Raw genomic sequence first — 72,089 nt, 5'->3', positions numbered from 1 at the left:
CACTCCTCGTTTTCCTTTAAGGGAGGCGCTGGCTCCGTATGGTTATTCCGGAATATCTTGCTCATAAAGGTGACAATGTGTTCTTTCATCTCCGGTTTGTTGCTAAGTGTGCACTGGAGAGAGTTGAATCTGGACAAGGCTTGTTCACGATTGTTCGGGAGTCTTACCCTGGTAGCTCAGAAGGGTAGGGGAAAAACCCAGTGATTAGTCTCGTCCTTAAGGAACTCATTGTCCATTATCCTGACAAATTCCTTGTCTTCCATTGACGGGGCTACATTGTTGTCATCCTTAGTTGTATGAAACACCGATCTTCCCAAGTCGTCTGCGTAGGGAGAAGGAATGACATCAGGCAGCTGTACGGGATCTGGAGGCTTCTCTTTCACCTCATTGTGATGAGGGCATGGTTTGCAGAGAGTAGCTCGTCCATCTCTGCATACAGTCTGGCCAGTAGGAGCAATGCCTAGTAGAAGACTGTGAAAAATGAGGACGAATGAACTCATGGAGATAAACATCCAACACTGCGGAGACACCATCACATGTTTCTCAACGCAGTGATTCTAGAGCAATGCCCCCATTCCTTATGGGAAATATGTAGAAACATGCAAAACACAAGCAGCGGAGACACCATCACATGTTTCTCAATGCAAGCAATGACTAGCCAGAGACCTCATTTTTCACAGTCTTCTACTAGGCATTGCTCCTACTGGCCAGTTTCCTACTCCACACTGATGAGGGGCAATACCCTGAAACAGCTGTCTGTGGATGGATACCATGTTTTGGCATAGGTGGTTTTCTTCATTGGAGACTGCCCTTCCCGTGGTTGTTCCTTCCCAGGGAAAGACCTGGCTAGTCATTGCTTGCGTTGAGAAACATGTGATGGTGTCTCCGTGGCTTCTGTTTTGCATGTTTCCACATATTTCCCATAAGGGATGGGGGCATTGCTCTAGAATCACTGCATTGAGAAACATGTGATGGTGTCTCCGCAGTGTTGGATGTTGATCTCCATGAGTTCATTCATCCTCTTTTTCACAGGTAGCACAATCCAGACAGACGAGGGTCTCTTTTTGCAAGTTCCAGCTCCATAAGCAGATCGCTTAAGTCCAGAAGCTTGTGGGCTTCCTTAAGGTTGATCCTTGGAACGCTCTGCAGTCTCTTGAATAGGGACTTTTCTATGGCTTCAGCGCTGCCATAGGTTCTTTCGAGTCTCAGCCAGGCAGTAGCGAGACCTGCTTCAGCTTGCCCCACGTAGATGGTCCGAAGACTCTTGATACGGTTTGTGGAGTCAGGACCCAACCATTTTACCATAAGGTCGAGCTCCCGTTCTGCAGATAGGTTGAGGTCAGCAATGGTGGCCTTGAAGTTTGCTTTCCAGGCTCTGTAGTTCTCTGCACAGTCGTAAGACTTTGAGAGGCTGGTGCTGATTAGATCTTTGCTCACCATAAACCTGGCTAACTCGGGCATATCCGATCCTTCACTCCTTGTTACCATGTTAGCTTGTATTGCCTCTCGGGCGTATAAGCTGTGTGGCGTAGAAGGGTGAATTGTTCCCGGGTAGAATGATGTTGCTGCAGGGTTGAGCTGTGGTTTAACCGCTGGAGATTTCGATGACTGCGGCTTGAACTGTGGAGATGGACTGGAGTGCATCTTGTTGTTGTCTTGTGATGATTGCTGCTCCTTAGAGGACACATTATGGTGTTGGTCTTGGGTCTCTGCAGATGCTGTAGGTAACACTGGCACCGTAAGTTGGGCTGATTTGGACGTTTCCACATTGTTGGGTTGAATGTCGCTGGAGAAGGTGTGTGCTGCAGATATCTGTTTCTGCACGTAATCACTGGTACAGACGGCTGGGTCCTCTTCTTCCAGTGGTGGTAGGCAAATTGGGTCGAGGTTTTGCTTCAATGCTTGCTCGAGTATTTTTACTTTGGCTAGCGTGATTTCTTCCTCCATTTGTGTTTGAAGAATCTTTGCTTGAGCCTCTGCTTCTGCTTTCTTGGCTTCTTCCTCTGCTTTCTTGGCTTCTGCCTGTGCTTCAGCTTTCTTGACTTCTGCCTGTGCTTCAGCTTTTCTGGATTCTGTCTCTGCTTCTGTTTTCCTAGTTTCAGCTTTCTTGGCTTCTGCCTGTGCTTCAGCTTTCTTGGCTTCTGCCTGTGCTTCAGCTTTTCTGGATTCTGCCTCTGCTTCTGCTTTCCTAGTTTCTGCCTCCACTTCTACTTTCTTGGCTTCTGCCTCTGCTTTCTTGGCTTCTGCCTCTGATTCTGCTTTCTTTTCTGTGTAGGAGCGTCTTAGTTTGGATCGCTCTGCGTTTAAACGGGCCTCTAGGATTCTGTCGCTGAGGGTTGAAGTCCTTGAGCAGGATGATTTGTATGACCGAGAAGAGTGTCTGGATGAGCCTGACCTGTGGGATCTTGATTCCTGCAGATGAGCAATAGAGAGCTCCGCTTTATCTTTGGTGTCTTGCACGGTGGCGTCCCTTTCTCTGTCTGTGGAATCTACTTTGCTGATGAGGCTTCATCAATATTAGAGTCTTTGCGGATAGTCTCTTGTATCTTCCGTGGGCCATGTCTAGCCATTTTATAGTGTCCTGTAGACTCGCTGCATCATTTTTGTGGCGTTGGATGCCTGACATGAGGGAGGACGATAGGTCGTCCAGGTTGTCATTGAACTCATCCTTCGTATTGTGATAGTTTTCGACAGCCTTTATGGTTGGTTTGACAGAGCGTTTTGGTCGTGAGTCTTGGTCTGTTTCTGAAGCTGGCTCTGTTTCCCCCTCTTCATAATGGACAGTATGGGGTTGTATTTGCTCTGTTTCAGCAGTGGGAGACTGTGCAGGGTCTTTTTCGGCCATTTTGATTTAAGGTGCACTGTCTCTTTAACCCCTTTCATACAATGGATGTAATATTCCGTCCATGGATGGAATATTACGTCATAGCGATCAGCGGCGCCCACGTGGTGAGCGCAGCTGATCGCGGCCAGGTGTCAGCTGATAATCACAGCTGACACCCGGCACAATGTGTCAGGGGCAGTCACGGACCGCCCCCGATACGTTAACCCCTGGCACACCGTGATCAAACATGATCGCGGTGTACCGGGGGTTAAAGGGAAGCATCGAGAGGGAGGGGGCTCCCTCCGTGCTTCCCTGAGCCCCCCACAGCAGCGCAATGTGCAGCGCTGCTGCGGGGGTTTCCTTCCCTGCAGATCCCCGGATCCAATATGGTGGTGGGGACCTTCGGGGGCCTGCAGGGAGCTGGCTTCCTCATGCCAGCAAAGCGCAGGCAAGCAGGAAGCCTGTGTAGTGCCTGTGACAGATTGCTGATCTGTCACAGCAATCTATGATGTGACAGATCAGCGATCTGTCACAGGAAAGTGATGTCCCACCTGGGACAATGTAATAAAGTTAAAAAAAGTGTAAAAATAATTTTAAAAAAAATCGCTAAATAAATTAAAAAAAAAAAAAAAATTCCCTAATAAATTCATTTTTTGGAAATGAAAAAAAAACAATAAAAGTACACATATTTGGTATCTCCGCGTCCGTAACGACCCGCCCTATAAAACTGTTCCATTAGTTAACCCCTTTAGTGAACCCTTTAAAAAATAAAAATAAAAAACGAAGCAAAAAATAATGATTTATTATCATACTGCCGTACAAAAAGTGCAATAATGCGCGATCAAAACGACGCATATAAATATCCATGGTACCATTGAAAATGTCATCTTGTCCTGCAAAAAACGAACTGCAGCACAGCGTCATCAGCGAAAAAATTAAAAAGTTATAGCTCGCAGAATAAAGCGATGCAAAAATAATTATTTTTTATATAAAATTGTTTTCATTGCATAAAAGCGCCAAAACATAAAAAAAGACATAAATGAGGTATCGCTGTAACCGTACTGACCCGAAGAATAAAACCGCTTTATCAATTTTACCGCACGCGGAACGGTGTAAGCGCACCCCCCCAAAAGAAATTCATGAAACGCTGGTTTTTGTTCATTCTGCGTCCCAAAAATCAGAATAAAAAGCGATCAAAAAATGTCACGTGCCCGAAAATGGTACCAATAAAAACGTCAACTCGTCCCGCAAAAAATAAGACCTTACATGACTCAGTGGGTCAAAATATGGAAAAATGATAGCTCTCAATATGTGGTGATGCAAAAACTATTTTTACAATAAAAAGCGTCTTTTAGCGTGTGACAGCTGACAAACATAAAAACCCACCACAAATAGTAAATCAAACCCCCCGTTATCACCCCCTTAGGCTGGTTTCACATTTGCGTTTTTTTTCGCGGTAATTTAGCGCTAAATAGCGCATGCGTTTTTTTTTCCTATACTTTGCATGGGATGCGCTTATGTGCGCATACACATGCGTTTGTACGCGTTTTACCGCGCATGCGTTTTTTTGCGGTATGCGCTCGGGCGCACAAAATGCAACTTGTTGCATTTTTTGTGCGTCCGATTTGCCTCAAAAAAACGCATGCGCGCGCAATGCGTTTTTTTACAGCAAGACACCCATTATAAGTCTATGGTGAGCATATGTGCGCATTGGCATGCTTATGTATGCGTTTTTTTGCACATGCGGTTTTTTTTTTACCATTAGTTTAGACAATGGAATTTAGGGGTTTGGGTAAAGTTAGGGTTAGTTAAGGGGGTTTAGGGTTAGGGTTAGGGTCAGGGTTAGGGTTAGGGTTAGGGTTAGGGTCAGGGTTAGGGTTAAGTATGGTTTGGTTAAGGGTTAGGGTCAGGGTTAGGGTTAGGGTTAGGGTCAGGGTTAGGGTCAGGGTTAGGGTTTAGTATGGTTTGGTTAAGGGTTAGGGTCAGGGTTAGGGTTAAGTATGGTTTGGTTAAGGGTTAGGGTTAGGGTTAGGGTCAGGGTTAGGGTTAGGGTTAGGGTCAGGGTTAGGGTTAAGGTTAAGTATGGTTTGGTTAAGGGTTAGGGTCAGGGTTAGGGTTAAGTATGGTTTGGTTAAGGGTTAGGTTCAGGGTTAGGGTCAGGGTTAGGGTTAAGTATGGTTTGGTTAAGGGTTAGGGTCAGGGTTAGGGTTAGGGTTAGGGTCAGGGTTAGGGTTAGGGTTAAGGTTAAGTATGGTTTGGTTAAGGGTTAGGGTCAGGGTTAGGGTTAAGTATGGTTTGGTTAAGGGTTAGGGTTAGGGTTAGGGTCAGGGTTAGGGTTAGGGTTAGGGTCAGGGTTAGGGTTAGGGTTAGGGTCAGGGTTAGGGTTAGGGTTAGGGTTAGGGTCAGGGTTAGGGTCAGGGTTAGGGTTAAGTATGGTTTGGTTAAGGGTTAGGTTCAGGGTTAGGGTCAGGGTTAGGGTTAAGTATGGTTTGGTTAAGGGTTAGTGTTAGGGTTAGGGTCAGGGTTAGGGTTAAGTATGGTTTGGTTAAGGGTTAGGGTTAGGGTCAGGGTTAGGGTTAGGGTTAGGGTCAGGGTTAGGGTTAGGGTCAGGGTTAGGGTCAGGGTTAGGGTTAAGTATGGTTTGGTTAAGGGTTAGGTTCAGGGTTAGGGTCAGGGTTAGGGTTAAGTATGGTTTGGTTAAGGGTTAGGGTTAGGGTTAGGGTCAGGGTTAGGGTTAGGGTCAGGGTTAGGGTTAGGGTTAAGGTTAAGTATGGTTTGGTTAAGGGTTAGGGTCAGGGTTAGGGTTAAGTATGGTTTGGTTAAGGGTTAGGGTTAGGGTTAGGGTCAGGGTTAGGGTTAAGTATGGTTTGGTTAAGGGTTAGGGTCAGGGTTAGGGTTAGGGTTAGGGTTAGGGTCAGGGTTAGGGTTAGTAAAGTCATGGTTTGGGTTAGTGTGAGTGGCCACCTAATGTTGGAAAAAAACGCAAACGCGGTAAAAACGCACTAAAAACGCATACAAACGCTTAAAAACGCTGCGTTTTTTTCATGCATGCTCATAAAAATGCTTGAAAAAAACGCAGTAGTTGTATGCTTTTGTATGCGTTTTTCAATGCGTTTTTTTGCGGGAAAAACGCGCTGCAAAAAAAAGCAAGTGTGAAACAGGCCTTAGTAAGGGAAAAAAAATAAAATGAAAAGAAAATGTATTTATTTCCATTTTCCCATTAGGGCTAGGGTTATGGCTGAGATTAGGGTTAGGGGTGTGTTGGGGTTAGGGTTGGAGTTATAATTGGGGGTTTCCACTGTTTGGGCACATCAGGGGCTCTCCAAACCCAACATGCGTCTGATCTCAATTCCAGCCAATTCTGCGCTGAAAAAGTCAAATGGTGCTCCTTCCCTTCCAAGCTCTGCCATGTGCCCAAACAGTGGTTTACCCCTACATATGGGGTACCAGCATACTCAAGAAAAATTGGACAACAACTTTTGGGGTCCAATTTCTCCTGTTACCCTTGGGAAAATAAAAAAATTAGGGGCAAAAATATAATTTTTGTGGAAAAAAATATAATGTTTTTTATTTGTATGGCTCTACATTATAAAGTTCTGTGAAGCACTTGGGGGTTCAAAGTGCTCACCACACATCTAGATAAGTTCCTTGGGGGGTCTAGTTTCCAAAATGGGGTCACTTGTGGGGGATTTCCACAGTTTAGGTACATCAGGGACTCTCCAAATGCGACATGACACCCGCAGACCATTCTATCAAAGTCTGCATTCCAAAGCGTCGCTACTTCCCTTCCGAGTCCCGACGTGTGCCCATACAGTAGTTTTATCCCACATATGGGGTATCAGCGTACTCAGGAGAAATTGGACAGCAACTTTTGGGGTCCAATTTCTCCTGTTACCATTAGGAAAATAAAAAATGGGGGGCAAAAATATCATTTTTGTTGAAAACAATATGATTTTTTTATTTTCACGCCCGGGCGTTATAAACTTCTGTGAAGCACTTGGGGGTTTAAAGTGCTCACCACACATCTAGATAAGTTCCGTGGGGGTCTAGTTTCCAAAATGGGGTCACTTGTGGGAAGTTTGAATAATTTAGGCACATCAGAGGCTCTCCAAATGCACATGACGCCCGCAGACCATTCCGTCAAAGTCTGCATGCCAAAACGTCACTACTTCCCTTCCGAGCCCCGACGTGTGCCTATACAGTAGTTTTCTCCCACATATGGGGTGTCAGCGTACTCAGGACAAATTGGACAACAACTTTTGGGGTCCATTTTCTCGTGGTACCCTTGGGAAAATAAAAAAATTGGGGACTAAATGATCATGTTTGTGGAAAAAATACGATTTTTTTATTTTCATGCCCGGGCATTATAAACTTCTGTGAAGCCCTTGGGGGTTCAAAGTGCTCACCACACATCTAGGTAAGTTCCGTGGGGGGGGTCTAGTTTCCAAAATTGGTGTCATTTGTGGGGGGTTTCCATTGTTTAGGTACATCAGGGGCTCTCCAAAGGCAACATGACACCCGCAGACCATTCCATCAAAGTCTGCATTCCAAAACGTCACTACTTCCCTTCCGAGCCCCGACGTGTGCCCATACAGTAGTTTTATCCCACATATGGGGTATCAGCGTACTCAGAACAAATTGGGAACAACTTTTGGGGTCCAATTTCTCCTGGTACCCTTGGGAAAATAAAAAAATTGGGGACTAAAAGATCATGTTTGTGGAAAAAATACGATTTTTTTATTTTCACGCCCGGGCATTATAAACTTCTGTGAAGCACTGGGGGGTTCAAAGTGCTCACCACACATCTAGATAAGTTCCTTGGGGGTTCTAGTTTCCAAAATGGTGTCATTTGTGGGGGGTTTCCACTGTTTTGGTACCTCAGGGGCTTTCCAAACGCGACATGGTGTCCGATCTCAATTCCAGCCAAAAAAGTCAAATGGCGCTGCTTCCCTTCCGAGCTCTGCCATGCGCCCAAATAGTCATTTACACCCACATATGGGGTATCAGCGCACTCAGGACAAATTGCACAATAACTGTTAGGGTCCTGTTACGTTTGGGAAAATAAAAAATTGTGGGTGAAAAGATAATTTTTGTGGAAAAAATATGATTTTTTAATTTAATCGCTGTACGTGATAAACTTCTGTGAAGCCCTTGTGTGTTCAAAGTTCTCACTGTTATGATTGAGTCACCGTAGGAGGCAAAAGCAGAAATACAAGCTAAGTCCAGAAAACCAGAGAAGTTGGCAGCTATCAGATTGCAGACCCCTGAACCTATCAACACAACTAGCAGTAGCCGTGGGGGGTTCCTACGATGCCCTAGACCCCTCGATCACAGCCGGAGAAATACATAGGCCTAAAGAAAGAAAGGGGAAATCTAAACTGCCCCAGAGCAGACCCCAAAGCAATAAGCAGCCCCCAACATATAATGACGGTGAAGCAAGATGAAAATACTAACACAGACAGAAAGATAGACTGAGCAAAGACGGGGCCCCAAAACTACCTAGATAGGAAAGGAAAGGAAGGCTGCTGTCTGCAATCTGCCAAAACCCTATCAAAGACAAAAGCCAACCAGCTGATATGAAAAAGGCCCTGAAGCAGCTAGGCTTCAAAAACTGAATCAGCACTCAGGTATTTTCAGAAGACAGAGCTAAATGAATTCAGCACACCTCAGCAGGGAATGGCAAAATCCAGAAAAACAAAGCAAAAACAAAATCAAAGCACAAAAGCAAAAGGCTGAGAAGCAAACTTAGCTTTGGAGGAGCAGGAATTCAGACTGGTCTCCAAGGATCCCACAGAGAAATCACCCGCAGGGCAGAAGGGCATCGGCAGGATTATATCCAGTCCGTAACTCCACTCAGCCAGTCACAATCATCAGCCTCAGGTGTTTGACAATCAGGCTCACTACTTTTCTTTACCAGAAGAGGGAGTTCCTCGGGCCTCAGTAATGAAGGGGAAAATGAACTCACAACAGTACCTCCCCCTTGAGGAGGGGTCACCGAACCCTCAACTATGCCACCAGGGCGATCAGGGTGAGCCTGATGAAAGGCACGCACCAATCGTTTGGCATGAATATCCGAGGCGGAGACCCAGGAATTATCCTCCTGACCATAACCCTTCCACTTAACCAAGTACTGGAGTCTCCGTCTAGCCAGACGGGAATCCAGTAATTTCTCTACCTCATACTCCATGTTACCTTCAACCAATACAGGGTCTGGAGGTGCCACCCCCAGAACAACAGGTTCAACAAACCTCTTCAACAAAGATTTATGGAACACATTATGGATATTAAATGTGACAGGAAGAGCCAAACGAAAAGAGACCGGATTAATAATCTCCACAATCTTGTAAGGTCCAATAAATCTAGGCTTAAACTTAGGAGAAGCCACCTTCATAGCAATATTTTTTGATGATAACCACACCATATCACCAACCTTAAACTGGGGACCAATGGTCCTATGTCGGTTGGAAAACCGCTGGGCCTTCTCCTGGGAGAGAGATAATTTATCCACCACTTGGTCCCAGATCTGGTGCATTCTCTCCACCACAGTGTCAACACCTGGGCAGGCAGAGGGCTCCACCTGCCCTGAAGAAAATCGAGGATGAAACCCAAAGTTACAAAAAAAAGGTGACATCAAAGTGGCAAAACTAGCTCTATTATTTAAAGCAAATTCGGCCAAGGGCAAAAATGAAACCCAATCATCCTGATCAGCAGAAATAAAACATCTCAAATATGACTCCAAGGTCTGGTTTTTCTCTCTGTCTGCCCATTGGTCTGTGGGTGAAAAGCAGAGGAGAAGAACAACTGAATTCCCAGCCTGGAACAGAAAGTTCTCCAAAATCTAGACACAAACTGCACTCCTCTGTCAGATACAATGTTCTCAGGAATCCCGTGCAAACGAACCACCTGTTGTAAAAACAGGGGCACCAACTCAGAGGAAGACGGCAACTTAGGGAGTGGTACAAGATGAACCTTCTTAGAGAACCTATCACAAATCACCCAAATAACAGTCATCCTCTGAGAGACAGGCATATCAGAGATGAAATCCATTGAAATATGGGTCCATGGCCTCTTGGGGACAGGCAAAGGCATCAACAACCCACTAGAGCGAGAACACGATTTAGACCGGGAGCACGTCCCACAGGACTGCACAAAATTCCTGACATCACGAGACAAGGAGGGCCACCAAAAAAAACGACTCACCAGATCTCTAGTACCAAAAATACCTGGATGACCAGCCAAAGCAGAGCAATGAACTTCAGACATCACTCTCTTCTTCCACTGGTCAGGAACATACAACTTTCCACTGGGACAACGCTCAGGTTTGTCCTCCTGGAACTCTTCCAGAGCACGTGTCAAATCGGGCGAGATGGCAGAGAGAACTACCCCTTCGCCTAAGATGGTAGCAGGCTTGGTCACCACAGGAGAATCAGCAAAGAAGCTCCTAGAGAGGGCGTCTGCCTTGACATTCTTTGTTCCAGGAAGAAAAGAAACCACAAAATCAAAACGTGTAAAAAACAAGGCCCATCTAGACTGTCTAGGGTTCAAGCGCTTAGCCGACTCTAGGTAAATCAAATTCTTGTGGTCAGTGAGGACCACGATTTGATGCTTAGCTCCCTCCAACCAATGTCTCCACTCCTCAAATGCCCATTTCATGGCCAACAGTTCCCTATTCCCCACATCATAGTTACGTTCAGATGGAGAGAACTTTCGGGAAAAGAAAGCACAAGGATTCATTTTAGATGTTACAGGATCCTTTTGGGACAAAACAGCTCCTGCACCAATCTCAGAAGCATCCACCTCTACCTGGAATGGAAGTGAGACATCAGGTTGCCGCAAAACCGGGGCAGAGGTGAATCTTCGCTTCAACTCCTGAAAGGAAGAAACAGCCTCCGGAGACCAATTTAACACATCAGCACCCTTTTTAGTCAAATCAGTCAATGGCTTGGCAATACTAGAAAATTTTGCTATAAATTTCCGATAGAAATTAGCAAAACCCAAAAACTTCTGGAGGGCCTTCAAAGAATTGGGCTGAACCCAATCGTGAATGGCCTGTACCTTGGCCGGGTCCATTTCAATAGTTGACGGGGACAAAATAAATCCCAAAAAAGAAATCCTCTGTACTCCAAAAAGGCAATTAGATCCTTTGACATACAGGGAATTCTCCCTCAAGATCCGGAACACAGTCCGAATATGTTCCACATGAGAATCCCAATCCTTGGAGAAGATCAAAATATCATCCAGATAGATAATCAAAAATTTATCGACAAAATCTCGGAAAATATCGTTCATGAAGCACTGGAAGACAGAAGGGGCATTAGTGAGCCCAAAAGGCATCACCAGGTACTCAAAATGTCCCTCCGGAGTATTAAACGCCGTCTTCCATTCATCCCCATGCTTAATGCGAATAAGATTATACGCCCCCCTGAGGTCAAGCTTGGTAAACCAGCAAGCACCTTTAACTCTGGAGAATAGATCAGAAATCAGGGGTAACGGATACTGATATTTAACAGTAATTTTGTTGAGGGCACGATAATCAATACAAGGTCTTAATGATCCATCCTTTTTGGCTACAAAAAAAAAACCGGCACCCAAGGATGACGAGGATGGTCTAATATGACCCCTCTCAAACGCCTCATTAATATAGGATCGCATAGCCTCGTTCTCGGGTACAGATAAATTGAAGAGCCGACCCTTGGGAAATTTACACCCCGGGCTCAGTTCAATTGCACAGTCATAACTCCTATGAGGAGGCAGAGACGCAGACTCATTCTCACTAAATACATCATAAAAGTCCGCCAAATAATCAGGAACATCATGCGACTGAGGAGAGGTGGAAAACACCGGAGCCTCACTAAAGGCACACCGACAACCCCAACTCACCACAGACACAGATTTCCAATCCAAAACTGGATTATGAATCTGTAACCAGGGAAACCCCAGAACAACAGTATCATGCAGATTATGCAACACCAGAAATCTGCAATTTTCTTGATGGTCTGGGGCGACCCGCATTACCACCTGGGTCCAAAACTGGGGTTTATTTTTAGCCAAAGGAGTAGCATCAATTCCCCTCAAAGGGATAGGCGTCGGCAGAGGTGTCATCGGAAATCCACAACGTTTAGCAAAATCCATGTCCATTAGGTTTAGGGCTGCTCCCGAATCCACAAACACCTTGGCGGAAAATGTGGACAGGGAGCAGATCAGAGTAATAGCCAGAAGAAACTTAGGTTGAACACCCACAACAGAAAACGTGTGTGCAAAGCGTTTCTCTCGTTTGGGACAGACAGAAATAATATGCGAGGCATCTCCACAGAAAAAACACAACTTATTACGCCTTCTGAACTCCTGACGCTGCTCTCTGGAGAAAACTCTATCACATTGCATAGGTTCAGACATTTGTTCAACAGGTGGCAACACCTCTCGTGCAGCTTTGCGTTCGCTCAAACGCCGATCAACCAGAATGGCTAATGACATAGAATCGTCAAGACCAGAGGGAACAGGAAATCCCACCATAGTATCTTTTACGGCTTCTGACAACCCCTTCCGAAAGAGAGCAGCCAAGGCATTATCATTCCAGGTAGTAAGTACTGCCCACTTTCGGAATTTTTGACAGTACAATTCTGCAGAATCACGACCCTGGCTCAATGCCAGCAGGGTCTTTTCAGCCTGATCAATGGCATTAGGTTTGTCATACAACCCCAAAGCTTGAAAGAATGCGTTCACATTAGTCAGAATAGGATCATCTGGTTGCAAAGAAAACGCCCAATCCTGGGGATCGCCACGCAGCAAAGAGATGACAATTTTAACCTGCTGCGCGGAGCTCCCTGACGAGTTAGGCTTCAAGGCAAAAAATAATTTACAATTATTTTTGAAATTCAAAAATTTAGACCGATCCCCAAAAAATATATCAGGTGTAGGAATCTTTGGTTCAGCAGCATGTGAACGAGCAAGGTAGGCGGAAATTCCCCGCACTTCCGCAGCGAGCTGCTCCACATGATCAGACAATTGCTTTATCTCCATTGAGAGAAAAAAAAATTCCCCCTACGGCCTCAGAGATATAGAGGAAAAAATATACACACTTTTTTTTTTACAATTCTTTCCTGCTATTGAGTACCCTAGAATCTGCGGTAAGGCGGGTGATTCTGTTATGATTGAGTCACCGTAGGAGGCAAAAGCAGTAATACAAGCTAAGTCCAGAAAACCAGAGAAGTTGGCAACTATCAGATTGCAGACCCCTGAACCTATCAACACAACTAGCAGTAGCCGTGGGGGGTTCCTACGATGCCCTAGACCCCTCGATCACAGCCGGAGAAATACATAGGCCTAAAGAAAGAAAGGGGAAATCTAAACTGCCCCAGAGCAGACCCCAAAGCAATAAGCAGCCCCCAACATATAATGACGGTGAAGCAAGATGAAAATACTAACACAGACAGAAAGATAGACTGAGCAAAGACGGGGCCCCAAAACTACCTAGATAGGAAAGGAAAGGAAGGCTGCTGTCTGCAATCTGCCAAAACCCTATCAAAGACAAAAGCCAACCAGCTGATATGAAAAAGGCCCTGAAGCAGCTAGGCTTCAAAAACTGAATCAGCACTCAGGTATTTTCAGAAGACAGAGCTAAATGAATTCAGCACACCCCAGCAGGGAATGGCAAAATCCAGAAAAACAAAGGAAAAACAAAATCAAAGCACAAAAGCAAAAGGCTGAGAAGCAAACTTAGCTTTGGAGGAGCAGGAATTCAGACTGGTCTCCAAGGATCCCACAGAGAAATCACCCGGAGGGCAGAAGGGCGTCGGCAGCATTATATCCAGTCCGTAACTCCACTCAGCCAGTCACAATCATCAGCCTCAGGTGTTTGACAATCAGGCTCACTACCTTTCTTTACCAGAAGAGGGAGTTCCTCGGGCCTCAGTAATGAAGGGGAAAATGAACTCACAACATCTCACCACATATCTAGATAAGTTCCTTGTGGGGTCTAGTTTCCAAAATGGTGTCATTTGTGGGGGGTTTCCACTGTTTAGGTACATCAGGGGGTCTCCAAACGTGACATGGCGTCCGATCTGAATTCCAGCCAATTTTGCAGTGAAAAAGTCAAACGGCGCTCCTTCCCTTCTGAACTCTGCCATGCACCGAAACAGTGGTCCCCCCCCCACATATCAGGTATCAGCATAGTCAGGACAAATTGCACAATAACTTTTGCAGTCCAATTTCTCCTGTTACCCTTGGTAAAATAAAAAAAATTGAACCTGAAGTATTTTTTTTGTGAAAAAAAGTTTTTTTTAAATATTCAAAAAATTCCTGTGAAGCACTTGAAGGGTTAATAAACTTCTTGAATGTGGTTTTGAGTACCGTCAGGGGTGCAGTTTTTAGAATGGTGTCACTTTTGGGTATTTTCTATCATATAGACCCCTCAAAGTGATTTCAAATGTGAAGTGGTCCGTAAAAATAAAAAGGTGTTGCAAAAATGAGAAATCGCTGGTCAACTTTTAACCCTTATAACTTCCTAACAAAAAAAAATTTTGGTTCCAAAATTGTGCTGATGTAAAGTAAACATGTGGGAAATGTTACTTATTACGTTTTTTGTGTGCCGTATCTCTGTGATTTAAGGGCATAAAAATTCAAAGTTGGAAAATTGTGAAATTTTCAAAATTTTCGCCAAATTTCTGTTGTTTTCACAAATAAACACAAGTTATTTGAATGAAATTTTACCACTAACATGAAGTACAATATGTCACGAGAAAACAATGTCAGAATCACCGGGATCCATGGAAGCGTTTCAGAGTTATTACCTCATAAACGGACAGTGGTCAGAATTGTAAAATTTGGCCCGGGAGTTAACGTGCAAACCACCCTTGGTAGTGAAGGGGTTAAGAAACTGAACTTTTGAATTGGTTGCTGGAAATCGAAGTGCAGCTTAGTTAAGACATCCTGATAAGATTCCAAATGTGTGTTTTTAGAGAATTGTGGGGTTTTGCAGTCCGACAATTTGCAGCGATGTTGCATAATATACGGAGAGTCTCTATGCACAATGCGGTCCGGGGTGATGCTGCAGAGCTTGTTAGCAGAGCAGGGCTGCAGTATATAAGCGGGCAGATGGGTTAGGATATAAGGATGATTTTTTGACTGTTCTGTCCCTACATGAGGCGAATGGAGGTTTAGTTGATTGGGGCTGGGAGAGATTTCTACCTCCATTCGCCTCATGTAGGGACAGAACATCACCCTCAAATTGGCCTCAAAGAGATCTGGAAGAGGCTGGATGAGTGTTACGGTTCAGCAGAGATAATAGAGAGAGCCTTGTTCAAAAGAATCGATGACTTTCCTAAAATATCTAACAAAGGTCTCCCAAAACTTAGAGAGCTAGATGACCTGCTACAAGAGGTCCTAGTTGCCAAATGTGAAGGTGACCTACCAGGACTTGCATACCTTGACACAGCCAAAGGTGTTAACCCTATAGTCCAAAAGTTGCCCTACAATCTACAGGAGGGGTGGCTCACACGTGGTTCCACGTACAAATACAAACACAGTGTTCCATTCCCTCCCTTCTTTGTTTTTGTAGATTTTATACATGAACAAGCAACAATCAGAAACGATCCCAGCTTTGATTTTGCAATGTCATATGCCAGACCGTTACCGGCTGCAAATCCACGCAGAACATCTGTGGCAGTGCACAAGACTTATGTTTCTTCTCCAAGTTCCAATTACAGGTCTGCTGGCTGCTCTCAATCAGAGACAAAGGTACAGGACCCTGACAAACAGCGCCCGCTCCATCAGAAGCCTCATCCTCTCCTGAAATGCAGATCCTTCAGAGGAAAATTTATGCCGGATCGCAGAAGCTTCCTGAAAGAGAATGGTATCTATCTGCTACAAGTGCTGCTCATCCACCACTCATCTCGCCAAGGATTGTAAGGTCACTGCCCTGCACCCTGTCCCAGCTCCATAGAGTGCACAAAACACGCCAGCTGAAAATGAGCATGGCGGGTAGGAAAGGAGCACTGATGCAGCTATGCCAGAGATCAGGTCACAATGTACTGAAGTCTGTAATGGGACAATAGACAGTAGGTCCTGTTCTAAAATATGCCTGGTCAGAGTGTACCCAAAGGGTCATAGAAACAAAGCTGTAAGACTGTATGCTATCTTGGAGAATCAAAGTAATCGATCCTTGGCTAGATCAACATTCTTTGACCTATTCAACATCAAAGGACCAAGCACTCTCTACGCATTAAATGTGCAGGTACTGTGACGACAGCAGGTAGGAAAGCTACTGACTACCAAATTGAATCCTTAGCCGGACAATTCTGCCTGCCACTACTTACAATCATCGAGTGTAACCAGATTCCAGACAATAGATCTGAAATGCCTACACCAGATGTGGCAATCCATCATGCTCACTTGAAACGCATAGCACACCTTATACCGGAACTCGACCCTCAGGCACAGATATCCTACAGGTTCATAAAGTGAGAAGTCATATCAATGGACTCCACAATGCTCCCTATGCCCAAAGGCTAGACCTAGGATGGGTCATAGTAGGAAACGTATGCTTGGGACGCATGCACGCCCCATCTTCTGTGACAAGTATGCTAACAAATACATTGGAGAAAGGATGACCATCTCTGTTTCAACCTTACAACAACGAGTTCCATGTCAAGGAACTACTACACAGCATCCAACTACCCAATCATTTAATAGAGTTTGCTCATGACAGCAGTGTGGAGGAAGCTATGAGGATCAGTTAGGGTGCACAGTCTTCCAGAGAACTAAGCAAGACAACCAAGTAGCAATGTTGGTAGAGGATAAGTTGTTCTTAGAGGTAATGGACAAGGGACTCGTAAAAAATGAGACCAACAGCTGGGTCGCACCTCTCCCCTTCAGAACCCACTGACCACTTCTACCAAACAACAGAAATCAGTCATTAAAACGTTTCTCCTCCCTTAAACATAATCTGCAAAAGAAACCAGAGATGAAAGATCACTTTTTCTCTTTCATGTCAAAGATTTTTGAGAACTGCCATGCAGAACTAGCTCCCACTCTCAAAGACTCTGAAGAATGCTGGTTCCTACCCATGTTTGGAGTATACCACCCTAAGAAACTGGGCCAGAGTAGAGTGGTGTTTGACTCCAGTTCTAAGTTTGATGGTGTCTCCCTGAATGATGTACTAATGACAGGACCAGACCTCAATAACAAACTGCTGGGAGTACTTATGCGCTTCCATAAAGATTCCATTGCCTTCATCGCTGATATCCAGCAAATGTTCCATTGTTTCATTGTGAGAGAGAGCGAGACAAGAACTTTCTAAGATTCTTCTGGTACAGAGACAATGAGCCTACTAAAGAGGTCACAGAGTACCGCATGAGAGTGCACATCTTTGGCAATAGCCCTTCTCCTGCAGTCGCCATCTATGGACTCAAAAGGTCAGCTCAAAAAGGAGAATCAGAATATTGATCAGATGTCAGACGATTCATAGAAAAAGATTTTTACGTTGATGACTGTCTGAAAGCCATGCCTTCAAACATGACTGCCATCAGTCTCATCAGGAGAGCCCAAGAGATGCTTGCTTGCTCCAACCTCAGGCTTCACAAAATAGCTTCAAACAGTCAAGAACTCATGAAAGCTTTCCCTTCACAGGACTTGTGTAACGGTCTCAGAGACCTGGACCTGGGGTCAGACTCCACACCAATGCAACGCAGCCTCAGGCTTCTCTGGAATCTACAGTCAGACACCTTTACCTTTCAGGTCAGCCAGGAAGAAAAGCCTTTCACACGCAGAGGTGTCCTGTCTACCATCAACAGCATGTACGATCCCTTGGGTTTTGCGGCTCCTGTTACTATACAAGGCAAATCCATACTAAGAGACTTAACTAAGGAGACATCTGACTGGGATGCACCTCTGCCACCTGATAAGAGAATCCAGTGGGAAGTATGGAAGAACTCTTTAGCAGCCCTCTCCAACCTGAATGTTCCAAGACCATACACCCCAGTGCCGTCTACAGAAATACAAAGCCAAAGACTGTATGTACTTGCAGATGCTTCTGTCAAAGCAATTGCTGCTGTTGCCTATCTCAAAACTGTAGACTCCAAATGTCAGAGTCACATTGGTTTCGTTATGGGGAAGAGTTCCGTAACTGTAAACTTCGGGGCCCCGGGGCAAAAATTCATAGTGGGGCCCCTCAATATTTCAATTACTAGAGGTTGTGCGGAACGTGGTGAAGCCTGCTACGCATTGTATACAACACACAGACTTCACGTTCCGTAAGACCTTTATTAATAGATTTTGTTTATGATGCAAGTTTTAGATTCAGCCGCTCTCTCCAGGAGGAGAGAGACTGGAGCTGACATTTCTGCCTCCCCCAGCAGTTGCCAGACATCAAATACTACAACCCCCGACCACAGGTACAGCAGTCACTATTGCTCCCTCCCGGTTGTGAGGAGAGACTGAGTGGGGGTTGTACACAGCTCTGATTATTGAAAACAAGAGGCAGATGACTCACTGAGAAGATGGATACTGCATGACCCGGAGCCGGGAGGAATGTGTGATTTTGGAGACTTCCTCCAGACCTCCTCCCCTCCCCCTCGCAGCAGTATAGACCTGCAGACTGGAGAGGGGCCGGGCTTCTCACAGTTTGTCACAGAGATATTTGTGTCTGCTGAGACTGTCTCCTCTCCATGCTGAGAGTTTGTTACAGTGTGCACTGTGCCTGCCTTGCCATGTCTCTGTGATCTCCAGACAAACATATTGTTACAAATCTTGTGCTATGAGACTCGCCAGGCCAGTGCAGGTTTCCATTCATTGACAGCTGGCAGAGCTTCTGGAAATTATTGAAATGAGAGTCTCCTGTCCTCCGGGTGACATTGTCTGACAGGAAAGTTTACCCCCTGTACTCCCCCAACCCCCCCCCATCTTGACACAGGCACAAACCCCTCTCCATGTCACCTACCCCCTCACGGTGCTGGCACATCCCAATCCCCATATTCCACCCCCCTCCACACGATGTGGCACATCATCTCTCTCCATGTTTATAGTATGTGGAGGACTATGGGGGTGCAGTATACTATATGGAGCACTATGATGGTGCATTATAATGGGTGACTATGGATGATGCACTATAATATACGGAGCCAATTATACTATGTGGAAGACATTATAATACTGGGAGGGCTCTGTGGGGGGCATGATAATACTTGAAGGACTGTGAGGAAGCCTTTATACTTTATGGAGGGCGATTTAATGGGACACTGTCACCAGTGTCACTTACTGGGCTACTCAGTGTAGTTTTCATAAAATCACTGTTCAGTCAGTTTGAGATTAACATTGTAGGACTAATCAAATAGTCCAGCACATTCATTTATTGCTAAATATGAAGCAGCGAAAACAGTAATTATATTAAAATTACAGCAAGCAGCTCAGTAAGTGACACATCGCTGGAATCCGGGTCTGTAATCTCTACATTATGCTGCTATCAGATGGGATGGCAAAATCCTGGTGACAGTGTCCCTTTAAGGCTGTGTGGGGGCCATAATACAGTGTGAAGAGATGTAGGGGCCATTATACTGTATGAAGGGCTGTGTGGGGTTCACAATGGGAATCATACCATAGAAGAAGGGTAGTCTTATACGGCGAGTATATTCCAAACTTTATATTTTAACTGGAAAAGTTGGGAGTCGTCTTATAAGCCCAGTTGTCTTATACGCCGGAAAATACGGTAATACCAAATACTATCTACCTACACACGCACTACAACTACTATATGCGACACAGACTGCACGGACGATCCGACACTGGCCGCTGACCGATGAGCAATGGCCAATGAGCAGTTCAGCAGTTGGGGTAAACAAGACCTCAGGGTCAGTGCACGTCGCGGCCGCTGCCTGAACTATTGGCTGAGTCACCGCCTGGCGCGACACCACACGATCCGCTAACAGTCTACTGTCTGCCATAGCGCTCCCGTTACTAATCGAAATAGCGTTTCCCCGTTTAAAGTATAAACGAACAAAAAACATTTACGCTTGCACTTTCATGGATCTTTTCGTTATTTTTATTAACTTTAAACTCGAATAATGTAGGAGCTGGGTATTTTATGAGAAATTAAAGTATTAAAATACAATTTTTTACCATCAGTTTGGGGCCCCTTGGGTGGCTGGGGCCCCGGGGCACTGCCCCGGCTGCACCGGTTGTAGTTACGGCTCTGATGGGGAAGGCCAAACTTGCTCCACAATCAGAGCACACTATACCAAGGTTGGAACTTTGTGCTGCAGTCATAGCCGTCGAGTTGGCAGAGTTCTTTGCATCCGAGATGGATATCAACCTGACACAAGCCAAGTTCTACTCAGACAGCAAACTAGTCCTGGGATACATGCACCATCCAAAACAGTGGCATTACATTCCCACAGACCAAAATCCTGCAGATCCTGCAACTAGAGCAGTTGATGCAAGTCGACTAGGAAGCACATCATGGCTCTCAGGACCGAAACTATTGTTCACTGAGGAACGTTTTCCAGACACCTTTGAACTAGTGAGAGATGACTCAGATGCTGGATGTCATGATCCATGCTGGAACAGGACTGATAAAAGCACAGGTAACCTTTTTTTTTTCTTAAGCTGTGCTTAAGTTTGGTTTTTGCACCCGGTGGTGGTGAGCGTCATTGCACTCTAGTTTCTTTAGTTAAGTGCACATGATTATAATGCTGGTGTGATTGCTGGCTCTGCTATAAAAGAGTCACAGGTGTTGCAATCAGTGTTGTGATAGTGTTCATTTCAACCATCCTTGGTGGAGGAAGGAGCTGGAGAGCATTCCTTGCAGCACTGTCTTAGCCCTTGTGTGGAAGGAGTCATAGGGGATTTCCTTGTAGCTCTGACAGAGCTTGGTGGCAGTGATTCAGGAGGAGAGCTGCATTCTGGTGGTGGACTCTGTTGCCAGGAGCAAGTGCAACAGAGTAAAGCTAAGTGGTGTTTCCCCGTTTGTGTTTTTCCTTAGTGTGTATTAGTACAGCGGTTGTGCTAGTGCCTGCGCCACCCAGCTCCCTAGCAAGGGATAGGTGTAGGGTGTGCTAGGGCGACAGGTTCCTGATCGGCGCCTGGTGCGGAACCGGCACAGGGAACATTAGGAGCGTTAGGGACACTGACTCAGGGGCGTGCAGGAGGTCTCCACGTCCCCTTACCCTATCGCAGGGCCCACCATTGTAACTGTCTTCCCTTCCCCTTGTCTTGTTGTTTTAGTTACCGGCTTGCGAGCCGTGTCACACAGGACAGTATCACGTGCCGCGTCTTGTTGTTTTAGTTACCGGCCTGCGGGTCGCGTCACACAGGACGGGTCTACGTGACATTATCACCAACCCACAATTTTTTTTTCTGCTGAGCCATGGACCCAGTTCAGACCTTTGTCCAAATGCTGCAGACCCTTACTGATGAGATTAGGGGGCTGCGCGGTGAGTTGGTGCAGCAACTGCAGCAGTTGGTGGGCTTTGGGGGCTTGGTTCAGAGACAGGCTCAGCCAGAACCCAAGATATCCCTCCCTGACAGATTTTCTGGAGGGAGAGATCTATTCTTGGTGTTTCAACAAGCCTGTAAATTATAGGCTGGAAATCATTATGTCCCTTCTTAAAGGGGATCCCCAATCCTGGGCCTTCTCCCTACCGGACGATTCTCCATCTTTAGAGTCCGTGGACGAGTTCTTTGCGGCTTTGGCGCTTGTGTATGGGGATCCTGATGGCGTCGCCCTGGCGGAATCCCGAATCCGTAGGTGTAAACAGGGAGCCCGGGTTGCTGAGGAGTACTGCTCAGAGTTTAGGAGATGGGCCACTAATACTCAGTGGAATGACCCTGCGCTTAGGAGTCAATTTGTGCAGGGTTTGTCTCCAAAGTTGCAGGATACTCTGGTGCAGTACACTGCCCCCAGGTCACTGGAGGCCACCATGTCCCTTGCCATCCGGGTGGATAGACGCCTTAGGGAAAGACATATACAAAAAGTGCCCCCTGATGTCCTCGCTAGGGAGGAGGACCCACCAGTGCGGATGGAGGAACCCAGACAGCCCGGTGTTGTTGATACAAAAAAGGGGGTGTCTGCGCCTCATCGTGGTGAGGGATTATGCTTTTCCTGTGAGAAGCTTGGCCATTTTATGAGAGCCTGCCCAGTTCATGCCAAGTCTCCTGTCGAACCTATGCAAGTAGGAGGAGCTAGTTTGTTTTCGGAGCTGCCTACGGTTCGGGGAGTGGTGTTGGCATGTTTGTACTGTGGGCAGACTGGTCATGTCCTGAAGGCTTGCCCATTGCGTGCCAAATTATCTGTGCCATCTGAGAAGCCGCTTTCCCCTGGTCGCTTGGAGGGAGGTGATCAGGGAGTATACATTTCCTCCATTTTGCCCTCCTAAGGTACCATGTCAGCAGAGGTCTTGGCTGGCGGGGTACCGGAGGTGATACCGGTGTTTGTGGACAGCAGAGCAGGAGTCAGTCTGGTGGATGCTCGCTTTGTCCAGACTCATGGTCTGAGGTGTAGGACGCTAGCCCAGCCTATAAGCGTCCAGGCCATAAACTCTGTTCCACTGAGCCAGGGGAGCTTGACCAAGGTCGTAGAGAATATCCATCTGCGTATAGGACATCATGAGGAGTCCTTGTCATGCTACGTCTTGGAAGGAATGTCAGTACCTATCGTTTTAGGCCTCCCTTGGCTGAAGAGACACAACCCGGTAATAGATTGGCGGGCGAGGGAAGTGGTTAGCGGGGGGCACTCGTGTGAGGGCTGCTGCCTAGGAACTACTGTCTCTGCCGTCTCTCTTCAACGGACCCCTTCCTCTCTGGTGAGGGCAGCAGATGTGCTGCAGGAGAGTAGGGGCAAGTCTCAACCCTCGCCATTGGCCAACCCTGGGAGGTGCAGACCTCGTGGTGGAAGGGGTTGGAGGGTGGTGTACCCCTTGGTGAGGTGCGGGGGTGTGAGTGTGGTGACACAGGGGGACGCCTCTGTTGTAAATCCCAGAAAGAGTTCTCCAAGTGGTGACAAACGAACGAGTGGCAATCAACGTTCAGGTCCGGATCTGTGTGTGAACAAGCGTGTATTGGTGGCCGCCAAAAAACATCCAGTGGAGGTGTGTTGTGGAGTGTTACTAGCTCATACCCAACATACACATAGTGCTGCTGAAGGTGGCTCTTTAACTTAAAAATGCCAAGGGGGGGGTGACATGTTCTCTTTTAATGTTTTCATTGTTTCTGGCTCCATCTAGTGGCCAGAGTCATAACCAAAGTGTTATTTTGCTTGCTTCCTGAATCTTTCCCTCCATTCACAATGTATTCTGGGAAAGCTTGCAAAGCACCCTGGTAAGTTTGCAAAGGATTATGGTTTAGTCCAACCCACATTTTTCCCTCCAGTCCTCCATTTTCTCTCAAGCCTGCTTCCTGGGAACATCTCATTTTTCTACTCCCCTTGTGTCAGCATTGCTGGTAGGTAATCACGCTTCCTATATCTAATTCCTATCTCATATTAGCCTGCTTAGTTAGCTCCCTTGGTTAGCTATTAGTGCAGATAATCTATGTTATGTATATTATGTATTTCTATGAACCCAGTACTGATTGTATTTATATGTTTTACTTGTAGTTTCACCGCATCAATATACCACCACGTTCAATAAAATACAGATTCAACCTACAGTCTCCTTATTGGACCCCGGTATAGTGGTTTAGCTGCCTGTTTAAGCTACATGAAGTCTGCTTCAATTAGTGAGGACAGAACAGACGGAGCAACAGGCGGGAAGCAGGCAGAGAGAGTAGTGATGGTGTCAGTAATTGACATTACTTACCTCCGTGCCTGCGCCATGGCCGTCACTGTGCTGAATGAAGATGTTGGGCGACCACACATTCAGCATTTTTTTTCAAAGTGTGCTCCCCTCGGGTCTACAGGAGGTGGCACCCTAAACATTTGTCTATCCTGCCTAGCCCTTGTACCGGTCCTGGTCACAGCAGGCCTTGCTTCCCCTATGTCACATCAAGGCTCTGCTCTTCGCTTGTACTCGCGTAAATGCCTCCAACTCCAGTGTAACGTGGGCCAGGGCGGAAGCCATGGACGTGGGTTGCATTCCCCACATCTCCACGCTAGAGTAAAATGTGGGTCATGGCTGGGTGTGTGCTGCTGTTACTTTGGTGATATACCTCTGCGGATCGCATGCTTCCTCGTGACATGGCACAGCCAAACCAGATGGATTGGAGATGAATGATGATCAGAGTCCAAAAATAAACATTTCTTTACTGAACAACTTAATGAGAAGTTTAGATATCAGGCACAACACTTCATGTATGCTTCTTCTGCACAATCCAGAGGCAGGAACTTTACGGTCAGTGTAGCAACCTGAAGCTCATGAGCCCGAATTCCAAAGCTCCAATTACTGCAGGTCTTTAATAGTGTATAGGTCTCTTCATATAGGCTAAAATGACTGTTTGGGCCCCTCAGACTCCAGGTGCAATCGCAACCCCTGGTCCTATTGTAGTTAAAACCCTATTTACGGTTACAGGTGGTGGTACATTATTTCTGTAATAAGTCCAGCAAACCGTTATGGGAATTTGCATATTCCCCTCTGAGGACCACATGGGTTGAGGTGTGTGGCTACGACCCTTCACAGCTAGACTCAATGCCCAGTTGACTTGTGATGAACTTACTGGCTGAGGTGGGTCGCTACGGTTCCTCACTACTACCCTCAAGGTGCATTCGATCAGGGCTACACACTCCTTTCTGTGCCACTGCATCTTCAGCTAGCCATCGGAGAACGCACGTCCCAGCCTGGCCGTCTTCTCCTCTATGACTCTCAGGCCTTGCTACATTCTAGCTTCTTATCTGGTATAGATAGTCATTACAGGTAACCCTTTCTGCAGCTATCCCACTGTTGCAGCACGGAAAGAAGATAAAAGAACATTTAAAAAAAAATAGCATTGCATTATATAAGTATAGGCTCTTCTTCACTGGAAGTGTGGGCAGCTTATCCTCTCCTTTACACCAGTGCTCACATATTTCCTGAAATCTTCCCCCATTACTCACATCTTTGTCTCCAGTATTGCCCCTAGAACATCAGTTTCACTCATCGTTCGGCAGCATGGTGGCTCAGTGGTTAGCATTGCAGTCTTTCAGTGCTGGGGTCTTGAGTTCAAATCCTGGTGTCATCTTACAACGCAGAGGGGAGTTTGGAATGTCATATTCTCCCACAATGATGCACAATAGTTATGTATCCAACTCAGTAAGCTGCATAAAATTTCATCCCCCCCAATCTTGTATCTTTGGGGTCTTCTCCTTGTTATATAATGACAGTTCTTTAGTTTCTACGTTAGATAATGGGCCCATGATTGTCACAGCAAACACAGAGTCTCTGGCGGCTCTCGCTTACAGACGTCTGCGGCCTCACTTGTCTCTGTTATACGGTGATTTCCGGGTCCCGGTGATGCAATGAGTGATGGGCGCACAATGCCGCAGTATATACTGGCGCGTCAGCGAGAAAAATTACTGTTATTAAGTCGTCGCTGTTTGACAAGGCAAACGGCCTGAAAGTCGACAAGTCGCAGAGCTCTTACCCCGAAGAAAACACTGTAGAGATGGTAACAGAGAATGGAAGAGAACACCACACAGAACATTTTCTGGCAAGTTAATGTGGAATGTTTTTTTTTTTCCATGTCGAATGACCTAAAATATCAAGTGATGTGAACTCCAAATAAGTGCATGAGGGTACGGTTACAGATCAGACCCCCCCGATCCTCTACTAAGAAGGACACTTGTCCACCACTCACCAAAACTAATGGCATCCACTTGTTATTAAGGAGTCATCTAAGGATCATGACAAAATGGAGCGAAACCAGGATTATAAGGAGGTAAGGCTGGTTTCACACTTGCGTTTTTTTGCGCTGTATTTTAGCGCTAAAAAACGCATGCGCTTTTCCCCCCTATATTTTGCATGCGATGCGCTTATGTGCGCATACACATGCGTTTGTATGCGTTTTTACGCGCATGCGTTTTTTTGTGGTGTGCGCTCGGGCGCACAAAATGCATCCTGTTGCATTTTTTTGGGCGTCCGACTTGCCTCAAAAAAAGCATGCGCGCGCAATGTGTTTTTTTTACAGCAAGACACCCATTATAAGTCTATGGGTGCGCATATGTGCACATTGGCATGCTCATGTATGCGTTTTTTTGCGCATGCGTTTTTGTTGACCATTGGTTAGACAATGGAAATTAGGGGTTTGGGTTAGAGTTAGGGTTAGTTAAGGGGGTTTAGGGCTAGGGTTAGGGTTAGTATGGTTTGGTTAACGGTTAGGGTTTAGGGTGGGTTAGGGTTTGGGTTAGTAGGGTTTGGTTAAGGGTTAGGGTTAGGGTTAGTAAAGTCATGGTTTGGGTTAGTGTGAGGGGCCAACTAATGTTGTAAAAAAACGCAAACGCACTAAAAACGCATACAAACGCATAAAAACGCTGCGTTTTTTTCATGCATGCTCATAAAAATGCTTGAAAAAATCGCAGCATTTGTATGCGTTTGTATGCATTTTTTCCATGCGTTTTTTTGCGGGAAAAACGCGCTGCAAAACAAAGCAAGTGTGAAAGTAGCCTAACCGGGCCACCAGGAGGGACATCCCTAGCCCAATCATAAAAGTTCCTCAAAATGTTAAAAAAAACCCGACCTTGTTTAAAATTTGGAAGACCATATACAGTGGGGCAAAAAAGTATTTAGTCAGTCAGCAATAGTGCAAGTTCCACCACTTAAAAAGATGAGAGGCGTCTGTAATTTACATCATAGGTAGACCTCAACTATGGGAGACAAACTGAGAAAAAAAAATCCAGAAAATCACATTGTCTGTTTTTTTTTCATTTTATTTGCATATTATGGTGGAAAATAAGTATTTGGTCAGAAACAAGCAATCAAGATTTCTGGCTCTCACAGACCTGTAACTTCTTCTTTAAGAGTCTCCTCTTTCCTCCACTCATTACCTGTAGTAATGGCACCTGTTTAAACTTCTTATCAGTATAAAAAGACACCTGTGTACACCCTCAAACAGTCTGACTCCAAACTCCACTATGGTGAAGACCAAAGAGCTGTCAAAGGACACCAGAAACAAAATTGTAGCCCTGCACCAGGCTGGGAAGACTGAATCTGCAATAGCCAACCAGCTTGGAGTGAAGAAATCAACTGTGGGAGCAATAATTAGAAAATGGAAGACATACAAGACCACTGATAATCTCCCTCGATCTGGTGCTCCACGCAAAATCCCACCCCGTGGGGTCAGAATGATCACAAGAACGGTGAGCAAAAATCCCAGAACCACGCGGGGGGACCTAGTGAATGAACTGCAGAGAGCTGGGACCAATGTAACAAGGCCTACCATAAGTAACACACTACGCCACCATGGACTCAGATCCTGCAGTGCCAGACGTGTCCCACTGCTTAAGCCTGTACATGTCCGGGCCCGTCTGAAGTTTGCTCGAGAGCATTTGGATGATCCAGAGGAGTTTTAGGAGAATGTCCTATGGTCTGATGAAACCAAACTGGAACTGTTTGGTAGAAACACAACTTGTCGTGTTTGGAGGAAAAAGAATACTGAGTTGCATCCATCAAACACCATACCTACTGTAAAGCATGGTGGTGGAAACATCATGCTTTGGGGCTGTTTCTCTGTAAAGGGGCCAGGACGACTGATCCGGGTACATGAAAGAATGAATGGGGCCATGTATCGTGAGATTTTGAGTGCAAACCTCCTTCCATCAGCAAGGGCATTGAAGATGAAACGTGGTTGGGTCTTTCAACATGACAATGATCCAAAGCACACCGCCAGGGCAACGAAGGAGTGGCTTCGTAAGAAGCATTTCAAGGTCCTGGAGTGGCCTAGCCAGTCTCCAGATCTCAACCCTATAGAAAACCTTTGGAGGGAGTTGAAAGTCCGTGTTGCCAAGCGAAAAGCCAAAAACATCACTGCTCTAGAGGAGATCTGCATGGAGGAATGGGCCAACATACCAACAACAGTGTGTGGCAACCTTGTGAAGACTTACAGAAAACGTTTGACCTCTGTCATTGCCAACAAAGGATATATCACAAAGTATTGAGATGAAATTTTGTTTCTGACCAAATACTTATTTTCCACCATAATATGCAAATAAAATGAAAAAAAAAACAGACAATATGATTTTCTGGATTTTTTTTTCTCAGTTTGTCTCCCATAGTTGAGGTCTACCTATGATGTAAATTACAGACGCCTCTCCTCTTTTTAAGTGGTGGAACTTGCACTATTGCTGACTGACTAAATACTTTTTTGCCCCACTGTAAACTAGAAGCGGTTGTGGAATAATTTTGGGCACCCTCACAAAGGAAGTCGGTGAAAAATGTGTCTTCAATCAGTCGGATCCTGTGTCCCACATTTCATGTATCTACAGGGTCACCAGTTCTTGAGCACTTCTGGAGCATGGACTTCTGTAATCCAGTGGCCCCTGGTCATGCCCGTAGGTCCCCAGCTACCACCGATGACTTACCACCTACCACTGCTGCAGATCCATTGCACATAAAAGCCTTCCCACAACTGCTGATAGCAGATGCCACATCTAATCTGGACTAATAGGTCAAAAGCAAGAGTATATTTTCAGATACAACTGTATGCATTCCAATACTGATCATAAATCATATCTTGTCTTATACTCCAGTCGCTTCCAAAACCAGTTTCCCCCTCTTGAGCTCTAATTTTCAGTTACTTCTGAGCTGGTGGGTGGAAACTAGCTCCTATGATATCTTCTCTACACAGCACACACAGACATGAGGGATTCCTGCTTACTTGTCTCTATATATATGTACTCAGCAGTATAACTGTGAATCCAGTTCTGGGGTAAGATAAACAAATACCAGAAAGCAATGTCAAAATATAAGACATTAAATCAGTGTTTCCCAAACTCCAGTCCTCACAGCCCCCAACATGTCGTGTTTTCAGGATTTCCTTAGTATTTCACAGGTGATGGAAGTATCATCAAGGCATCAGGAATTCTCTCACATGTGTAACACTATGGAAATCCTGAAAACATGACCTGTTGGGGTCCACGAGGACTTGAGTTTTGGAACCACTGCACTAAATCATTAAACAGTAGCACTGAGCAGTGTAGCTGTGAATCCAGATCTGGGTTGACCTAGAAATCAGCATCAACTTGAAAGACATTATACAGAAGTATTGAGCAGTGTAGATGTGAATCCAGCTTTGGGGAGGTGAGATAAAACAGTTACTTGAAAGCAGCCCTATCACTTTGGCCCTTTTGCCTACTCCCCTCACCATAGACCTCAAAAGGCAGCTGTAATCTGAGCCCTCAATGAGCTGACAGTCTGTCTTGCTTTGACCAAGTCAGATTTGAGCTATTTTTCAGAGAGTTTGATCAGTTCAGGAGGCGAAGGATTGGCTCATAAGTGGAGAAAGAAGCAGGTTTCCCTGATAAAGATATAGAACATGGTTTATTCTACAGAAAATATATATTTTTGTATCATATCAGCCAATCGAAAGAAAAAAGGAATAAATATTGATTTATGTAATTTGGGGATATTTAATTGACCATTTAATTTATTCTGAAATTTGAGGAGCCCCGATCTCGGCTGTCTGGATTTTTTTTCTTATAAAAACCCTTGGAAAACGTCCCAAAGGGTTTTTTTTCTGCACAAACAAGAATCCTTTGGATTGACCTGTAATTTCGGTACTAAATACAGATCTGACATGTTTGTCCATTACTAACATCCCGGCAGCACAATGTCACCCTGAGCCCAGGAGAAGGTCAGCTCTTGTGTACTGAACCTTGTGCAGCCCCATGATCCCACCAGCCAAATCCAAAGACACCAGACAGAAAAAAAATAACAAATGACAATTGCGATGCAAACTGCCTGAATGTACAGTACATATTGGAGAGGCAGAACAGGCAGCGGCAACGGGGCTGATTTGGAGTGGGGCTCAGGTTGGCACTGCCTGGTTCCTAAAGAAAATGTAAGATTGGCTCCACCTGCCATTGGCCACTGCAGCATCAGCAGATAAAGGCATATGTACCCTCAGATAAAGGCATATGTACCCTCAGATAAAGGCATATGTACCCTCAGATAAAGGCATATGTACCCTCAGATAAAGGCATATGTACCCTCAGATAAAAGCATATGTACCCTCAGATAAAGGCATATGTACCCTCAGATAAAGGCATATGTACCCTCAGATAAAGGTATATGTACCCTCAGATAAAGGCATATGTACCCTCAGATAAAGGCATATGTACCCTCAGATAAAGGTATATGTACCCTCAGATAAAGGCATATGTACCCTCAGATAAAGGCATATGTACCCTCAGATAAAGGTATATGTACCCTCAGATAAAGGCATATGTACCCTCAGATAAAGGCATATGTACCCTCAGATAAAGGTATATGTACCCTCAGATAAAGGTATATGTACCCTCAGATAAAGGCATATGTACCCTCAGATAAAGGCATATGTACCCTCAGATAAAGGTATATGTACCCTCAGATAAAGGCATATGTACCCTCAGATAAAGGCATATGTACCCTCAGATAAAGGCATATGTACCCTCAGATAAAAGAATATGTACCCTCAGATAAAGGCATATGTACCCTCAGATAAAGGCATATGTACCCTCAGATAAAGGTATATGTACCCTCAGATAAAGGCATCTGTACCCTCGGATAAAGGCATATGTACCCTCAGATAAAGGCATATGTACCCTCGGATAAAGGTATATGTACCCTCAGATAAAGGCATATGTACCCTCAGATAAAGGTATATGTACCCTCAGATAAAGGCATATGTACCCTCAGATAAAGGCATATGTACCCTCAGATAAAGGTATATGTACCCTCAGATAAAGGCATCTGTACCCTCAGATAAAGGCATATGTACCCTCAGATAAAGGTATATGTACCCTCAGATAAAGGTATATGTGCCCTCAGATAAAGGCATATGTACCGTCAGATAAAGGCATCTGTACCCTCAGATAAAGGCATATGTACCCTCAGATAAAGGCATATGTACCCTCGGATAAAGGCATATGTACCCTCAGATAAAGGCATATGTACCCTCGGATAAAGGTATATGCACCCTCGGATAATGGCATATGTACCCTCAGATAAAGGCATATGTACCCTCGGATAAAGGCATATGTACCCTCAGATAAAGGTATATGTACCCTCGGATAAAGGCATATGTACCCTCGGATAAAGGCATATGTACCCTCGGATAAAGGCATATGTACCCTCGGATAAAGGCATATGTACCCTCAGATAAAGGTATATGTACCCTCAGATAAAGGCATATGTACCCTCAGATAAAGGCATATGTACCCTCAGATAAAGGTTTATGTACCCTCAGATAAAGGCATCTGTACCATCAGATAAAGGCATATGTACCCTCAGATAAAGGTATATGTACCCTCAGATAAAGGCATATGTACCCTCAGATAAAGGCATCTGTACCATCAGATAAAGGCATATGTACCCTCAGATAAAGGTATATGTACCATCAGATAAAGGCATATGTACCCTCAGATAAAGGCATATGTACCCTCAGATAAAGGCATATGTACCCTCAGATAAAGGTATATGTACCCTCAGACAAAGGCATATGTACCCTCAGATAAAGGTATATGTACCCTCAGATAAAGGCATATGTACCCTCAGATAAAGGCATATGTACCCTCAGATAAAGGTATATGTACCCTCAGATAAAGGCATCTGTACCATCAGATAAAGGCATATGTACCCTCGGATAAAGGCATATGTACCCTCAGATAAAGGCATATGTACCCTCAGATAAAGGTATATGTACCCTCAGACAAAGGCATATGTACCCTCAGATAAAGGTATATGTACCCTCAGATAAAGGCATATGTACCCTCAGATAAAGGCATATGTACCCTCGGATAAAGGCATATGTCCCCTCAGATAAAGGCATATGTACCTTCAGATAAAGGTATATGTACCCTCAGATAAAGGCATCTGTGCCATCAGATAAAGGCATATGTACCCTCAGATAAAGGCATATGTACCCTCAGATAAAGGTATATGTACCCTCGGATAAAGGCATATGTACCCTCAGATAAAGGCATATATACCCTCAGATAAAGGTATATGTACCCTCAGATAAAGGCATATGTACCCTCAGATAAAGGTATATGTACCCTCAGATAAAGGTATATGTACCCTCGGATAAAGGCATATGTACCCTCAGATAAAGGCATATGTACCCATAGATAAAGGTATATGTACCCTCAGATAAAGGTATATGTACCCTCAGATAAAGGCATATGTACCCTCAGATAAAGGTATATGTACCCTCAGATAAAGGCATATGTACCCTCAGATAAAGGCATATGTACCCTCGGATAAAGGCATATGTACCCTCAGATAAAGGCATATGTACCCTCAGATAAAGGCATATGTACCCTCGGATAAAGGCATATGTACCCTCAGATAAAGGCATATGTACCCTCAGATAAAGGCATATGTACCCTCAGATAAAGGCATATGTACCCTAAGATAAAGGCATATGGACCCTCGGATAAAGGCATATGTACCCTCGGATAAAGGTATATGTACCCTCAGAGAAAGGCATATGTACCCTCAGATAAAGGCATATGGACCCTCAGAAAAAGGCATATGTACCCTCAGATAAAGGTATATGTACCCTCAGATAAAGGCATATGTACCCTCAGATAAAGGTATATGTACCCTCAGAGAAAGGTATATGTACCCTCAGAGAAAGGTATATGTACCCTCAGATAAAGGCATATGGACCCTCAGAAAAAGGCATATGTACCCTCAGAGAAAGGTATATGTACCCTCAGAGAAAGGTATATGTACCCTCAGAGAAAGGTATATGTACCCTCAGATAAAGGCATATGGACCCTCAGAAAAAGGCATATGTACCCTCAGAGAAAGGTATATGTACCCTCAGAGAAAGGTATATGTACCCTCAGATAAAGGTATATGTACCCTCAGAGAAAGGCATATGTACCCTCAGATAAAGGTATATGTACCCTCAGAGAAAGGTATATGTACCCTCAGATAAAGGCATATGGACCCTCAGATAAAGGTATATGTACCCTCGGATAAAGGCATATGTACCCTCAGATAAAGGCATATGTACCCTCAGATAAAGGTATATGTACCCTCAGAGAAAGGTATATGTACCCTCAGAGAAAGGTATATGTACCCTCAGATAAAGGCATATGGACCCTCAGAAAAAGGCATATGTACCCTCAGAGAAAGGTATATGTACCCTCAGAGAAAGGTATATGTACCCTCAGATAAAGGTATATGTACCCTCAGAGAAAGGCATATGTACCCTCAGATAAAGGTATATGTACCCTCAGAGAAAGGTATATGTACCCTCAGATAAAGGCATATGGACCCTCAGAAAAAGGCATATGTACCCTCAGAGAAAGGCATATGTACCCTCAGAGAAAGGTATATGTACCCTCAGATAAAGGCATATGTACCCTCAGATAAAGGCATATGTACCCTCAGATAAAGGTATATGTACCCTCAGATAAAGGTATATGTACCCTCAGATAAAGGCATATGGACCCTCAGAAAAAGGCATATGTACCCTCAGAGAAAGGTATATGTACCCTCAGAGAAAGGTATATGTACCCTCAGATAAAGGTATATGTACCCTCAGAGAAAGGCATATGTACCCTCAGAGAAAGGCATATGTACCCTCAGATAAAGGTATATGTACCCTCAGAGAAAGGTATATGTACCCTCAGATAAAGGCATATGGACCCTCAGAAAAAGGCATATGTACCCTCAGAGAAAGGCATATGTACCCTCAGAGAAAGGTATATGTACCCTCAGATAAAGGCATATGTACCCTCAGATAAAGGCATATGTACCCTCAGATAAAGGTATATGTACCCTCAGATAAAGGCATATGTACCCTCAGAAAAAGGCATATGTACCCTCGGATAAAGGCATATGTACCCTCAGATAAAGGTATATGTACCCTCAGATAAAGGCATATGTACCCTCAGAAAAAGGCATATGTACCCTCAGATAAAGGTATATGTACCCTCAGATAAAGGCATATGTACCCTCAGATAAAGGCATATGTACCCTCAGATAAAGGCATATGTACCGTCAGATAAAGGCATCTGTACCCTCAGATAAAGGTATATGTGCCCTCAGATAAAGGCATATGTGCCCACAGATAAAGGCATATGTACCGTCAGATAAAGGCATCTGTACCCTCAGATAAAGGCATATGTACCCTCAGATAAAGGCATATGTACCCTCGGATAAAGGCATATGTACCCTCGGATAAAGGCATATGTACCCTCGGATAAAGGTATATGCACCCTCGGATAAAGGCATATGTACCCTCAGATAAAGGCATATGTACCCTCGGATAAAGGCATATGTACCCTCAGATAAAGGTATATGTACCCTCGGATAAAGGCATATGTACCCTCGGATAAAGGCATATGTACCCTCAGATAAAGGCATATGTACCCTCGGATAAAGGCATATGTACCCTCAGATAAAGGCATATGTACCCTCGGATAAAGGTATATGTACCCTCAGATAAAGGCATATGTACCCTCAGGTAAAGGTATATGTACCCTCAGATAAAGGCATATGTACCCTCAGATAAAGGCATATGTACCCTCAGATAAAGGTATATGTACCCTCAGATAAAGGCATATGTACCCTCAGATAAAGGTATATGTACCCTCGGATAAAGGCATATGTACCCTCAGATAAAGGCATATGTACCCTCAGATAAAGGTATATGTACCCTCAGATAAAGGCATATGTACCCTCAGATAAAGGTATATGGACCCTCAGAAAAAGGCATATGTACCCTCGGATAAAGGCATATGTACCCTCGGATAAAAGCATATGTACCCGCAGATAAAGGCATATGTACCCTCAGAGAAAGGCATATGTACCCTCAGATAAAGGCATATGGACCCTCAGAAAAAGGCATATGTACCCTCGGATAAAGGCATATGGACCCTCGGATAAAGGCATATGTACCCTCAGATAAAGGCATATGTACCCTCAGATAAAGGCATATGTACCCTAAGATAAAGGCATATGGACCCTCGGATAAAGGCATATGTACCCTCAGATAAAGGTATATGTACCCTCAGAGAAAGGCATATGGACCCTCAAAAAAAGGCATATGTACTGTGGTGTAATGACCACTGTGCCCACTAGGCGCTGTGTGGATGTCCCAAGAGAACGGATGAGTGGCAGAATCCTGAAGGATAGTTATGTATCTCAAAGTGGGTGGCTTTGAGATGGAGACTTGTGTATGTGTGATCAGCAATATCATGGCTGAGGTGTTGTTTCTATGTATAAGGGAGAAGTCTTCAGGTAACTAGAGAGATGGGCGGGTTCTGGTTACCTACAAACCCACCCAGGGGTTTGTCTGAAAACGCCTGTATTAAAAGGCTATGTGAGTGTGTGAAGGACCTGTGATGAGGTCATAGTCACGTGACCCGGTGGGCGTGGCTATAGACCATATAATGTGGCTAGGGTAGGTCACATGTGGTGAATGCTGGGACCTGATTGGTCCAGTTTGGAAGGTTCCGTGAGGAGAAGGATCTCCTCGCTAACAGCCTGTGGAGCGGCTGTGTGTGTAATGGCGGCCAGTGTCTGAGAGTCTTTGAGGAGTGAGTGGATGTCTGCAGTCTGGAGAAACAGCCATGTGGGAACCCTGACATGGGTGAGATAAGGATGAGGCTGAATAGCCTGTATAATGGACGCTATGCTGTAATGCTGTTTATGTTGCTGTGATTTATGATGACAAATAAACCTCATGGACTATGTTATGGCTTATGAAAACCCGTGCTGGATCTGATTGTGTGGCTGCCAAGCGAGTGTCCCCCAACCTTGAATGACAGCGCTACCTCACAATTGGTGGAGAAGCTATGGGCAATGTTGTAGCCTTGTTGCTGGGAGCAACGGATAAGGACTGCAAAATTCAGTGGCAAAGAGCAACGCTGAGCCAGGAGGGCTGACGGTTGTGGAAGCCGTCTGATGTGCTGCTGACCGGCCACGTGTGAGCAGAGCCTGTGACGGCCTGCAAGTGGGGAAGCCACTGTCCGGCTGTGGTTCTGGAAACCATGGGGCGGCCTAGTGAGTAAGGCACTGTCCGGATCGGTGAGCCCAGTGTGGCCGCTTCCCCAGGAGAAAGAGACTGGTGATTGCTAGGGTGCCTCTGCGGAGAAGAGGTACCCGAGGACCTGTGTGGGCAACACAGGAGAAACGGACTGGTGTTCGTGTGGTACTGACCTGGGTCAATGAGTAAAACGGTGACCTGTGTGGCCGACACAGGTATCGGACAGGTGTTCGTGTGGTACTGACCTGGGTCAGTGAGGAAGACAGTGTACCTGGAGGGTTCAGTGAGGAAAGGTCCTGGAGGGTCAGCTCTGGGAGCAGAGTCGGATCCCAGGAGCACGTGGTGTGACCTTGGACCTGGTGAGGCACGAGTGTTGGGCAGTTTCAGGCAGAGACAGTTGTCCTGAAGAGCACCTGCTGAGCCCCTGGACCTGGTGAGGCCGGTGTGTGGTGAGACCCTGGGAGGAGGGTCGCTCCCTGAATTGCACTCGGTGCGCCCTGTGTGTTGGACGGTCTCAGATGGAGACAGGAGCGTCCTGAATAGCACACAGTCAGGACACGTGAGTTTTTGTGGTGTGTTTTTTCTTTTTTCTCGACTCAGCCTGCGGTGGCTCAGTGGGAGTCAAGAAGGTGACAATCGGCTTGATGTGGCTCAGTGGGGTCACGAAGGTGACAAGCGGCTTCCGGTGGATCGGCGGGTCCACGAAGATGGCGCAGCAGGAGCTGCAGTGACACCAGCCGCTGTGTGTGAACAGCAGCCGGTGGTGCCAGTGATCGGTGACAGCAGGAGCTGTGGTGGTGCCAACAAAGACTTGTGTGGTATCGTAAGAGATATAAAACTGTGTGGTGTGAACTGTGGTCTGAGAAGACCGGTATAACAGACATGGGGAGATCCCGAAAGGGGGTGGAGTCCCAAAAGGGGCGGTGACCCAAATCGGTGTGGTAGCCCAAAAAGGGGTGGAGTCTCAGATGGAGGCTGTAACCCAAATTGGGGTGGTGGTCCAGAAAGGGGCCGAGTATGAAGAAATGGCAGCACTGGTTGGCTCAGTGGGTATGTCTGGGAAACTGCAGTGTTCATGTATGTCTTTTCCAGAACATGGGATATTCTTTCCGAGTGATGACGGGCCGCAAGTGTGTACCGTGATGCTGCATTGGGAAGGAATCTCGGGACGGTTGGACTCAGAGTCAGGTGACTCTGGTAGGAACTCCTCTCACTTTCTGTCTGACCGAGAAAATGGTCCAGGTTCGCTGTAAACATGGGGTCACGGTGAACTATGCGGTAGACAGAGTAATGTTTGAGGGGATCAGAGGCAGTGAGTGCCAAGGTGGCAGTATACCACCAGACTTAGCGTATGCCTTAGAGTGGGGCCGGGACTTTGTCAGGTTTGATGACATATCCCTGGAGGGTGGAGACGTTCCTACTGTTGGACTAACCAATACGAAGACGTTGACGCCTCCTAACGTGGACAGGCCAGACGTAGGGGCGACCAGAGAAAGAATTGCGTCAGATGAATTTACTGACCTGACGTCACCTGAAGGGTACCACAGTGTGAATGAGAATGGTGTGGTAAACAAAAAGAGCTGAGCTGACACACGGATAGAGAGTTTCTTGGGGGTTCACCGTACGATGTGGTGTGACTGTGACGTGTTGTTGCCAGTAGCCACCACTAGGACAAAATCTAGTGCTGTGCTGACTGAAACTCGTGACAAAACTGACGCTGACCTGGTGGATAAGACGGAAGTAGTCACACGGTTAGTGAGTAACTGGAGGGATGACTTAAACTCTGGGGGTGACTGTGGCTCTGAGAAAGAAAGGGAGCACAGAATAGAAGGGCTAGAGAAAGAAGTCTCTGAGCTCAAAGGCCACATGGTAACGTGGCAAGGACTGAATAAGGCCCTCAGAGAGGGGTGGATGAATGTGTCAAACGAGAAAGAGTCCTGTTACAAACGGCTGAGCACAGGGCCGAGGAGCTCAAGAAAGAGATCTTGGAGCTCAGAGGTCACCTGTCCACCTGGCAAAGTGTGAACAAGAACCTCAAGGAAGAGATGGAGGCAGAGGAGTAGTTAACAGTCTTCTGCGGGAGAAATTGGACGAAGACTGACCGCGGCTGAGCGTGAGTGATAGTAAGACAGAACTGCCTGTAGCCATAGTGGCCAAGGGTCATGAACTGATCCAATCGTGTGAAGTTGATGAGTTAAGAACTGAAGAAGACAGACATGCAAGACGCCTGTGCGGAGGAAGGTGTACATGAGGTTTTCAAAGAGGCAGTCAAGGCGTGTGAGGTGCACTGGGCACTTGAGACTCGGCAGTTAGTGATAATATCTGCCAGAGAAGATACAGCAAACCGGGTAGCAGTAGAGTATCGAGTGGGGTACCTGCAAGAGGTTGCGGCAGGACCGTCGGCGAATTAATAAAGAAATACGGGATACCAGGTGGCGGCCGCCTTCAACCCAAGATGTAAGGACCCGACCGGTTCCTCCAGGTAGTGACATGGCAAGTGGCCGAAGAATGTGAGCAAGTGGCAGTTCGACGTGCGTGCGAGGCTGAGAGACCGCAGTTCCTGTGAGACGCTGAATGGGTCAGACTCAGGCCAGACAGTAGGACCGATTAAGACTGATGAACGTACCAACTGGGAGAGCCGGTCAATGGGAGAACGGTCAAGTGAAGCACACTCTAGGAGGGTGGTGACTAAACAGTGTCTGATGACGCAGACAGACTGCAACTGGAGGGTCAAAGACAATGACCGATATTTTGACCGCTGGGGGCGGGGGAGGCCTAATGCAGAAATGAGGCCGGATGACAGAGAGAGACGGTTCTCTCGACCTATGGGGCAAGGTGTAATGAGTGCCCGGTCTCGAGATCCTGGTGTAAGATTGTGTGTTCAACCCCACAAGTTTGAACAGAGGGGTGGGGTATGTGGTGTAATGACCACTGTGTCCACTAGGGGGAGATGTGTGGATGTCCCAAGAGAACGGATGACTGGCAGAATCCTGAAGGATAGTTATGTATCTCAAAGCGGGTGGCTTTGAGATGGAGACTTGTGTATGTGTGATCAGCAATATCATGGCTGAGGTGTTGTTTCTAAGTATAAGGGAGAAGTCTTCAGGTAACTAGAGAGATGGGCGGGTTCTGGTTACCTACAAACCCACCCAGGGGTGTGTCTGAAAACGCCTGTATTAAAAGGCTATGTGAGTGTGTGAAGGACCTGTGATGAGGTCATAGTCACGTGACCCGGTGGGTGTGGCTATAGACCATATAATGTGGCTAGGGTAGGTCAGATGTGGTGAATGCTGGGACCTGATTGGTCCAGTTTGGAAGGTCCCGTGAGGAGAAGGATCTCCTCACTAACAGCCTGTGGAGCAGCTGTGTATGTAATGGCGGCCAGTGTCTGAGAGTCCCTGAGGAGTGAGTGGATGTCTGCAGCCTGGAGAAACAGCCATGTGGGAACCCTGACGTGGGTGAGATAAGGATGAGGCTGAAGAGCCTGTATAATGGACGCTATGCTGTAATGCTGTTTATGTTGCTTCTGTTGTTTATGATGACGAATAAACCTCATGGACTGTTATGGCTTATGAAAACTCGTGCTGGATCTGATTGTGTGGCTGCCAAGCGAGTGTCCCCCAACCTTGAATGACAGCGCTACCTCACAGTACCCTCAGAAAAAGGCATATGTACCCTCAGATAAATGTCCCCAAACACCAAGTTTAGGTGGAATTTGCATTAACCATGGACCTTTTGCAGGCTGGTCCATGTCCACCAAAAATCAGAAGTCAGCAAGTATGATAAAAGAGATCCGACGAGTTAGAGGGTATTGTGCACCACTTTTCCTAGAACACATTCTGCTGTCAACTTCTGACCCACTCAGCTCCGCTACCAATAAAACACTTAGCTCTGCTACCTCTCAAACACTTAGCTCTGCTACCTCTCAAACACTTAGCTCTGCTACCTCTCAAACACTTAGCTCTGCTACCTCTCAAACACTTAGCTCCGCTACCAATAAAACACTTAGCTCTGCCACCTCTCAAACACTTAGCTCTGCCACCTCTCAAACACTTAGCTCTGCTACCTCTCAAACACTTAGCTCCGCTACCTCTCAAACACATAGCTCCGCTACCAATAAAACACTTAGCTCTGCCACCTCTCAAACACTTAGCTCTGCTACCTCTCAAACACTTAGCTCCGCTACCTCTCAAACACATAGCTCCGCTACCAATAAAACACTTAGCTCTGCCACCTCTCAAACACTTAGCTCTGCCACCTCTCAAACACTTAGCTCCGCTACCAATAAAACACTTAGCTCTGCCACCTCTCAAACACTTAGCTCTGCCACCTCTCAAACACTTAGCTCCGCTACCAATAAAACACTTAGCTCTGCCACCTCTCAAACACTTAGCTCCGCTACCAATAAAACACTTAGCTCTGCCACCTCTCAAACACTTAGCTCTGCTACCTCTCAAACACTTAGCTCCGCTACCAATAAAACACTTAGCTCTGCCACCTCTCAAACACTTAGCTCTGCTACCTCTCAAACACTTAGCTCCGCTACCAATAAAACACTTAGCTCTGCCACCTCTCAAACACTTAGCTCTGCTACCTCTCAAACACTTAGCTCCGCTACCAATAAAACACTTAGCTCTGCCACCTCTCAAACACTTAGCTCTGCCACCTCTCAAACACTTAGCTCTGCTACCTCTCAAACACTTAGCTCTGCTACCTCTCAAACACTTAGCTCCGCTACCAATAAAACACTTAGCTCTGCCACCTCTCAAACACTTAGCTCTGCTACCTCTCAAACACTTAGCTCTGCCACCTCTCAAACACTTAGCTCCGCTACCTCTCAAACACATAGCTCCGCTACCTCTCAAACACATAGCTCCGCTACCTCTCAAACACTTAGCTCTGCTACCTCTCAAACATTTAGCTCTGTTACTTGTGACACACTCAGCATTGCAACCTCTGACGCTCTGTACTGACATGCTCAGCTCTGCTATCTCAGAAACACTTAAGCTCCCGTCACATGGCTAGCGAGATCGCTGCTGAGTCACAAGTTTTGTGATGCAGCAGCGATCTCACCAGTGATATTGCTGTCTGTGACACTTCTCAACCCCCCCCCCGCCGGGTATCGCTGATCATCCTGGAATGGCCAGGACATTTTTTTGATCTCTGGTCTCCTGCTGGCCAGCACGCATCGCTGCGTGTGACAGGTGGGAGACCAGCGATCTGGAGCTGGTAACCAAGGTACACATCGGGTTTCTAAGGGACGTGCGCCGCTTAGAAACCCGATGTGTACCTTGGTTACCAGCTCCCTGCACCAGCGCGCTGGTAACTAAGGTAAACAGTGGGTAACTAAGCGACGTGCATCTCTTGTTACCCGCGTGTCGCTGGTGCTGATCGCTAGTGAAGTTTCCTGTTTGACAACTCACCAGCGATCACATAGCGACTCACCAGCGATCCTGACACGTTCATATCGTTGTCGGGATCGCTGGTGAGTCGCTATGTGTGACGGCGCCCTAAGATTTATCAACTTTGAAACAATTAATTCTGCTACCTCTGGCATATTCATCTCTGCTACCTCTGAAACACTTAGCTCTGCTACCTCTAAAAACAGCTAGCTTTTTTTTTTTTTACGTATGACACCCTCAGTTCTGCAGCCTCTGACACTTCGAGCTCTGCCCTGCTACCTAGCACACATTCAGCTCTGCTACCTCTGACCCACTCTGAGGCTGGAATGGGGCTACCTATGACACCCTTAGCTCTGCTGCTTATGGCACTCCTCCTACCTCTGCCCTGCTACCTATGACACACTCAGCTCTGCTACCTATGACACACTCAGCCCTACTACCTATGACACACTCAGCTCTGCTACCTATGACACACTCAGCTCTGCTACTTCTGACACACTCAGCTCTGCTACCTATGACACACTCAGCTCTGCTACTTCTGACACACTCAGCTCTGCTACTTCTGACACACTCAGCTCTGCTACCTATGACACACTCAGCACTGCTACCTATGGCACACTCAGCACTGCTACCTATGGCACACTCAGCTCTGTAGCCTATGACACACTCAGCTCTGCTACCTATGACACACTCAGCTCTGCTACCTATGACACACTCAGCTCTGCTACCTATGACACACTCAGCTCTGCTACTTCTGACCCACTCAACTCTGCTATCTGTGACACACTCAGCTCTGCTACCTATGACACACTCAGCTCTGCTACCTATGACACACTCAGCTCTGCTACCTATGACACACTCAGCTCTGCTACCTATGACACACTCAGCTCTGCTACCTATGACACACTCAGCTCTGCTACCTATGACACACTCAGCTCTGTAGCCTATGACACACTCAGCTCTGCTACTTCTGACACACTCAGCTCTGCTACCTATGACCACACTCAGCTCTGTAGCATTTTAAAACAATAGATGTTTGCCAAGGTCAGACTGTTCTTTGTTCCAATGTGAAGATCACTTCCACCCAGAACAAGCAGAAAGGTACAAGCAGCACATGAGGCTCATGAGTGCCCTGGATCCTTCCTCACAGTGGATTCTATTTAACCTGTGCATCCACTGTGGCTGATAACAGAAAGTAGTGACGACCATTAATTTTTCTGTGTGGATCTAGTTTTTGTTCCATCTTCAACATGAAACTTTCTGCATTACACATATCCTCAATACAACTAAACAACGACACAAACACAGGTGACTCCTCGGGGGCGGAGCAATGAGCGATGCAACCTAAGTTGCTGATATATATTAGGGGGAGGATAGAAAGGTTTCTTCCTCAGTAATCTTCATAATGTGGGAGAATTCCTAATAATCACACATATAGGAACATATCAGCAGTCAGTATCACACGGGATAGGATTAGATACACGGCTCAGCAATCAGTATCACACAGGAAAGGATTAGATACACAGCTCAGCAGTCAGTATCACACAGGATAGGATTAGATACACGGCTCAGCAGTCAGTATCACACAGGAGAGTATTAGATACACGGCTCAGCAGTCAGTATCACACAGGAGAGTATTAGATACACGGCTCAGCAGTCAGTATCACACAGGAGAGTATTAGATACACGGCTCAGCAGTCAGTATCACACAGGAGAGTATTAGATACACGGCTCAGCAGTCAGTATCACACAGGAGAGGATTAGATACACAGCTCAGCAGTCAGTATCACACAGGATAGGATTAGATACACGGCTCAGCAGTCAGTATCACACAGGAGAGGATTAGATACACGGCTCAGCAGTCAGTATCACACAGGATAGGAATAGATACATGGCTCAGCAGTCAGTATCACACAGGATAGGATTAGATACACGGCTCAGTAGTCAGTATCACACAGGATAGGATTAGATACACGGCTCAGCAGTCAGTATCACACAGGAGAGGATTAGATACACGGCTCAGCAGTCAGTATCACACAGGATAGGATTAGATACATGGCTCAGTAGTCAGTATCACACAGGAGAGGATTAGATACACGGCTCAGCAGTCAGTATCACACAGGAGAGGATTAGATACACGGCTCAGCAGTCAGTATCACACAGGAGAGGATTAGATACACGGCTCAGCAGTCAGTATCACACAGGAGAGGATTAGATACACGGCTCAGCTGACAGTATCACACAGGACAGGATTAGATACACGGCTCACCAGACAGTATCACACAGGACAGGATTAGATACACGGCTCACCAGACAGTATCACACAGTATAGGATTCGATACACTGCTCAGCAGTCAGTATCACACAGGATAGGATTAGATACACGGCTCAGCAGACAGTATCACACAGGATAGGATTAGATACACGGCCCAGCAGACAGTATCACACAGGATAGAATTAGATACACGGCTCAGCAGACAGTATCACACAGGATTGGATTAGATACATGGCCCAGCAGTCAGTATCACACAGGACAGGATTAGATACACAGCTCACCAGACAGTATCACACAGGATAGGATTAGATACACGGCTCAGCAGACAGTATCACACAATAGGATTAGATACACGGCTCAGCAGACAGTATCACATAGGATAGGATTAGATACACGGCTCAGCAGACAGTATCACACAGTATAGGATTAGATACATGGCTCAGCAGTCAGTATCACACAGGATAGGATTAGATACACGACTCAGCAGTCAGTATCACACAGGACAGGATTAGATACACGGCTCACCAGACAGTATCACACAGGGTAGGATTAGATACACGGCTCAGCAGACAGTATCACACAGTATAGGATTAGATACACGGCTCAGCAGTCAGTATCACACAGGACAGGATTAGATACACGGCTCAGCAGTCAGTATCACACAGGACAGGATTAGATACACGGCTCAGCAGACAGTATCACACAGGAGCGGATTAGATACACAGCTCAGCAGTCAGTATCACACAGTATTGGCTTACAGTATGGGCCCTGTATTGTTCAACATCTTTATCAATGATTTAGATGAAGGAATTGAGGGTAAACTGATTAAATTTGCTGATGACACAAAGCTAGGAGGGATAGCGCTAATACTAGAAAAGAGAGAGAAGATTCAAAAAGATATAAATAAACTGGAGAAGTGGGCAGCAACTAACAGAATGGTTTTTAACAGGGAAAAATGCAAAGTACTACATCTGGGTAATAAAAATGAAAAAAGCATATATAGAATGGGAGGAATAGGGCTAAGCAACAGCACATGTGAAAAAGACTTGGGTATACTAATAGATCACAGACTGAATATGAGTCAACAGTGTGATGCAGCAGCAAAAAAGGCAAATGCAATTCTAGGATATATTAACAGAAGCATACAGTCTAGATCACGTGAAGTCATTATTTACCTCTACTCCTCTTTGGTCAGACCTCATCTGGAATACTATGTGCTGTTTTGGGCACCACATTTTAAAAAAGACATCAACAAACTGGAGCAAGTTCAGAAAAGAGCAACCAGAATGGTGACCGGTCTGCAAACCCTGTCTTATGAGGAAAGGTTGCAGGATCTGGGATTGTTTAGTTTGCAAAAGAGAAGACTGAGAGGAGACTTAATAGCTGTCTACAAATATCTAAAGGGCTGTCACATTGTAGAAGGATCAACTTTATTCTCATTTGCACAAGGAAAGACTAGAAGCAATGGGATGAAACTGAATGGGAGGAGACACAGATTAGATATTAGAAAAAACTTTTTGACAGAGTGATCAATGAGTGGAACAGGCTGCCACGAGAAGTGGTGAGTTCTCCTTCAATGGACGTCTTCAAACAGAGGCTGGACAGACATCTGACTGGGATGATTTAGCGAATCCTGCTTTGAGCAGGGGGTTGGACCAGATGGCCCAGGAGGTCCCTTCCAACTCTACGATTCTATGATTCTATGAAGATGCAGCAGGGTAGCCAACCGTCCAGATAGAAATTCCAGGACAGTCCGTAAGATTAGGGAGGGAGGTGGCTGTCAGTTGCTTTACATGATCCAACCGAAATTTCAGTTTTTCTAACAAGACTTTTTACGAACTGTAACCCTTCCAGGATCCCTGCATCCGTCCTCTTACTGACTCGCTTTTTTTATTCGTTTTTTTCTCATATTACATTTTAATCAAGGAAACATAGAAAGAAATCTGTGTGGTAGGAACGGGGCCATATCCCCTTCCTCCTGGTTCACCTCACTGTCTTATAGTCCGGGCCGGTTTTAGGTAAAGTGGGGCCCCAGACAAAAGTTTAAAATGGGGCCCCAAATGCTAACATATTGCACATCACACAGAAGCATTTCGGTTGTAGTTACATGCGCTGAGTTCAGGCCGCTAAATGAGTGTGAGCGACAATATTGAAGTCGTTCGACGCTTGTTTCACGGCCTCTTAACACCAATTGAGAAAGAATGATGGGGACAGAACGATCACTTATGGATCACTAACAGATCACCAATCACCATACAGTATCATGTTATCAGCAGCACATCTACAGTTTACACCGGCGATGTGCTGCCGAGAACAATGATCTTTGTTCCGGCATAAACAATCCAATCACTCGATGAATATACAGCATTTTTCTTGTTTAGTATATTACACCCCATAGTCCTCCATATATTATAATGTGCGCCACAGTCCTCCATATTGTAAAATGCACACCCCATAGTCCTCCATATAATATAATGTGCCCCATAGTCCTCCATATAGTATAATACACTCTCTATAGTCCTCCATTTATTAAAATACACTCCTCAGTCCTCCATATAGTATAATACACTCCTCATAGTGCTCCATATAGTATAATGCACCGCCATAGTCATCCATGTAGTACAATTCACTTCCCATAGTATAATGCACCGCCATAGTCATCCATATAGTATAATACACTCCCTATAGTCCTCCATATATTAAAATACACTCCTCAGTCCTCCATTTAGTATTATACACTTCCCATAGTCCTACATATATTAAAATACACTGTTCAGTCCTCCATATAGTATAATACACTCCTCATAGTGCTCCAAATAGTATAATGCACCGCCATAGTCATCCATGTAGTACAATCCACTTCCCATAGTATAATGCACCAAATAGTTCTTCATATAGTATAATGTATTCCCCATAGTCCTCGATACAGTATAATGCAGGCCACATATATAATATAGTGCAGCCACCCCACAGAGTATAGTGCAGCCACCCCAGAGTATAATGCAGCCACTCCACAGAATATATTGTAGCCCCCACAGAATATAATGCAGCCACTCCACAGAATATATTGTTGCCCCCTCAGAGTATAATGCAGTCCCACCATACAATATAATGGAACCCCAATAGAACATAATTTGGCCCCCTCATAGTATAATGCATCCCCTCCATATAATATAATGCAGCCCCCTTATATAGTATAATGTAACCCTGCCATAGAATACAATGTAGCACTCCTCACAAAGTATAATGCAGCCCCTCATAGAATATAATGTAGCCCTCTCATAAAGTATAATGAAGCCCCCCACAGAATATAATGCAGCCCCCATAGAATATAATGTTGCCACCTTATATAGTATAATGTAGCCCCCTCATAGAGTATGATGCAATCACCCTCATAGAATATAATACATATAATACAGCCCCCACAGAATATAATGTAGCCCCCAATAGAATAAAATACAGTCCTTCTCCACAAAGAATATAATGTAGCCCCATCAAAGTGTATGATGCAATCTTCCCTCACAGAATACAATACAGCCCCCCATAGAATTTAATGTATTTAATGTAGCTCCCATAGAATGTAATACAGCCCACCTCTCCATAGAATATAATGTAGCCCCATCAAAGAGTATGATGCAATCCTCCCTCATAGAATTTAATACAGCCCCCCATAGAATATAATGTAGCCCCCCATATAATATGATACAGCCCACCTGAGGGGCTATTATACTGTATAGGACATCATGTGGTGCCATTATACTGTATGGAACACCATGCGGGGTCATTACACTGTATGGAACATCATGTAGGGCTATTATACTGTATGGAACGCCATATGGGGTCATTACACTGTATGGAGTATCATGTAGGTCTATTATTTTGTATGGAACACTGAGGGGCCATTGACCTGTATGGAGCATCATGTGGGGCTTGTTATGAATGAGTCACCGGAGGAGGAGAAAACAAAAATACAAGCTAAGTCCAGAAGAGGTTGGTAGCTATCGGATTGCAGACCCCTGATCCTATACACCACAACTAACAGTAGCCGTGGGGGGTTCCTACGGTGCCCTAGACCCCTCGTCACAGCCGGAAAACTACATAAGCCTAAAGAAGGAAAGGGGAAATCTAAACTGCCCCAGAGCAGACCCCAAAGCAATAGACAGCCCCCAACATGTATTGCCGGTGAAATAAAGATGAAAACACAAACACAGACAGAAAGACAGGCTGAGCAAACGATGGGGCCCAACTAACTAGATAGGACAGGACAGAAAAGATGCTGGCTGCAATCCGCAAAAAACCCTACCAAAAATGTCCCAACCGTCTGATAGGGAAAAAGGCCCTGAAGTCGCTAGACTTCAAAATCACTTTATCAGCACTCAGGTATATTCTGAAAACAGAGCAAAGAGATCAACTGATCAGAGACAAAAATGGAATTCAGCCAGTCCCAACCAGGACTGGCTGAATACAAACACTAAGGAAACCAGACAAAATCTCATGGAATAATAGCAGGGCAAAAACTTAGCTTTTAGTAGACAGGAACTAAACTGGATGCAAGAGCTCAGAGCAGAAAGGATCACCAGCAGCCCTGCAGGGCATCGGCTGCCTTATATCCACTCAGAAATTCCAGATGTCCAATCACACTCCGCCTGTTCAGATGACAGGTTCTTCCCATCCCAATCAATTTCACTACCTCTCTTCACCAGCAGAGGGAGTTCATCAGACATCAAAGGTGAAGGGGAGAATGAACTCACAACAGTACCTCCCCCTTGAGGAGGGGTCACCGAACCCTCATCCACGCCACCAGGGCGATCAGGATGGGCCCGATGAAGAGCACGAACCAATCTTTTGGCATGAATATCGGATGCAGGGACCCAAGAATTATCCTCCTGGCCATAACCCTTCCATTTAACCAAATACTGGAGTCTCCGTCTAGCCAGACAAGAATCCAGTATCTTCTCAACCTCATATTCCACATTACCTTCAACCAATACAGGGTCAGGAGGTGCCACCACAGGAACTACTGGCTCAACAAACCTCTTTAACAGAGACTTATGAAACATGTTATGGATCTTGAATGTAACAGGAAGAGCCAATCGAAAAGAGACCGGATTAAGAATCTCCAAAATCTTGTAAGGTCCAATAAATCTAGGTTTAAACTTTGGAGAAGCCACCTTCATAGAGATATTCTTTGATGACAACCAAACCATATCACCCACCTTAAACCGGGGACCAATGGTCCTATGCCGGTTGGAAAACCGCTGGGCCTTTTCCTGGGAGAGAGACAACTTATCCACCACTTGGTCCCAGATCTGGTGCATTCTCTCCACCACAGTGTCAACACCTGGGCAGGCAGAAGACTCCACCTGCCCTGAAGAGAATCGAGGATGAAACCCAAAGTTACAAAAAAAAGGTGACATCAAAGTGGCAGAACTAGCTCTTTTATTTAAAGCAAATTCGGCCAAGGGCAAAAATGAAACCCAATCATCCTGATCAGCAGAAATAAAACATCTCAAATACGACTCCAAAGTCTGGTTTGTTCTCTCCGTCTGCCCATTGGTCTGAGGGTGAAACGCAGAGGAGAAGGACAACTGAATTCCCAGCTTGGAACAGAAAGTCCTCCAAAATCTATAAACAAACTGAACTCCTCTGTCAGATACAATGTTCTCAGGAATCCCGTGCAAGCGAACCACCTGTTGCAAAAACAAGGGCACCAACTCTGAGGAAGATGGCAACTTAGGGAGTGGTACAAGATGGACCATCTTAGAGAATCTATCACAAATCACCCAAATAACAGTCATTCTCTGAGAGACAGGCATATCAGAGATAAAATCCATTGAAATATGGGTCCATGGCCTCCTGGGCACCGGCAAAGGCATCAACAACCCACTAGAGCGAGAACAAGGTTTAGACCGGGAGCAAGTCCCACAGGACTGCACAAAATACCTGACATCACGAGACAAGGCGGGCCACCAAAAAGACCGACTCACCAAATCTCTAGTACCAAAAATACTTGGATGACCAGCCAATGCGGAGCAATGAACCTCAGACATCACTCTCTTCCTCCACTGGTCAGGAACATACAATTTTCCAATGGGACAACGCTCAGGTTTGTCCTCCTGAAACTCTTCCAGAACACGTCTCAAATCGGGCGAGATGGCAGAAAGAACTACCCCCTTACCTAAGATGGTAGCAGGCTTGGTCACAATAGGAGAATCAGCAAAGAAACTCCTAGAGAGGGCGTCTGCCTTGACATTCTTAGTGCCCGGAAGAAAAGAGACCACAAAATAAAAACGTGTGAAAGACAAGGCCCACCTAGCCTGTCTAGGATTCAAGCGTTTGGCCGACTCCAGGTAAATCAAATTCTTGTGGTCAGTAAGGACCACGACTTGATGTTTAGCTCCCTCCAACCAATGTCTCCACTCCTCAAATGCCCATTTCATGGCTAACAGTTCCCGATTCCCCTCATCATAGTTACGTTCGGATGGGGAGAACTTTCGGGAAAGGAAAGCACAGGGATTCATTTTAGATGTTACTGGATCTTTTTGGGACAAAACAGCTCCTGCACCAATCTCAGAAGCGTCCACCTCTACCTGAAACGGGAGTGAGACATCAGGTTGCCGCAAAACCGGAGCAGAAGTGAACCTTCGCTTCAGCTCCTGAAAGGAAGAAACAGCCTCCGGAGACCAATTCAGCACATCAGCCCCCTTCTTAGTCAAATCAGTCAATGGTTTGGCAATACCAGAAAAATTAGCTATAAATTTACGATAAAAATTAGCAAAACCCAAAAACTTCTGGAGGGCCTTCAATGAAGTGGGCTGAACCCAATCATAAATGGCCTGTACCTTGGCCGGGTCCATTTCAATAGTTGACGGAGACAAAATAAATCCCAAAAATGAAATTCTCTGTACACCAAAAAGGCATTTCGATCCCTTGACATACAGGGAATTCTCCCGGAACACAGTCCGAACATGTTCCACATGAGAGTCCCAATCCTTGGAAAAGATCAAAATATCATCCAGATAGATGATCAAAAATTTATCCACAAAGTCTCGGAAAATATCATTCATGAAGCACTGGAAGACAGAAGGGGCATTAGTGAGCCCAAAAGGCTTCACCAGGTACTCAAAATGTCCCTCCGGAGTATTAAATGCCGTCTTCCATTCATCCCCCTGCTTAATGCGAATAAGATTATACTCCCCCCTGAGGTCAAGCTTGGTAAAACAGCAAGCACCTTTAACTCTGGAGAATAGATCAGAAATCAGGGGTAACGGATACTGATATTTAACAGTAATTTTGTTGAGGGAACGATAGTCAATACAAGGCCTTAATGAACCATCTTTCTTGGCCACAAAAAAGCCCCCAGCACCTAAGGGTGAAGAGGATGGTCTAATATGACCCTTCTCCAACGACTCCTTAATATAGGATCGCATAGCCTCGTGCTCGGGTACAGATAAATTGAAAAGTCGACCCTTGGGAAATTTACACCCAGGGCTCAGCTCAATTGCACAGTCATAACTCCTATGAGGAGGCAAAGACGCAGACTCATTCTCACTAAATACATCATAAAAATCAGCCAAATAGTCAGGAACATCATGCGACTGGGGAGAGGTGGAGAAAATAGGAGCGTCACTAAGGGCACACCGACAACCCCAACTCACCACAGACACAGATTTCCAATCCAAAACTGGATTATGGATTTGCAACCAGGGAAACCCCAGAACGATGGTATCATGCAAATTATGCAACACCAAAAATCTGCAATTTTCTTGATGGTCTGGGGCGACCTGCATTAACACCTGGGTCCAAAACTGAGGTTTATTCTTTGCCAAAGTAGTAGCATCAATACCCCTCAAAGGGATAGGCGTCCGCAGAGGTGTCATAGGAAATCCATAACGTTTAGCAAAATCCAAGTCCATCAGGTTCAGAGCTGCTCCCGAATCCACAAAAGCCTTAGCGGAAAATGTGGACAGGGAGCAGATCAGAGTAATTGCCAGAAGAAACTTAGGTTGAACACCACCCACAGCAAATGTGTGTGCAAAATGTTTCTCTCATTTAGGGGACAGAAATAATATGAGAGGCATCTCCACAGAAAAAACACAGCTTATTACGCTTTCTGAACTCCTGACGTTGCGCCCTAGACAAAACTCTATCACATTGCATAGGTTCAGACATTTGTTCAACAGGTGGCAACACCTCTTGTGCAGTTTTGCGTTCACGCAAACGCCGATCAACCTGAATGGCTAATGACATAGAATCGTCAATACCAGAGGGAACAGGAAATCCCACCATAGTATCTTTTACGGTTTATGACAAACCCTTCCGAAAGAGAGCTGCCAAGGCACCATCATTCCAGGTAGTAAGGAACGCCCACTTTCGGAATTTTTGACAGTACAACTCTGCAGAATCCTGACCCTGGCTCAATGCCAACAGGGCCTTTTCAGCCTGATCAATAGCATTAGGTTCATCATACAACAACCCCAAGGCCTGAAAAAATGCGTTCACATCAGTCAGAATAGGATAATCAGGTTTCAAAGAAAACGCCCAATCCTGGGGATCACCGCGCAGCAAGGAGATGAAAATTTTAACCTGCTGCGCGGAGCTCCCCGATGAGTTAGGCTTCAAGGCAAAAAATAATTTACAATTATTCTTAAAATTCAGAAATTTAGACCGATCCCCAAAAAACACATCAGGAGTAGGGATCTTTGGTTCAGCAGCATGTGAATAAGCAAGATAGGCGGAAATTCCCCACACTTCAGCAGTAAGCTGCTCTACACGATCAGACAATTGCTTAATCTCCATTGAGAAAAAATTCCCCCTACGGCCTCAGAGAAATAGAGGAAAAAATATACACACAAAAAAAAATTCTGACACTTTTTTTTTTTTTTTTACAATTCTCTCCTGCTATTGAGTACCCTAGAATCTGCGGTATGGCTGGTGATTCTGTTATGAATGAGTCACCGGAGGAGGAGAAAACAAAAATACAAGCTAAGTCCAGAAAACCGGAGAGGTTGGTAGCTATCGGATTGCAGACCCCTGATCCTATACACCACAACTAACAGTAGCCGTGGGGGGTTCCTACGGTGCCCTAGACCCCTTGTCACAGCCGGAGAACTACATAAGCCTAAAGAAGGAAAGGGGAAATCTAAACTGCCCCAGAGCAGACCCCAAAGCAATAGACAGCCCCCAACATGTATTGTCGGTGAAATACAGATGAAAACACAAACACAGACAGAAAGACAGGCTGAGCAAACGATGGGACCCAACTAACTAGATAGGACAGGACAGAAAAGATGCTGGCTGCAATCCGCAAAAAACCCTACCAAAAATGTCCCAACCGTCTGATAGGGAAAAAAGCCCTGAAGTCGCTAGACTTCAAAATCACTATATCAGCACTCAGGTATATTCTGAAAACAGAGCAAAGAGATCAACTGATCAGAGACAAAAATGGAATTCAGCCAGTCCCAACCAGGACAGGCTGAATACAAACACTAAGGAAACCAGACACAATCTCATGGAATAATAGCAGGGCAAAAACTTAGCTTTTAGTAGACAGGAACTAAACTGGATGCAAGAGCTCAGAGCAGAAAGGATCACCAGCAGCCCTGCAGGGCATCGGCTGCCTTATATCCACTCAGAAATTCCAGATGTCCAATCACACTCCGCCTGTTCAGATGACAGGTTCTTCCCATCCCAATCAATTTCACTACCTCTCTTCACCAGCAGAGGGAGTCCATCAGACATCAAAGGTGAAGGGGAGAATGAACTCACAACAGGGGCTATTATACTGCATGGAACACTATCAGGAGCCATTAAACTGTATGGAACACTGTGGGGCCATTATACCTTATGAAGCATCCTGTGGGACTATTATACTAAGCGGAGCATCATGTGGTGCCATTATACTGTATGTTGTACTATGTGGAGCCATTATATTGTATAGAGAGAATCATGTGGGGCTGTAATACTGTATGGAGCACCATGTGGGACTATTATACTGTATGTTGCACTATGTGGAGCCATTATACAGTATAGAGAGAATCATGTGGGACTATTATACTGTATGGAGCACTATGTGGGGCCATTATACTGTATGGAGCACTATGTGGGGCCATTATACTGTATGGAGCACTATGTGGGGCCATTATACTGTATGGAGCACTGTGTGAGTCCATTATACTGTATGGAGTACTATGTGGAGCCATTATACTGTATGTTGCACTATGTTGGGCCATTATACTGTATAGAGTATCATTTGGGGCTGTTATACTGTATGGAGCACTATGTGGATCCATTATACTGTATGAAACACTGTGTGGAGCAATTATAGTGTATGATGCACTATGTGGGGCCATTATACTGTATGGTGTACTATGTGGGTCATTATAATGTATTGTGCATCATGTGGGGCTATTATACTGTACGGAGCAATGTGGGGCCTTTTTACTGTATGTAGCATCTTGTGGGGCCATTATACTATACGGAGCATCCTGTGGGGCCATTATACTGTACTAGATTATGGCCCGATGCTATCGCATCGGGAGAATGCGATAGCATCACACCTCTTGCCATGTTAACCCTCAACACACACACTCCTCTCACCTTTCACCATCTCCACTCACTCCTTCACTCCACATACGACCCCTTCTCTCACTCCGTCTCTCATACTCACGCAGTCATTGCCGCTGCTCCACGATCCCCGACATCTTCTTGCGCCGGCGCCATCCTGGATCCAGACGTTGTCCACGCCGGCGACATGTTCTTGCGGCGACGCCATCTTGAGTATCGTGAGATCCCGCGATAGTCAAGATGGCGTCGCCGCAAGAACATGTCGCCGGCGTGGACGACGTTGGGATCCAAAATGGCGTCGGCGAAATCTCGCGAGTTTTCGCCGACGCCATTTTGGATCCCGACGTCGTCCTCGCCGGCGACATATTCTTGCGGCGACGCCATCTTGAGTATCGCGGGATTTCGCCGATCCAAAATAGCGTCGCCGCAGGAACATGTCGCTGGCGTGGATGCCGTCGGGATCCAAAATGGCGTCGGCGGAAGAAGATGTCGGGGATCGTGGATCAGCGGCGATGACGGCGTGAGTATGAGAGACGGAGTGAGAGAAAGGGTCGTATGTGGAGTGAAAGAGTGAGTGGACGTGAGTGGAGATGGTGAAAGGTGAGAGGAGTGTGTGTGTTGAGGGTTAACATGGAAAGAGGTGTGCGGTGACGTCACCGGTTACAACTGGACGGAAGTTGTTACAACCGGAAGCTGCTTAGGGCAATTATATTATACTGTATGGAACATCATGTGGGGTCATTATACTGTACGGAGCAATGTGGGGCCATTATACTGTAAGGAGCATCCTGTGGGGTCATTATAGTGTATGGAACATCATGTGGGGCCATTATTCTGTAAGGAGGATGTTTTGTGGCAATTATACTGTATGGGGATTACAGTTGGGGAATCATATTGTGATAGGGTCCCCATTCTTTGTTGGGGAACTGAGGCAGGGGGTTACAGTAGGGTCATCATACTGTGCGTGTGGAGGAGTACACTGCGGGGGTATCATACTGTGTTTGGGAGCACTTTTGTTTGCTTCATACTTTATTATCTGTTTTATTCAAGGTTGTTTTTATCCTTTGTTATTACATATTTAAATTAGGCCATTGGGCCATGTGCTTTTTACTGCTCTTACATAACATAGTACGTAGAACAGCTGGATGATATTCCAATTAGAAAAGGTAGCAATTAGCGTAGGTTACTATTTTGAGTTTAGCAGTATCTGTTATGCTTGGGTCACCGTGGAGGAGAGCAAGCCCAAGCTAAGCCACAGAAAACCAGAGAGGTTGGTAACTAAGCGGATTGCAGACCCCTGATCCTATCCACACAACTAGCAGTAGCCGTGGAGCGTACCTATGATGATCCTAGACGCCTCAGCACAGCCGGAGAGCTAACTAAGCCTAAAGCAAGAAAGGGGAAATCTAAACTGCCCCAGAGCAGACCCCAAAGGAATAGATAGCCCCCAAACATATATTGTCGGTGAGACAAGAAGAAAACACAAACGCAGGTAGGAAAATAGATTGAGCAAACGATGGGGCCCATACTGACTAGACACGACAGGAAAGGAAAGATGCTGTCTGCAATCACGCAAAAAACCCTTCAAAAAAGTCCAACACATCTGATGCAAAAATACTGACGTCGCATGACTTCGCCCACTATATCAGCACTCTGGCATATTCTGTAAGCAGAGCAAAAAGAGGCCAATCTAATAAGGGACAAAAACAAACTGGCACAAGCAGTAACATCTGGACGGTGATTCAGCACAGCCCCAGGCGGATCTGGCTGACCCACACAAAACTGAGATGGACAAAACCAGATCAAATGTGAACAGAAGAGCAAAAGAACACTTAGCTGAGCATGTAGGGACTGAGCAGGAAACTAAGACCTCAGGAGGCAGGAAAAAAAAATCACCAGCAGGGATAGAGGGAGTCGGCTGTCTTAAATCCAGTCTGAAACCCCAGATCTCCAATCGTCGTCCTCATTATCAGGTGGCAAGCCTCTGTTAATCAGATCAGCTCCATTACCTCCAGTAACCACCAGAGGGAGCCCAGAAAGAGAACTCGCAACCCCTCCGTCAACCTGACCAGCTCCACCACCTTCAGCAGTAACCAGAGGTAGGCCAGAAAGCGAATTCACAACAAGTATCTCTATGCTTAAGTGGTCTGCACATTTTTTGGTATGCCAAATAGTGTCTTGGTAGGAGCTTGGTCAGAATTGTGTGACTTTTCATTTTACTGACCATAAACGATACTGATTTTGGCTACACCAGTTAGGATTGGGCATCTAAAGGATCCCTAGCTGTCCTGTACCCTTTGTGCAGTACCACGGTGCACCTATATGTGATTTAAGTTTTTACCATATCTAATAAAGTGTTATATTTCATTTACCTCCATTCCAATATGTTAATTCTTACATAACATACTATATTATTCCACTATAATTCCAAAAGTCAATCCTTTTATTCGATAAGGAAAAACATCCTCAATTGTAGACATTTTTTTTAACAAATATCAAGGTTGGCCTGCGACTTTGTCCAAGCTTTTAGCTTTGGCCCTCTGTGTGTTTGAGTTGGACATCTCTGCCTTAAAGGGTTTGTTCTCATCTTGGTAAAGAGTTACAATTGCAAAGAAGTTGCTAAAACAAACAACTTTGAAACATTTCTTTTGATTAAAAATCCTCTCCATTCTCAAGAACAGACCTCCACTACAATGGGTGGGTAGTGCCTTAGGTTTGGGAGCGCAGCGCTTACAAGCTCTTTGCTATAGACTCTATATCGTGCTAATGTAGGAGTTGTTTTACTAAACTGAAACCTCAGTATTCAGGTTAAATTGCACTTCGGGATAAATAAGTGGGTTTTGGATTGCAGTTTGGGAACTCGTTCTGTAAGATTCGCCATCACTGTCCTTTCCATGGATTCCATTAATTCTGTGAAGGAAATTTGCAAAGTTGCTTCAAGCAATAAAAAAAATCTAGAAAAATTAAAGTTTGCAAATTCTACCCCCTCTTCACCCAACATATATACTAGAAAAAAGGCAAAATCCCTGCTCCTTATGCCGCATAGAACGTTTCCTCATCTTATTTTCAGGTTTTGGATTGCCAGGAGATAAAAAGACGAAAATGATTCCATGTTATTGCTTCTTCTAGTTAGTGTCGTTCTTTGGTTTGGTGGATGCGGTTATTATGACATTCTGTGCTGTCCCGCTCCTGACGGCTGGTTAATTAATTCTTTCTGCCATTGACCTCTCACAAGTTTATCTCATTTATATCAATAGCTCTTAGCTAATATTTAACTGTGGCCGACGGCCAAGCGGTAAATCTTGGCAGTGACCCTTGAAAAGGATCAGTATCAAATAATGTGAAATACATGAGAATTACGTGTAATAAGTTACTGTGATAAAACACTCCGGGATCGCCTTTGCTGGGGTCAAAGGTCACGTGCGTTCAGCATGAAACTCAGGCGCACAAGTCGGGGTCCGGGTATAACTGACACTGGGCCAGGTTTATTAAAGGTGAAAGCAATGCATAAAGGAAATAAAACATAAAACAAATCCTTGCCTGTCCGGCACTAACTAAACAAGGTACAACCTAACTACCAACTGGCGGGCTTCTCCCGTCCAGCCAAACCACAGTTGCAGTGGGCACTGCTTTCATTCACGTGTGTCTCTCACACAGACAGACTCTCTGTGTTCCCAGGCTGAGACACTCACACAACCACCTGGCATCCTTTTATATCCACCTCCCATTATTCATTAGTCACCAGGTGAGATACTGACCAGACTAGGCCACATAGGAAAGGTATCTGGGCGAGATATACCTGCCCTCATCCACTATTCCCACATGATTCTCACATATCCCCCCCCCTTTGCTCAGACCACTCCGGTCGAGCAATGACACCCGCCAAACAGTGCACTCGGGACAGGGCATCTGCATTTTCCATCTGTACCCCTGGGCGGTGCTCCACCGTAAAAGTGTTGGCCTGCAGGGCAAGGAACCACCGGGTCACCCGGCTATTCCGTTCCTTGTGCAAGTGCATCCACTTGAGAGGGGCATGGTCAGTGATCAGCCTGAACTTTCGGCCCACCAGGTAATATTTGAGGGCCTCTAGAGCCCACTTAATGGCGAGGCACTCTTTTTCCACGACTGCATACTTTTGCTCATGTTTATTCAGCTTCCTGCTGAGATAGAGGACTGGGTGTTCCACTCCGTCCCTCACTTGTGACAGTACGGCCCCGATACCGGTATCAGAGGCATCCGTTTGTACCACAAACTCACTGCGGAAGTCCGGAGTCACCAGTACGGGCTGAGAGCAAAGTGCCCGTTTTAGGCTATGGAAGGCTTCTTCAGCCGCTAAACTCCATTTAATCATGACGGAGTCTTTCCCTTTGGTAAGATCCGTCAGGGGGGTAGCGATGGCTGCAAAATTGGGTAGGAACCGGCGATAATAGCCGGCGATCCCCAGAAAGGCTTGCACCTGCTTCTTGTTGACAGGTTGCGGCCAGTCCTGAACCGCTTGAATCTTATCGACCTGGGGTTTAACAATACCCCTCCCAATTACATACCCCAAATACTGGGATTCTTCTAGCCCGATGTGACATTTCTTGGGGTTCGCGGTTAGACCTGCCTCCCACAGGTCGTCAATCACAGCTTGTACTTTCTGGAGATGAGTCTCCCAGTCCAAGCTGTAAATGACAATGTCATCCAAATAGGCCGAAGCATACCGCCTATGTGGCCTGAGGACTCGATCCATCAGTCTCTGGAAGGTCGCCGGTGCGCCGTGCAGTCCAAACGGCATATACACATACTGAAATAAACCTTCCGGTGTAGCAAATGCCGTCTTTTCTCTGGCCGCCTCCGCCAGAGGGATCTGCCAATACCCCTTTGTTAGGTCTAGGGTTGTAATATACCGGGCTTTTCCTAACCGATATATTAACTCGTCGACCCGGGGCATAGGGTAGGCATCAAATTTTGAGACCGCATTCAGTTTCCTGAAGTCATTGCAGAACTGGATGGTGCCGTCCGGTTTAGGAATTAGCACAATCGGGCTGGACCAAGCACTGTGCGATTCCTCAATGACTCCTAACTCTAACATTGCCTTCACTTCTCGGGAAACGGCTTCACGGCGCGCTTCCGGGATTCGGTAGGGTTTTACGTGAACTGTGACACCAGGTTCCGTTACGATGTCATGTTTCATTAGCGTAGTCTGCCCGGGTTTTTCTGAGAAACTTTTGGTTGTGAAGTAGAAACTGCCTGACCTCAGTCTTTTGCCGCTCCGAGAGAGTCTCTGCAACCCGTACCTCCGGTACGGTATGCGAGCAGTCAGGACGGGCCAGCTCCGCTGACAAGGCAGACCGATCTTTCCAGGGTTTTATCAGATTTACATGATAAACCTGTTCAGGTTTCCGTTTACCTGCCTGGTATACTTTGTAGTTTACTTCACCAACTCTTTCCTTAATCTCAAAGTAGCCCTGCCACTTTGCCAGGAACTTACTGTCCACCGTGGGGACCAGGATCAACACCCTATCTCCGGGTGCAAACGTACGGATCTTGGCGCCCCTATCATAGATTCTTTTTTGGGCTCCTTGAGCCTGCATCATGTGTTCTTTGAAGATAGGCATAACAGCCGCAATATGGTCCTGCATTTGTGTTGCGTGATCTATCACCATTTTAAACGGAGTGACCTGACCCTCCCAGGTTTCTTTTGCGACGTCTAACAGTCCGCAAGGACATCGGGCGTACAATAACTCGAAAGGCGAGAATCCCGTGGAAGACTGGGGTACTTCCCTGATGGCAAAAAGCAAATACGGAAGTAAACAGTCCCAGTTCTTCCCATCCTTGTCTATCACCTTCCTCAGCATCTGCTTCAGAGTTTTATTGAACCGTTCGACCAACCCTTCTGTTTGAGGGTGATACATGGATGTGCGTAACGGTTCGATTTGTAACAACCGGCAGAGCTCCTTCATTACCCTGGACATAAAGGGGGTCCCCTGGTCGGTGAGTATCTGTTTTGGTATACCGACCCGACTAAACACATGCACCAGTTCCTTGGCAATCGTCTTGGTGGCCGTGTTACGCAAAGGGATGGCCTCCGGGTAACGAGTGGCATAATCCAAGATGACCAGGATATGTTGGTGTCCACGTGCAGACCGTGGAAGGGGCCCAACTAAATCCATCCCAGTCCTCTCAAACGGGACTTCAATAATAGGTAGGGGTACCAAAGGGTTACAGAACTGGGGCTTAGGTGCAGAGGCTTGGCAGTCAGGACAAGACTCACAATATACATGAATATCGTGATGCATGCCTGGCCAAACAAAACAGTGTAATATCCTTTCGGTGGTTTTCTGGACTCCCAGGTGACCTCCCATCACATGTCCATGGGCCAGGTCCAGCACTTGCCGCCGGTAGGGTTTTGGCACGACTAATAGTTGCACCGTGTCTTCCCCCTTTTTCTCTATCTGATATAGTAAATCATTCTCCAGGACCATGTAAGGATATGCCAGCCTAGAGCCAGGTTCTACGGGTACCCCATTTATCACTTTTACATTTGTCCTAGCCTGAGAAAGGGTAGGATCCTTTATTTGCTCACTTTGGAAGTCATCTTTCTGAACTTCCAAATCCGGCAAACAGGGAGGTGGACGGCTGTCGACCTCCTCCTCTTCCCTGGTCTCCTCCGTATCACCCGCCATGACTGAAAACAGGAACTGCAGGTCATTTCCAGCAGACTCCTCCCTGAGTCTTCCGGGGAGACCTCTTCCAGGGGTTCGGGACCCACACGCGCCCTGGGAGAAAAACCATGTACACTATTACCCTGGGGAATCAACTGATTCTCCCACAATTGCCAGAAGTGGGGAAAGTCCCGGCCCAAGATAACATCATGCAATAACGCAGGGACAAGTCCCACTTTATGTTGCACAGACCCATAGGAAGTAGTAATGCATATGACCGTGGTGTGGTACGAACAGGTGTCTCCATGCACACACGTTACAGAGAATTTGTCTGATGGTCCAGGTGGGGACTTACACCAGGCTGGCCTTCACCAGAGTCTCCACACTTCCCGAGTCTAACAACGTGTTTTTCCACATCCCTTTGACCGGCATTCACACTCACTACCCATGCAACCATAGACATGCGGTTTTTAGAGTCTGTGACGTCGCACTGCATGGGTTCAGCAGTGACTGGACAGTTCGCCGCAATGTGGCCCATCTCTTGGCAGCAGAAACACCTAACGGGCCCCCTGCTTAGACCATAGTTCGTTACTCTCGGCCTCGCAGTGCGGGCAGTCCCATTTTCCTCCCCCACTGTCTTAGGGATTTTTCCTTCTCCCCTACACCCTGGAACAGTCTTACTGGTTCCACGTGGAGATGATGAAGAACGAGGTGGGGTAGCGTCGTCTCGGAGTCCTTCCGCCATGGAGTAACGTTCAACCAGATCCACCAGTTGATCTGCCGTCGTAGGATTTCCATGGCTTACCCACTTCCTCAGGGCTGGCGGTAGAGCCCTCAGGTACTTGTCCATGACGACTCTCTGGATTATCTCTGGCACTGTCAGCACCTCAGGTTGTAGCCACTTCTTCTTCACGTGGATCAGGTCGAACATCTGTGACCGCGGTGGTTTATCCGGTTGATAAGTCCATTGATGCACTCTCTGTGCACGGACAGCGGTCGTCACTCCCAGTCGGGCCAAGATCTCAGCTTTCAGTTTGTCAAAGTCCTGCGCGGCTTCAGGTTCTAAGTCATAATAAGCCTTTTGGGCCTCACCGGAAAGAAACGGGGCAATCAGGCCGGCCTATCGTGCCTTGGGACATTTTTCTTGCACCGCCGTCCGTTCAAACGTGGTCAGGTATGCCTCGACGTCATCTTAGGTCGTCATCTTCTGCCAGTACCGACTCACGTGAATCACTCTCGACTCGGCTTCCTGGTTAACCTCAGGTAAGCTTGCCAGGCGCTGCGCCACCTGCTGGAGAAGCGAACGATCAGTAGCTGTCATGTCCACCAACTCCTTCAGCTGGGCCATCATTACCCGATTAGCTTCTTGCTGGACGGCGGTGGACTGTATCAGCGCTTTCACCAGGTCCTCCATGCTCATGCTTCCAACGTGATGCCCGCGTTCTCCACCACAATGTGATAAAACACTCCAGGATCGCCTTTGCTGGGGTCAAAGGTCACGTACGTTTAGCATGAAACTCAGGCGCAGAGCTGGGATTCGGGTATAACTGACACTGGGTCAGGTTTATTAAAGGTGAAAGCAATGCATAAAAGAAATAAAACATAAAACAAATCCTTGCCTGTCCGGCACTAACTAAACAAGGTACCACCTAACTACCAACTGGTGGGCTTCTCCCGTCCAGCCAAACCACAGTTGCAGTGGGCACTGCTTTCACTCACGTGTGTCTCTCACACAGACAGGCTCTCTCTGTTCCCAGGCTGAGACACTCACACAACCACCTGGCATCCTTTTATATCCGCCTCCCATTATTCATTAGTACCCAGGTGAGATACTGACCAGTCTAGGCCACATAGGAAAGGTATCTGGGCGAGATATACCTGCCCTTATCCACTATTCCCACATGATTCTCACATAACCCTCTATTGTCATCTTTGTAGTCATTTCATTCTGCGGAGACTGATGACTCAGTTTTTCGGAAGATACATAGTATTAAGTGGATTCTATGGAAGGTGAATTGGTGACCATGTAAATGTAGTCGTGCCCCGTAGAAACATGAAGTTTGCCATAGACCTTTAATAGAGCATGAGGTTGCACCACTGGGTGATCACCGACCGCTCCTGTAAAGTTCCCCTAGCAGTGGTCTTGTGGAAGAACAATAAACCAATGTCCCCCCTTCTGGCAGTCGATGGTGGGTTCAGGGGGCAATCCCAACACCACTTTCAAGGAGTTCCCCATATGGTGTTTTCTCTTCTTTATTTAATCTGTCATTGAGAACCCAATGGTGATTGTTACTCACCTCCAGCGCTCCGTCCTCCCTCTGCTCCTGCTCTACCCAATGGTGATTGTTACTCACCTCCAACACTCCGTCCTCCCTCTGCTCCTGCTCTACCCAATGGTGATTGTTACTCACCTCCAACGCTCCGTCCTCCCTCTGCTCCTACCGGGCTGCCATTGCTCCTGTGATGTTACTCACCTGAGCCATTTTGCCGGTTTCTGATGAGTAAATGCCGCATGAGAATTCAGATGACCTTCTGCCACAGAATTCTTGCTGGTCGGTCGGTGATCAAACACTTATTTCATGCAATAAAATGCAAATTATGTAACAATCATACAATGTGATTTTCTGTTTTTTATTTTTAGATTCTGTCTCTCACAGGTGAAGTGTACCTACGATAAAAATTACCAACCTCTCCATTCTTTGTAGGTGGGAAAACTTGCAAAATCGTCAGTGTATCAAATACTTATTTTCCCCACTTTAATCAGTTCTGCTACATTGTCTCTCCGTGCTTCCTGACATATTCAGCTCTGCTACACTGCTACTCTGTGCCTATTCACAGACCCAGCCCTACTACATCATTGGGCTCTGCTACATTGTCTCTCCGTTCCTCCTGACATATTCAGCTCTGCTACACTGCCACTGTGTGCCTACTGACATACCCAGCTCTGCTACATTGTCTCTCTGTGCTTCCTGACATATTCAGCTCTCCTACATTGCTACTCTGTGCCTATTCACAGACCCAGCCCTACTATATCACTGGGCTCTGCTACATTGTCTCTCCGTGTTTTCTGACATTTTCAGCTCTGCTACATTGCTACTCTGTGCCTACTGACATACCCAGATCTGCTACATCACTGGGCTCTGCTACATTGTCTATCCGTGCCTCCTGACAAATTCAGCCCTGCTACACTGCCACTGTGTGCCTACTGACATACCCAGATCTGCTGCATCAATGGGCTCTGCTACATTGTCTATCCGTTCCTCCTGACATATTCAGCCCTGCTACACTGCCACTGTGTGCCTACTGACATACCCAGCCCTGCTACATTGCTGGGCTCTGCTACATTGTTGATTTGTGCTTTTAGAGGTACTCAGCTCTGCCACATGGCTAGACTCTGAAGCATAGCCAGTGAATGTCTCCTAACATAGTCAACTTTGCCACATTGCCATTCCATACTTACTGACATACCCAGCTCTGATACATAATGGCTGTTTGCTTGCTGGACTTTTCTCAATAGCCATGAGTGTTTCATGACATAACCTGCTCTACTAAATCATTGAGCTTTGCTACACCGACACTGTCCCTCCTGACATACTCAGCTCATCACTGGCATTCTGCTACATTTCCATAATGTGACGCTTAACATACCCACATTTACTATTTTGTCAGTATGTACCTCCTAACATACCCAGCTTTGATACATTGTCTCTGTCTACTTACTGTAGGCTTCTCAATAGCTATGAGTGCCTCCCAACATACTCAGCTCTGCTACATCATTCATTGAGCTCTGCTACATCATTGGGCTCTGCTACATTGCCATATTGTGACCTACTTTGCTTCATCACTGGATTCTGCTTCTTTTATTAATTGTTCCTCCTTATTTTATTCAGTTCTGACATTACAGTTCTCCTCCCGCAGTGGCCATCCTGTCTCTACAGTCTCTGTTGTTACAACCCGTCCACCCTGCTGTACCTCGTCGTCAGTCCGTTTATTTATGTCAACTGCTCTTTAGGACCCAGGGCTTCCAGGATTAAGACTCTACAGCAGAAGTCCTCAAACTTTTTTGCACCAGGGACCGGCTTCATTCTTCCATGGCCCGGCAGGGGGCGGGGCTATAGTCGGGGTTGTAGTTTAGTAGTGCATAATTATCATTTAATTATAACATTTAGAATGTGAATGCGACTCAACTCACCATAGGTTTTGAATGAGTGGGAGCCCCGGGCTTGTTTCCCTGTATCAGTGGGAGCACCGGGCTTGTTTCCCTGTATCAGTGGGAGCCCCGGGCTTGTTTCCCTGTATCAGTGGGAGCACCGGGCTTGTTTCCCTGTATCAGTGGGAGCCCCGGGCTTGTTTCCCTGTATCAGTGGGAGCACCGGGCTTGTTTCCCTGTATCAGTGGGAGCCCCGGGCTTGTTTCCCTGTATCAGTGGGAGCCCCGGGCTTGTTTCCCTGTATCAGTGGGAGCCCCGGGCTTGTTTCCCTGTATCAGTGGGAGCACCGGGCTTGTTTCCCTCTATCAGTGGGAGCCCCGGGCTTGTTTCCCTGTATCAGTGGGAGCACCGGGCTTGTTTCCCTGTATCAGTGGGAGCACCGGGCTTGTTTCCCTGTATCAGTGGGAGCACCGGGCTTGTTTCCCTGTATCAGTGGGAGCACCGGGCTTGTTTCCCTGTATCAGTGGGAGCACCGGGCTTGTTTCCCTGTATCAGTGGGAGCACCGGGCTTGTTTCCCTCTATCAGTGGGAGCGCCGGGCTTGTTTCCCTGTATCAGTGGGCGCCCCGGGCTTGTTTCCCTCTATCAGTGGGAGCACCGGGCTTGTTTCCCTGTATCAGTGGGAGCCCCGGGCTTGTTTCCCTGTATCAGTGGGAGCGCCGGGCTTGTTTCCCTGTATCAGTGGGAGCCCCGGGCTTGTTTCCCTGTATCAGTGGGAGCACCGGGCTTGTTTCCCTGTATCAGTGGGAGCCCCGGGCTTGTTTCCCTGTATCAGTGGGAGCACCGGGCTTGTTTCCCTGTATCAGTGGGAGCCCCGGGCTTGTTTCCCTGTATCAGTGGGCGCCCCGGGCTTGTTTCCCTGTATCAGTGGGAGCCCCGGGCTTGTTTCCCTGTATCAGTGGGAGCGCCGGGCTTGTTTCCCTCTATCAGTGGGAGCCCCGGGCTTGTTTCCCTGTATCAGTGGGAGCACCGGGCTTGTTTCCCTGTATCAGTGGGAGCACCGGGCTTGTTTCCCTGTATCAGTGGGAGCACCGGGCTTGTTTCCCTGTATCAGTGGGAGCACCGGGCTTGTTTCCCTGTATCAGTGGGAGCAGCGGGCTTGTTTCCCTGTATCAGTGGGAGCACCGGGCTTGTTTCCCTCTATCAGTGGGAGCGCCGGGCTTGTTTTCCTGTATCAGTGGGCGCCCCGGGCTTGTTTCCCTCTATCAGTGGGAGCCCCGGGCTTGTTTCCCTCTATCAGTGGGAGCCCCGGGCTTGTTTCCCTGTATCAGTGGGAGCCCCGGGCTTGTTTCCCTGTATCAGTGGGAGCCCCGGGCTTGTTTCCCTGTATCAGTGGGAGCACCGGGCTTGTTTCCCTGTATCAGTGGGAGCACTGGGCTTGTTTCCCTGTATCAGTGGGAGCACCGGGCTTGTTTCCCTGTATCAGTGGGAGCCCCGGGCTTGTTTCCCTGTATCAGTGGGAGCACCGGGCTTGTTTCCCTGTATCAGTGGGAGCACCGGGCTTGTTTCCCTGTATCAGTGGGAGCCCTGGGCTTGTTTCCCTGTATCAGTGGGAGCACCGGGCTTGTTTCCCTCTATCAGTGGGAGCGCCGGGCTTGTTTCCCTGTATCAGTGGGAGCCCCGGGCTTGTTTCCCTCTATCAGTGGGAGCCCCGGGCTTGTTTCCCTGTATCAGTGGGAGCACCGGGCTTGTTTCCCTGTATCAGTGGGAGCACCGGGCTTGTTTCCCTGTATCAGTGGGAGCACCGGGCTTGTTTCCCTGTATCAGTGGGAGCACCGGGCTTGTTTCCCTGTATCAGTGGGAGCACCGGGCTTGTTTCCCTCTATCAGTGGGAGCGCCGGGCTTGTTTCCCTGTATCAGTGGGAGCACCGGGCTTGTTTCCCTGTATCAGTGGGAGCACCGGGCTTGTTTCCCTGTATCAGTGGGAGCACCGGGCTTGTTTCCCTGTATCAGTGGGAGCACCGGGCTTGTTTCCCTGTATCAGTGGGAGCACCGGGCTTGTTTCCCTGTATCAGTGGGAGCACCGGGCTTGTTTCCCTGTATCAGTGGGAGCACCGGGCTTGTTTCCCTGTATCATTGGGCGCCCAGGGCTTGTTTCCCTGTATCAGTGGGAGCACCGGGCTTGTTTCCCTGTATCAGTGGGAGCCCCGGGCTTGTTTCCCTGTATCAGTGGGAGCCCCGGGCTTGTTTCCCTGTATCAGTGGGAGCCCCGGGCTTGTTTCCCTGTATCAGTGGGAGCACCGGGCTTGTTTCCCTGTATCAGTGGGAGCCCCGGGCTTGTTTCCCTGTATCAGTGGGAGCCCCGGGCTTGTTTCCCTGTATCAGTGGGAGCACCGGGCTTGTTTCCCTGTATCAGTGGGAGCCCCGGGCTTGTTTCCCTGTATCAGTGGGAGCCCCGGGCTTGTTTCCCTGTATCAGTGGGAGCGCCGGGCTGGTTTCCCTGTATCAGTGGGAGCACCGGGCTTGTTTCCCTGTATCAGTGGGAGCACCGGGCTTGTTTCCCTGTATCAGTGGGAGCACCGGGCTTGTTTCCCTGTATCAGTGGGAGCACCGGGCTTGTTTCCCTGTATCAGTGGGAGCACTGGGCTTGTTTCCCTGTATCAGTGGGAGCCCCGGGCTTGTTTCCCTGTATCAGTGGGAGCACCGGGCTTGTTTCCCTGTATCAGTGGGAGCACCGGGCTTGTTTCCCTGTATCAGTGGGAGCCCCGGGCTTGTTTCCCTGTATCAGTGGGAGCGCCGGGCTTGTTTCCCTGTATCAGTGGGAGCCCCGGGCTTGTTTCCCTCTATCAGTGGGAGCCCCGGGCTTGTTTCCCTGTATCAGTGGGAGCACCGGGCTTGTTTCCCTGTATCAGTGGGAGCACCGGGCTTGTTTCCCTGTATCAGTGGGAGCGCCGGGCTTGTTTCCCTGTATCAGTGGGAGCATCGGGCTTGTTTCCCTGTATCAGTGGGAGCACCGGGCTTGTTTCCCTGTATCAGTGGGAGCCCCGGGCTTGTTTCCCTGTATCAGTGGGAGCGCCGGGCTTGTTTCCCTGTATCAGTGGGAGCACCGGGCTTGTTTCCCTGTATCAGTGGGAGCACCGGGCTTGTTTCCCTGTATCAGTGGGAGCCCCGGGCTTGTTTCCCTGTATCAGTGGGAGCACCGGGCTTGTTTCCCTGTATCAGTGGGAGCACCGGGCTTGTTTCCCTGTATCAGTGGGAGCCCCGGGCTTGTTTCCCTGTATCAGTGGGAGCGCCGGGCTTGTTTCCCTGTATCAGTGGGAGCCCCGGGCTTGTTTCCCTCTATCAGTGGGAGCCCCGGGCTTGTTTCCCTGTATCAGTGGGAGCACCGGGCTTGTTTCCCTGTATCAGTGGGAGCCCCGGGCTTGTTTCCCTGTATCAGTGGGAGCACCGGGCTTGTTTCCCTGTATCAGTGGGAGCACCGGGCTTGTTTCCCTGTATCAGTGGGAGCCCCGGGCTTGTTTCCCTGTATCAGTGGGAGCGCCGGGCTTGTTTCCCTGTATCAGTGGGAGCCCCGGGCTTGTTTCCCTCTATCAGTGGGAGCCCCGGGCTTGTTTCCCTGTATCAGTGGGAGCACCGGGCTTGTTTCCCTGTATCAGTGGGAGCACCGGGCTTGTTTCCCTGTATCAGTGGGAGCACCGGGCTTGTTTCCCTGTATCAGTGGGAGCACCGGGCTTGTTTCCCTGTATCAGTGGGAGCATCGGGCTTGTTTCCCTGTATCAGTGGGAGCACCGGGCTTGTTTCCCTCTATCAGTGGGAGCGCCGGGCTTGTTTCCCTGTATCAGTGGGAGCACCGGGCTTGTTTCCCTGTATCAGTGGGAGCACCGGGCTTGTTTCCCTGTATCAGTGGGAGCACTGGGCTTGTTTCCCTGTATCAGTGGAAGCACTGGGCTTGTTTTCCTGCAACAAGATGGTCCCATCTAGGGGTGATGGGAGACAGCGACACCCTTGTATACACGGCTCCGCTCCCACCCCTGTATGCATGGCTGGGCTCCCCCATCCTCCCCCATCATACTTACCCTCACACGGGACTGAACTTCCCTGCTGCTCTATCCTGGCGCTTCAGCTTTTCCTGTGCGGAGCGGTCACGTAGTACCGCTCATTAAGGTAATGAATATGGATGCCACGCCTATGGGAGTGGAGTCGCGTCCATACTCATGACCTTAATGAGCGATATTACGTGACTGCTCAGCAGAAGCTGCCGAGACCAAGAGGGATGCAGGAACTGAGGGTGAATATCGATGTCTTCTGGAAGCCGGCGGTTGCAGCTGTCACTACAGTGCTACAGCCGCCGGCTCCCCATGTGTCCAGCATTCTGAGCCGTGGCTCCATGGACCGGCAACATAACTGCAATGGCCCGATCATGGGCCGCGGACCGGTGGTTGGGGACCCCTGCTTTACAGCGATCATCTGTTATTGTCAGTGATCGAGGCCACCAACCTCATATTTCTGCTACAGTGGCCACTACAGGAGAAGTATGGTATTAATGGCATCCATTCATACTGACTGGGCGAGTCCTCCAGAATGGGAGCTGCTTTCCACAGTAGCTCTTTCCCTTTTTGTGATAGAAACCAACTAGGGATCCCGATCTATGAGGTCTATGTGCCCAAATTATCCAATCTGAGAAAAAAATGTCTAGATAGGACGATCCCTTTAAAACGTGTCATTTATTTGAGAATATATACAATTATCCTTATTTATTCTAGGGTGGAATTTTCATTTGCGTCACAGTCTGATAAAAACTCCGCGACTCTGAATTCAGGAAATCGCTTTCCCTCCGTCGTTTCCATCAATACGATGTCCACCCTACTCCGTCCTGCTGATAGCAGAATGGCCGGAGGTGCGATGTTTCCATATTTAGTAGCCGCAGTAGTGGCTGTCATAGTGAGAACATTAAAAGCCTCTCAGCGCTATCAATGTATATCTCCAACTAGTCAGTAGACAGCGGGTGGGATGAGGGTGGGGGGCTCCTGCGCTTTTTCCCACCCAGCTCCTGTGCTATGTCTGCAGTGCACTGACATTTCCTCCTCTATAAAAGCTTGCTGATTGATGTAGCCGGACTAATAATTGATGCCACAGTTTGTTACTATGTTCCTTTATGTAATTCATCTATAATGACTTGTTTGGAAGGAGTATTATATATACATTATACATGTAATACCACTCCCAACCTCTTGGAGTGCTGTTAAAAAAGAAACATGTTCATCATGTGCAACATACAAAAAAAAACAATCAATCGTGTAGTACTATAAAATCCTAGAGTGGTTTCTAGCGATCAGAATAGATTTTAACGTCTTCTAAAACACAAAAAAGTGTTTTGTCATAAATAGTCAAAATAACAATCTAAATTAATTTAAAAGAAAAAGAAAAAAAAACAAACAAACTTGGGACATTTTGTATCACAGAAATATGCATTATTACTAATTTTTTTAATTTTTTTTTGTATAAGGTCTTATAAAAGCATTAGTAGAGTTGAGTGACTTTTGGTTTTTTAGGGTCGCGTTTCGTTTCGTGAAACCTGACTTTTCCAAAAGTCGGGTCGAGCAAGATCGTCCGATTATAGGGAAAAGTCGGGGTCGTCCCGAAACACGAAACCCAATGTAAGTCAATGGGGAATAAAAGTCAGCAGTGAGAGGAGGACAGGAAACACACCTACAGTGCTCATTTGAATGCCAAAAGCATCAATTCTTCTTACTTAAGCTTGTCAACCTTAAATAACTTCATAATACAAGTTACGCACTGAAAAATGGGGGTTATTTGGCTACAGTTGTGGGGGGGGTAGGGCTGGCTCCAGGTTTTCATGTGCCCTGGGCGAAAGAGCGCCCCTTTAACACATACCACAACTCATCATGCTCCGATACGGCAGAGAAATAGCGGTATAGTACAATGAAAAATACCTCACTTTTTACATCTCATGACGAGGCCCATCTATTTCTCCATACAGAATCATTGGTCCCATATCATGTTTGAAACAGTATATGATGAGCTCCACATAATGCTACAGTATATGTTGGTCCCCATGGATGAAGCTCCACTGTCTTATGGGCCCAAATAATGCTCCAAACATAATGGGCCCCATTTCTAATGCTCTAGTGTATAATGGGCCCTGTAAATGCTGCTCCAGTGTCTGATGTCCACCTTTGGAATGTTCCAGTGTATGGTGGGCCCCATCTATCATTCTCCAGAGTATAGTGCTCCCCAAAAATTGCTGTCCCAACATTGAAAACAATCAAATAAGTCTCCTCGCTAGGGAATCCCTGTACTTGTCTGGATTCCTCGTCGTCCCCATCTTCCATCTCACTGCACAGTATTTCAACTTTGCAAGTGCTGTGATCCTGAGCAAGGCAGGGGGGGGCCCACTCGTTGGCAACGGCACTGGCACAGGGCCCCTGATAGTACGGTGGTGTGTCTGATGGCGGGTGGGCCGAACCTGCACTTTCATCTGCAGCTTCCTCTTTGTCACCGTGTAAGATGGAACTGTATATGGGAAAGGTAACCTGAGTTTCATCAGGGTCAGATTCAGGTCGTGTAGCGTGCGAGGGGAATGTAGTGGTCTGGGTCAATGTACCAGCAGATTCATCGAGCAGTGGCTGGGCATCAGTGCACTTGTGTCGCCCCCAGGAGTACGGTCGCCACAGTGGCATTACCTTCTTCCTAGGGAGTGTGATGTCATGCTTGGGAGCAACGAAGGATCTCTCTAGCAGGTTAACTGATTGGGCGGCGTTATTCCCACGAGTCATGACCCTCCAAACAGCGTTCATGAAGGCAAAGTGTTTGTATTACGTGGGCAGTATGGTTGCAAAGCTGAACCTTAAAGGAATGTCCAGAAGGGCACCACCAGGAGTGGAGCCTACGGTTAAATTCGACTCCACCTGGGAAACCTCAACCATGCCAGCTACAGAACAGATGCACACATTGCAAGCTTAATTCCGTTAACGAACGAGACTCCGTCATGCCCCGCGGTCCGAGTCCGGCTTACTAGAGGGACACGTGAGGCTCTGGCACATGAGATTGGCCAATAACTGGTGTGTCATGCCCTTACATGTCCGTGGCTGCATGTGCGCTACACTGAAAAG

The 72,089-nt window shown here is 46.7% G+C and overlaps 1 protein-coding gene across 1 annotated transcript; it reads left to right on the top strand.

The window, feature by feature from the left end:
* The first annotated feature begins 39,696 nt into the window (after nt 1-39,696).
* LOC141051491 (uncharacterized) lies at nt 39,697-57,266 on the top strand. The gene is made up of 3 exons (XM_073548413.1): nt 39,697-40,122; nt 41,824-41,970; nt 57,231-57,266. Exons 1-3 carry the CDS (start codon nt 39,697-39,699, stop codon nt 57,264-57,266), a joined length of 609 nt encoding a protein of 202 aa, XP_073404514.1.
* Nucleotides 57,267-72,089: the final 14,823 nt, after the last annotated feature.

Source organism: Dendrobates tinctorius, unplaced genomic scaffold (genome assembly GCF_039654945.1).
Source record: "Dendrobates tinctorius isolate UK_male_01 unplaced genomic scaffold, ASM3965494v1 ptg000157l, whole genome shotgun sequence".
NCBI classification, from domain to species: Eukaryota; Metazoa; Chordata; class Amphibia; order Anura; family Dendrobatidae; genus Dendrobates; species Dendrobates tinctorius.
The sequence above is the reverse complement of the archived record's forward strand: the minus strand, read 5'-3'. Positions and strand labels throughout refer to the sequence as shown.

What these genes read in the sequence shown, in the direction of transcription:
- LOC141051491 (XM_073548413.1), top strand. Translation starts at nt 39,697, where the DNA reads ATGATAAAAGAGATCCGACGAGTTAGAGGGTATTGTGCACCACTTTTC. An exon ending in CCTCTCAAACACATAGCTCC is followed by an intron (nt 40,123 to 41,823) that starts GCTACCAATAAA and finishes GACACACTCAGC; the next exon opens with TCTGCTACCTATGACACACT. An exon ending in CCTATGGCACACTCAGCTCT is followed by an intron (nt 41,971 to 57,230) that starts GTAGCCTATGAC and finishes TCTTATTTTCAG; the next exon opens with GTTTTGGATTGCCAGGAGAT.